A 72,089-nucleotide genomic window follows, 5' to 3' on the forward strand; every position below is an offset into this window, starting at 1 on the left:
AAGGATGAGGGAGGAAAATAGAAAAAGAAGCCAATGAGAAGGGAAGCCTGAGGGAGACCTTCAGAATCTGTGGTGTGGGCATCTCTGTGGGGCAACACCGTCTCAGTTTGAAGGCAGCTGTTTCTTAGCAGAGGGACACTAGAAGAGGAGGCATAGCTCTTAGTAATGGCAGACCACAGAGTAACCCTCCTGGAGGAGAAACATTGTTCAAACCCAAACCCTCAAGAGCTCCCAGGAAATACTGTGCAATGATTAAGCACAAAGGATCTGGGTCTCACATGAAGCTGATAAAGTACTGAGAATAAGTGACTGTTGTGTGCTCAGCCCTAAACCGGACATTGATACCAGCCCTTCCAAGGCCCAGGGAACACTGCAGAAGGGAAGGAAGAATATCACAGCTGGAGGATGGCGAAGAGAGCTATGGAGTGCTGACTTCTGGATACAACATGGCCATTACACCCCGGAGCTCACAGCAGCTGTGGTTTCCTGTGTAAGATTGGGCCTGTCAGCATTTCGTCATGGATGGGGAGGCTCATGAGATTCTTCTCCTCCCAGAGGAGACACTGGCAGTTAATGGAAAAGCTATGTTCTTCAGTGGGAGGGGAGTAAGACAGGTGGGGTGCATGGGACAAAAAACATTATATACATGCATAAGATTGCCCCCCAAAAGGTCTTGTGTCTAAACCCTGACCCATTATTTAGTAGCTGTGTGATTTGGGGCAGTGAAATAAGATTTTTGACCCTCCTTTACCCTGGTTTGGAGAAAAGAATTGGAAGAGTAATAGGATACACTTTACAGATTTTTTTTCCTGAGGGTTAAATGAGGTAACATAAATAAAGCACTTGGTCCTGACATGTCCTAATGCTAACTATTGTTCACTAAGCTAAACGAACTTAGTTACGTACAACCTATTGAGTTATTTTGGGTAGAAAAGCTGAGGTCTCAAATACCCTGGTTTGTTGAAGGCTGTCTACACCCAAAATATGCTTCAGATTAAACTCTGCAGCATTTGAAACATTTGGACACACCTTTGTCAGCCAGTAGATACAAGAAGGAGCCACTGTGAAGGCCGATGACAGTGTCCTTGCCTTTGCTATCACTGTGTCTTCCATGAAAGGCAAGATCTGGTGAACCATAAGGCACTGCTTGGGACACCTGACTACTTTGACACCATGGCTGGACACTGGACCACTTCAGAATCTAGCCTCAGGAGCCTTCTGGGGTATGAAAAGTCGAGGACCCAGGAGAGTCTTCCTTCTTACAAGCAGAGGTCGAGAAAGAGAAAGAGTGATCAGGTCGGTATACATGCTTTGGGCATCACTGAGTCTCATAAGAACTTAACATGCCACTTTTTTCCCCACATAAAAACCATTTAATGCATACATGGTGCTCATTTCAGTTCTCTGCTAGTGGGAGGCAATCAGGGTGAAGCTCTCCCAGGACCAGTGAATGTGTCATTAAAACGATTCCATCACTTCTGTGTTATACAGCACGTTTGGTGAAGGTACTGACCTCCCCTGAGCAATTTAAATGAACACACACAAATCCAGACATAAAGAGCTGCCTGCATTTATTTCTCCAGTGCCCTGGTACTTCTGAATAGGAACTCGCGTTTCTTAGGTGCCAAGCCTCCAGATTCAGGGTCTGCTGACATTATAGAAAGCCTTCTGAGAGCCAGTCAGCTATTCCTTCAATCTTTCAGCTCACTGAAGTTCTTATAAGTGCCATTTGAGGTAGGGACCATGACTTACTTTGTCCAAGAGGAAACTGAGGTTTGGAGAGGTTATACTACTCGTCCACAAAGGCGTGGAATATTTGAGAAAAAGAAGAAAGGAAAACCTTATTTAGATGTGCTAATTCACTTTAGGAGCAAAAGTGAGACCAAATATGGGTGTGGTCCCCTGTGGAGAGCCTACTCTATGTAACCACAATCACTTACACTCTCATGTTATACCAGTGCATCTAATTTACCTCCATTTAGTGATAAATCCATGCTTCCAACTGACCACAGGGAAATGTGTGGTTCTCCTATGATGGCTGAGGACCTACCTCTCAGGCTGTTCATGCTGTCCACCAATGCCCGGCCCCAGCCACCTTTGTCTAGAATTACATCAGGCACCCATCTAGGGTTACTGCACTTAGCACTGAAAGCCCCTCACTCCAGCCTTTTAGAGCCAGGGCTAGTCACTCATCACTTGCCAGTTGGCCGTGTATTTTGGCTTGCTTTGCTTCTGCCAGGGCTGAAAGCAAGAAAAAAGTGAGGGGCCACAGGGGAATGGGACTGGCTAAGCAGGGCTGGCAGAGGTAAGTGACAGGGTAATTCAGACAGCCAACATTGCCAGGGTGTCTGAGCTTGTGGACAAGTGTGATATTCATCAGAACGACACTGTGTGTGACTAAAGGTCCACATACACTGTCCTAGCTGGGCTTCTGAAAGCCTACTAGGTACAAGGCATTTTAAGTGGGAATTCTAACGTAGTCTCTGTCTTCAAAGGGAGCCTTATACCAGTGTGATAAGGAGGTGTTCCCTTGGTTTACACTCAACACATTCAATCAATCTGTTTTTCCTCTCCTGTCTTATGTGCTTCACATTTTCCAGTCTCCATGAAAAAAATACTTATTTACTTTCTAGCCTAGTCCAAGAGCCTGGGACTCATCTCAATGTCTCCTGTGGCCTTCCTCCCCCCTCCCCCCACCCACCCGCTCTCTCGTGTATGTACATTGAGCATGTGTGCTGTGGTGTGGCGTGTGATGTGATGTGTGTGCGGATGCTCATGCCCGTGCTCATGTGTGGAGGTCAGAGGAGAACGCTGGCTTCTTTTCACTTGTCTACTTATTTCCTTGAGACCGAGTCTCTTAAACAAACCAAAGCTGTCGTTTTCATTGTTTTTAGTTAGCAAGCCCCAAAGATTTTCCAGATCCCCTACTCCCACTCCCAGCAGGACATGAGTGCCCATGCTCAGATGTTTACATGGATGCTGGGAATTTAACTGGGCCGTCTCGGATTCTCTCAGTTCCTTACACTTCACACCAAGCCCTCTTAACCACCAAACCATCTCCCCAGTCCCTGTCTTTCATTTCTTAATCTGACCCACCATCATGTTCTAAAAACGTTCCCTTCTTTTCTTCACCAGCTCTATAGCCCTGTGTCTGTCACCTGGGTCATTGCAGTAACCCTTTCTAGAATCAGCCCTTCAATCCATCCTCACCCTGTTTCTATCTAAAAGGCATAGTCCCTTGAAGATCCCCAGGCCTCAGGCCCCTAACCATTCTGTCACTTTCAATAAGCATTGGTGAGCACTTTTTCTGCCCCATACACTATGCTTGCAGCAAGTGCTAGGAGAGAACAAAACAGAGTATTGCTCCCAAGAAGTTTATGGTCCAGTGGGAGAGACCAGCAGAACAAGTCAACAAGAAAAAAATGTATCAGCCTGGGAGTGAGACCTGTCAAGGAGAGGGACTGGGGACTAAGACTGCAAATGATAGCAGGGGCCTACGTAAGACCAGACACTTGGGCTGGGGAGATGGCTCAGCAGTTACAGGCACTTGTTTACAAAGCCTGTTAGCTCAGGATGGATTTCCCAGTCCTATGTAAAGCCAGATACACAAGTGGCGCATGCTTCTGGAGTTAATTTGCAGTGGCAAGAGGCCATGGCATGTCCATACACACACTCTCTCTTTCTCTCTCCTTGCAAATAATAAATAAATAACATGCTTTAAAAAATAAGAAATAGCCGGGCACAGTGGTGCACGCCTGTAATCCCAGCACTTGGGAGGCAGAGGTAGGAGGATCACCATGAGTAAGAGGCCAGGCTGAGACTATGCAGTGAATTACAGGTCAGCCTTGGCTAGAGTAAAACCATACCTTGAAAAACAAAATAAAAACAAAAAAAACACAGAAAGAAAAAGAAAAAAAAAAGGGCTGGAGAGATGGCGTAGCAGTTAAGGCACTTGCCTGCAAAGCCAAAGGACCCAGGTTCAATTCCCCAGGACCCATGTAAGCCAGATACACAAGGTGGCTCATGCATCTGGAGTTTGTTTGCAACTGCTGAAGGCCCTGGAATAGCCATTCTCTCTTTTTCTATCTGTCTCTTTATTTATTTATTTTTTAAAATCTATTATTATTATTATTATTATTGGTTTTTTAAGGTAGCGTCTCACTCTAGTCTAGGCTGACCTGGAATTTACTATGTAGTCTTAGGGTGGCCTAGAACTCATGGCAATCCTCCTACCTCTTCCTCCCAAGTGCTGGGATTAAAGGCATGTGCCAACACGCCAGGCACTGTCTCTTTATTTAAAAAAAAAATAGGAAGAAACACTGGACACTCAGGATGGCATCTCTGAAGTGAGTAAGAGGCAGCCAGGGGGCAGAGAGGGATGCGTAGAGCAAAAAGGAACTTAAAGTAGTCTGGAAACAGAAGAAAGATTGTGTGACTGCTTGGAGTTGGGTCGGGGTAGAGGCTTTGAGTCTTCTGGAGGTACGTGGGGCAGAAGTCATGTCCTCAAGGCCAGGGAGAGGAGTATGAATTTCATTCTAAGTGTACTGAAAGCCACTAGAGGCTTTTAAGCAAGTAACTTGGTCTGATTTACATATTTAGAAGTTCCTTTTGGTGGGGGCGTGAAGAACGGCTCAGAGGGGAAGCTAGAGTAAAAGTTACGTTAAATGATAAACTGTCTCCCGCATGCATATAGACTGTAGTCCAGTGCTTAGAATCTCAGAACAGAACTGCCATTGGATATAAAGTGAGGTAACGAGGGTGATTCATGATCCCATATAGCTGATGTCCTAATAAAAGGAGTGGATTGGAGCTGGAGAGATGGCTTAGCAGTTAAGCGCTTGCCTGTGAGGGCTAAGGACTCCGGTTCGAGGCTCGATTCCCCAGTACCCATGTTAGCCAGATGCACAAGGGGGCACACGCATCTGGAGTTTGTTTTCAGTGGCTGGAAGCCCTGGCATGCCCATTCTCTCTTTATCTATCTGTCTCTCTCTCTCTCTCTCTCTGTCACTCTCAAATAAATAAATAAAAATGAACCAAAAAAAATTTTTAAAAAAGGAGTGGATTGGGGGCCTGACACTCACAGAGGGAGGACTGTTCTGAAGACATACAGGGAGAAATCAGCCACCTACAACCACGGAGAGAGACCTCAGACAAAAATCAACAAGGTTCTGAGAGCTTGACCTCAGACTTCCAGGCTCCAGCCCATAAGAAGTGCACTTCTGAGGGTAGGCACCCACTCTGGCTATGGCAGTCCTAGCACACTGTCACGAGCCGGGCGTCCAGCGGAGGGGTCACTAGGAAGTGGGGCTGGAAGGAGTGATGCTCTGGAGGGAAAGAAAGAGGAGGATTCCACAGAACTGGATGACAGACTAGATGCAGGGTGAGGGAGATGAAGGGGTCTAGAATGATTTCTAGGCGCCAGACCCCATCACCAGGTGATGGCAGTGGGAAGGATAAGGGGCAACGGGTAGGCAGAGATAGTGAGCTCCCATAGGTTTCCAGAGTCTCAGTGTCAACAGAGGGCTGGGGAGATGGCGCAGTCAGGAAAGCGCTTGCCATGCAAGCTTGAGGACCTGAGTTTGGATCCGTAGCACCCACATAAATGGCAGACATCACGGCATGTACCTGCAATCCTAGAGCTCATGAGGTGGAGATAGGCAGATCACTAGGCAAACTGGCTAGCTTGACCAGTTGAATCAGTGAGTTCTAGGTTCAGCGAGAGACTGTGTCTCAATATAATGTGGAAAGCAATAGATACCTGATGTTGATCTCGGGCCTCCACATGCATGGACACACACATAGGAGTATGAATGCACAAACACACACCACAAACAAATGGGAAAAAAAAATGTCAATGTCAACCAAGATAACCTTGGCTGTTCCCCAAAAGCAAATTAATGAAATTAAACAACCCAATAAAACTTTTTTAAAAAATTAATACACTTTATTATGTTTTTATAATTCTTAGATTTATAGGAGGGAAGCAGGTACTACAGACAGATCTCTTGCACTTCTGACCTTCATAGTCCTTGATTATTCCAACCAAAGTTTATTTTACAATTATTGCTTTACTGGCAAATACAAACATAATGTGTTAATGGCATATCACAATGTGTTTTCATATATATACATTGTGGAATGATTAAGTGAAGGTAGTTAACATCTGTATTGCTACTCATTTATTGTGAAGAGAACACTTAAAACCTCTGCTCTTAGCAATTTGCAAGAATACAATACATTGTTAGTCATTACTCATCATACATAGACCTCTTGAGTACACAAACACGTGTGTGTGTGTGTGTGTGTGTGTGTGTGTGTGTGTGTGTGTGCATGCATGTAGAGGTCAGAGCTTGATATCAGGTGTCTTCCTCAATTGCACTCCACCTTATTTTTTGAGACCTAGTTACTCACTGAACCTAGAGCTCCCTGAATTGGCCAGACTTGCTAGCCAGTGAACCCTAGAGATCCTCCTGAATCCACCTCCCCGAGCTGGGATTACAGGTGCATACCACCACACCATGCTTTTATCTGTGTGCTGGCGATCTGAACTCATGTTGTCAAGCACTTTACTGACTGAGATAGCACCCCACTCCGAAGTTTCAAAGGCAAGGGAAATTGGTCTTATAGTCAAAACGAAACCCAAACTTTTCTGCCTGCTTTTCTTCAGCTCTTTCTTCTGCTCCTCTCCCACTCACTCTCTACCTTTTCTTTAAAAGACCTAATGTGACTTTCTTCACTCCACTTGGAATACTCTTCCCCATTTCTTCCTTAATGCCTGGTTCCAGTGTCATTTCCATATACCCCCAAGTCTGCTCCAACACCTTCCATTGGCCCAACAGCTCCTTGTGCAACTCATGACCTAACCCTTCCAATCACAGAGAGATACATGTTCTTTATGAATTAGTCCCAGCCTCTCCTCTCTCTGCCCAATGACACTAAAACCTACTGGGACCCTGGCTTACTGCATTTCAGCTGCTAGTCCCAGCACAGTTATTGGCTATAGTAAATAACCTAGAAACATTTCCTGCAACTAAACAGAAAGTGGCAGGAACTGTTAGAAACACCACCACTGACAATAAAACCAAAGTGCTCTGGGAGTTCAGAATTTAATAAACCCAAAGCCAGTCAGCAAAACTGCCTGCTAATTACAGATCACCACCTACCCTGGAAAAGAAGTTATGTGACCTATGGCAGAAGAAGGCACTTGAGAGGATGTGGGAAGGCTGCAGTAAGGGGAGCAGTTGTTTGTGGCTGTCTAGTGTGCACTAGTGAACAAGGCTCTTCATACACACGAGTGCAGGAAGGAGAGCAGACTCCCTTCTGTGTGGACACCCCATCCTCAACCCCCCATTAGAGTGACCTATAGCATGGCGATGTGGATCTGACATGTAATCTATAGACTCTGGAGTCAAATCTGATTTTGTCCACCTGGTAAATGAGTGTAAGTTAAATGATCTAGCTTCTCTCTAGAGGTCATAGATTACACTTAGGTAGTGACTAGGTCTTATTAAGCTGTTCAAATTTTTGTAGCTACTACAGGAAGACATATATCTCATGTTAACTATGTACTGAATTAAACAATTAGGCTTTACTCAAGGTTTTGCTATGAGCTGCCTGCTTGTCTTTGGAGAAATGAGGTAACTTTTCTAGACCTCCTTCTCTGTCTAGGGGATAGAGTGGAGGGAGAGCCTAAACCCGCCTTAACTTTCTATCATCCTATCATTTCTTTGCTTCTGGTAACCAGGGATATTCCATGATGCCAGTCAGACCCGAGCCTCCGTGCTAGCTAGCTTCCTCCCCCTTTGTATTACACGTACTCTGGTGGAAGCTTTCCTCTACAAAAGATTACTGGTACTGGGAAAAATATTTGTGGCTTATATACAAATAAATATGGTATTCAAAATGTAGCTTTATAGCAAGTGTGGTGCTGTACTTCTTGCTATTCAAAGGCTAAAGGCAAGAGGATTGCAAGTTCAAGGTCAGCCTGAGTAAAAAATCCTGTATCAAAATATTAAAAAATGTTTTTAATTATTTACTTGCAAGCAGAAAGAGACAGACACATACAGAGATAAGCAGAGAGAGAAAGGGCATGCCAGGACCTCTAGCAACTGCAAATGAACTCCAGATGCATGCACCACTTTGTGCATCTGGTTTTACCTGGGAACTAGGGACTCGAACCCAGGCTTTCAGGTTGTGCAAGTAAGTGCTTTTAACTGCTGAGTCATCTCTCCTGGTCCTCAAAATAAAAAATTTAAATATATTATGGATGTAGTTTATTAGTAGAATGCTTCTCAAGGGCTGGAGAGATGGCTTAGTGGTTAAGTGCTTGCCTGTGAAGACTAAGGACCCCAGTTCGAGGCTCGGTTCCCCAGGTCCCATGTTAGCCAGATGCACAAGGGGGCGCATGCGTCTGGAGTTCGTTTGCAGAGGCTGGAAGCCCTGTCGTGCCCATTCTCTCTCTCCCTCTATCTGTCTTTCTCTCTGTGTCTGTCGCTCTCAAATAAATAAATAAGTAAATAAATAAATTTTAAAAAAAGAATGCTTCTCAAGAATGCATGAGGCTCCAGGTTCAAGCCCCAATAATGCCAAATTATTACTATTATTATTATTAGTAGTAGTAGTAGTAGTAGTAATATAAAGGAATAGGCCTTGGTTTCTTTTCCTCCAAGAGTAAGCTAACCAATCTAAGATATCATGAACTTAATATTAAAAGTCAGAGTTAAAGATGCCATAATTGAATGATTCAATTGTTAAACAATAAATATGATCACATGTGTAAATGCGTTTTAAATTCATTACCAAAAATATATATATGATTTCTTGAAACAAAAAATAAAGATAGGTTTCTGGGTAAGATGGCAGCATAGTAGACACACCGAGGCCGAGGGGGGGAAATAAGCAGAAAAGCAGCAAAATACACTCTTCTACCCAAAAGTGAAGTGTTGGAGTTATTATCAACCACAGCAGAGAAGTGGGAGAGTCTCAGATCTTCTAGAAAGGAGGAAACTGAACAGAGCCCCACAGAGGAAACTGCAGCCCCCACTTGCACACCTCCTGCCCAGCAGGTGCAGTGCTCCAGAAGCATAAACCAGGTGGAGGGATTTTCCACTCACATCAGCCTCATGGCAAAGTCAAGAAACCTGGAAGGGAAGACAGCAGGGACCAGCTGGGCAGCTCCAGTACATCTCCAGGGATCCTGCATAGCCTCCCCTCCCCCAACCAATTCACCACAACCTCCACCCCACCCCTGGCTTCAAGGCATTCAGCACAGGTGATCGGAACACCAGATCCAGTGACCCAAGCAGCCTAACAGAGTCCTTAGTGCAACTGAGAGAGATCAGCATTGATGAGATTGGAAGCCACCCCAAAAGGTAACAGGGCCTTAGACAAAGCCAGGTACATAGGCCTGCACAGGAAGTGCTAATCTCCCTTTCCATATCAGGGAAGGTTATGTGTTACATTTGAATGATATATTCTTGGTTGGCTTTACCATACTCAAATAAGCTGTATTTTGGTGTTGAATATTGTTGACTTTGACTCTTCCTGAGTCACAGCGCCTTTGTCGTTTTCTTCTGTCATTATTGGGGCAGGATCTCACTCATACCAGGCTCACTTGGAAGCCTTTTCAGAGCAGAAATCTCAACTGGTTGGAAAACGGTGTTTCAAGCAAATGGGCCAAGAAAACAAGCAGGTGCCCCTATCCTAATACCTGATAGGATAGACTTCAAACCAACATTAGTTAGGAAAACTAAAGGTGGTCACTTTATATTGATTAAAGGAACACTCAAACAGGAGGACATTACAATTCTAAACATATGTGCCCCTAACATGGGGGCTCCCAGTTTCATCAAATAAACACTATTAGAATTAAGGTCACAGATAACACCAAACACAGTTGTAGTAGGTGACTTCAACACCCCACTTTCATCAATTGACAGGTCATCCAGGCAAAAAATAAACAGAGAGACATCTGGATTAAGTGATGTCATGGAACAAATGGACCTAACAGATGACTATAGAACATTTAAGTTGTAGCTAGGAATATAAAGGAATATAAATTAGAAAGGAAGTGATCAAAGTATCATTATTTGCAGATGATATGATTCTATGCATAAAGAACCCTAAAACACTACCAACAAACTGTTAGAGCTGATAAGCACTTTTAGCAATGTAGCAGGATACAAAATAAACACACAGAAATCAGTAGCTTTCCTATATACTAACAACAAATATCCAGAGGATGAAATCAGGGACTGTTCCCCCATTTACAATTGCCTCAAAAAAATAAATAAATAAAGTACCTTGGAATAAACCTAACCAAGGAAGTAAAGGATCTCTACCATGAGGACTTTAAAACACTAAAGTGAGAAATTGCAGAAGACACTAGGAAATGGAAAGACATCCCATGTTCTTGACTTGGAAGAATCAATACTGTGAAAATGTCAATCTTCCCAAAAGCAATCTACACATTTAATGCAATCACCATCAAAATTCCAATGGCATTCTTCATGGAAGTAGAAAAAACAATCCTAAAATTCATTTGGAAACACAAAAAAACCTTGAATAGTCAAAACAATTTTTTTTTTAATTTTTATTTACTTATTTATTTGAGAGCGACAGACATGGAGAAAGACAGATAGAGGGAGAGAGAATGGGCGCGCCAGGGCTTCTAGCCTCTGCAAACGAACTCCAGACGCGTGCGCCCCCTTGTGCATCTGGCTAACGTGGGACCTGGGGAACCGAGCCTCAAACCGGGGTCCTTAGGCTTCACAGGCAAGCGCTTAACTGCTAAGCTATCTCTCCAGCCCAGTCAAAACAATTTTAAGCAACATGTTGGCCAGGGAGTGATGTCCACCCTCTGTTCATGCCATCATTTTCCCCTGCCATTGTGGAGCTTCCCCTCAAGCTTGTAAGCCAAAATAAATCTCTTTTCCCCATAAACTGCTCTTGGTCAGGTGATTTCTACCAGCAATGTGAACTTGACTGCAACATATTCTATACATAAAGAACTATAAATACTCTACAGCAAACTGTTAGAGCTAATAGACACTTTCAGCAACATAGCAGGATACAAAATAAATACACAGAGCTCTGTAGCCTTCCTATATACTAACAAACATGCTGAGGATGAAATCAGGGAATCACTCCCATTCACAATTGCCTCAGAAAAAAAAAAGTACCTTGGAATAAACCAAACCAAGGTACTGAAGGATCTCTACAATAAAAACTTTAAAACACTCAAGAGGAAAAATTACAGAAGACACTAGGAAATAGAAAGACATCTCATACTCTTGGATTGGAAGAAGCAATGTTGTGAAAATGTCGATGTTTACAAAAGCAATCTATACATTTAATGCAATTCCCATCAAAATTCCAATGACATTCTTCAAGGAAATAAAAAAAAAAATCCTAAAATTCATTTGGAAGCACACATACAAAAAGAAAGAAAGAAAGCAACCCCTCAAACAGCCAAAACAAGTTTGAACAACAAAGTAAGGCTGGTGATAACACCATATCTGATTTTAAGCTATATTACAGAACCATAGTAATAAAAACAGCATGGTACTGGCACAAAAACAGACATGTAGATCAATGGAATAGAATAGATAATCCAGATTTAAGTCCTGGCAGCTACAGCCATCTGATTTTCAACAAAATGCCAAAAATACTCACTGGAGAAAAGACAGCCTCTTCAGCAAATGGTACTGGGAAAACTGAAAATCTATATGTAGAACGATGAAAATAAGTCCTTATTTCTTTCCATGTATAAGAATCAAGACCAAATGAATCAAAGACCTTAATATCAGACCTGACTCTGAAACTGCTAGAGGAAAAAGTGGGGGAAACCCTTCAACATATTGCCATAGGCAATGATTTTCTGAATATAATCCCAGTTGCTCAGGAAATAAAACCACTAATCAACCACTGGGACTTCGTGAAATCACAAAGCTTTCATGTAGCAAAGGAAACCAGAAATAGGGCAAAGAGACAACCTACAGAATGTGAGAAAATCTTTGTCAGCTAAACATCTGACAGAGAATTAATATTCAGAATATACAAAGAACTCAAAAAACTAAATAATAAGTAATCAAACAGCCCAGTTAAAAAATGGGCTACTGACCTAAATAGACAGTTCTTAATGAAATTTGCAGAGGCTGGGAGTGGTGGTGCACACCTTTAATTCCAGCACTTGGGAGGCAGAGGTAGAAGGATTGCTGTGAGTTTGAGGCCACCCTGAGACTACACAGTGAAATTTGCAGAGAAATGAATGGATTTAGAAAGGGTTATACTTAGTGAGGTAACCAAGGTCCAGAAAGCTGCGTGTTCTCTCATATGTGGATCCTAGCTACACATGTTTAGGTGTGCATGTAAGTTGGGGTAAAAATCAGAAGCAGAGGCCAGTAAGCCAGAAAGAGGCTATAGGGGAGGGAGGAGAAGGGGAGGACTTAAGAGGATAGTATTGTATATATGTAAGTAGATGAACAGATTGGAATGAAGCATGTGGAATGGCCTAAGTGAGGTCAAGGAGAGAGACTGAATAAAGGAAGGGTCAGGGAGAGTCAGACAAAATCTAAGAGGGTATGAATAAGCCATATGGAAACCTACATTTTTGGACAATGGTGTACCCAGAAGCCATAGATGGTTACTAAAAAAGGTTCTGTGTCAGGGATGGGATACCTTCCAATGAATTGTTGGCCAGAGGTCCCTGATTCTCCCAAAACATTACAGGCCATTGCCAAGGCTCTTGGTTTCCTACCAAAAATAGATAGCCTGACCCTATTATTGAAGACTCCAGTCTGAGAAATCTTGCTGGATCTAAACTAAAAACCTCCCTGTAGACCAGCTGACAGACAGTTGGAAAAAGCTACACTTGCAGCTCTATAGGGGAGAGAAAGGTCATCAGTGGAGGTAAACAACAGTGGACAGTGCAAGCATTCAGTCGGGCCAGGCAGATCAAGTGAGCCAATGGTTGCAAGTGGCATGTCTGTTATGGGGGAAACCAACTGCTCTCTAATTGGGCTAGAGGCCTGCTCCACAGGAGAGAATACATGCCCAGTACTAAAAACCTATGGTGTGGGAGGTCATGAGCCCTAGGTGTATAGCAACTGTTGGTGTCTAGCTAAATGCATATATTATTCTCACCAAAGTGCCTAGTAAGCACTTCTCTTAATGTTCATACCCATATATTAATGCTACTCTCACTTTTGGTTAGAGAAGCTTCTCTTTTCAGATGGTGGTGACCTCTGGGATGACTCAGAAGGCACCATGGTGCTGAGAAGAAGTGACAGAGGAGTGCTCAGCATTGAGACATTTCTATCACACCTTCCAAGGCTCAGGGTCCTTTGTAGAAGAGGTGCCATAAAGAATGTAAGAGTGCTGGGCGTGGCGGTGCACGCCTTTAACCCCAACACTCGGGAGGCAGAGGTAGGAGGAACACTGTGAGTTCGAGGCCACCCTGAGACTACAGTTAATTCCAGGTCAGCCTGAGCCACAGTGAGACCCTACCTTGGAAAAAAAAAGAATGTAAGAGCACGCCAGGCATGGTGGCACATGCCTTTAATCCCAGCACACTCAGGAGGCAGAGGTAGGAGAATTGATGTGAGTTCAAGGTCATCTTGAGGCTCCATACTGAATTCTAGGTCAGCCTGGGCTAGAGTGAGACCCTACCTCGAAAAACAAAAGAACAAAAAAACAAAACAAAAAAAAAAAAGAGCCAACGGAAGGGTAGGACAGCTTATAATGCAATCTTCCAGATACAAAATGGGCTAGATATCCATGACCTCGCAGTGCCTGGCACTACCTACACAAGACCCTCATAATAGTAGGAAAAGATGATGAAATCAAAATAAAAGACAGACTGATTGAGAAGGGAAGGATATGGTGGAGAGTTGAGTTGTGAAGGGAAAAGTGGAGGTGGAGGGAATTATCATGGTTTATTATCTATAATTATGGAAATTGTCAATAAAGTTATTTTTTTATTTTATTTTAATTTTTTCTCAATTTTTATTTATTTTTCTTTTTGTAATTTATTTTTTAAATTTTTATTAGCATTTTCCATGATTATAAAAAATATCCCATGGTAATTCCCTCCCTCCCCCCCACACTTTCCCCTTTGATTTTTTTCTCAATTTTTATTAACATTTTCCATGATTATAAAAAGTATCCTATGGTAATACCTCACCCCCCACTTCCCCCTTTGAAACTCCATTCTCCATCATATCCCCTCCCCATCTCAATCAGTCTCTCTTTGATTTTGATGTCATGATCTTTTCCTCCTCTTATGATGGTCTCGTGTAGGTAGTGTCAGGCACTATGAGGTCATGGATATCCAGGCCATTTTATGTCTGGAGGGAGCACGTTGTAAGGAGTCCTACCCTTCCTTTGACTTTTACATTCTTTCTGCCACCTCTTCCACATTAGACCCTGAGCCTTGGAAGGTGTGTGATCGAGATGTTACTCAGTACTCCAGTCATTTCTTTCCAGCACTATGATACCTTCTGAGTCATCCCAAAGTCACTGCCATCTGAAAAGAGAAGATTCTCTACCCAAAGTGAGAGTAGCGTTAATATAAGGGTATAAATATTAAGAGAAGTGCTTACTGGGCAGTTTGATAAGCATAGTATATACATTTTTCCAGACATCAGCAGATGTTACACCCCTAGGGCTCATAACTACCCCTGTGTTAAGTTTTCAATATCAGGGATGTGTTTTCCCCCATGGAGCAGGCCTCCAGTCCAATTGGAGGGCAGTTTGTTTCCACCATGACAGACAAAATTATTTTTAATTCTGGAACTCAGTACAACACCAGACATAGGTGCACGGTGCATGTCAGAACAAAAAGGACTAAGGAAGCAAAGAATAGATGTCAGTTGCATCAACTCAAATCAAGTCAAATGTCCTTTCTACTCCCAAAACAATTGAGGGCTGTGGCTACATCCCTCAGTTGTCCAGTTTTATTTATTTTGTTTTTTTTTTTCAAGGTAGGGTCTCACTACAGGCTGACCTGGAATTCACTATGTAGTCTCAGGGTGACCTTGAACTCACCGTGATCCTCTCATCTCTGCCTCCTGAGTGCTGGGATTAAAGGCATACACCACCATCCCCGGCTTTTATTTATTTATTTATTTATTTATTTAAGAATGAGAGAGAGAGACAGAATGAACACACCAGGGCCTCTAGCCACTGCAAACGAACTCCAGATGTGTGCACCATCTGCCTTACATGGAATCTGGAGAATCAAACCTGGATCTGTAGGCTTTGCAGGCAATCACCTTAACGGCTAAGCCATCCCTCCAGCCCTGTTATCCAGTTTTGATCACTGTTAAGCTCAGGCATAGGCGGGTCTTCCTTGAAGGACTAGGAGTGGGAGATACATAAAACCTAGGATATCCCCTAAGGACTAGCACAGGGAAGCCCAGGAGACTCATACCCTTCTGTAGTCTGGGTGTCTATGGCCTTGGGTCCCAGGCCAACACCAGGGGGTGCTGACAAGTCCTCAGAGACCTGACCAGACAGAACTGTGCATCCTCATCATGCCCACTAGAGGGCACAGGTAGGTATCAACTTGGCATTCAGGAGACTGGGGACCCTTGACACAGCTAAGACACAGATGCAGTTCTTCCCTGAGAGCCATCACCAAGAGAAGCTATTGAGAGGAAATGTTCAGCACAGTTGGCTGGTGTATCTCAAAGAATTTTCTAGAGAAGGCAAACAGATTAGTTCAGTCTGTTTCACTGATACTGGCTCTTGGCCTTTAATAAGTTGTTTCACCTCTCTGAGCCTCAGTTTTCTCACCTGTAAAATGGAGCTATTGTGATTTGGAGTTGTAAAGTTGCCATAAACCTTGCTGAATGTCTGTTATACTACTTTGAGTTTTAAGAAGTTGGACTATGGTTTATTATTGTTAAAAAAAAAAAAGAATATGATGTTTCCATACCAGGAAAATCCTGAGGGTACACTGCCCAGAAGAGAACCCCTAAAGAGATCCCAGGGCTTGGCATGTAATTCAGGTGGTAGAGTGCTTAGAGTGCTTATCTGGCATGTATGAAATACTCTGTTAGATCCCTAGCACTGTATGAAAACCCAGGTGTGGTACTTGCCGATAATCCCAACACTTGGGAGGTGGACAAAGGAGAATTAGAAGATCAAGGCCATCCTCAACTGCATAGTGAGTTCAAGAGCAAGGCCACTCTGAGATATCTGAGACCCTGCCTCCATAAAACCAATTACAAACATGAGAGAGGGAGGGAAGAGGGATGAAGGGAGGGAAAGAAAGAGAAAGAGATACTGATTCTGAATGGTAATTTCCTAGTGGAAGCTATCTTCATCCCAGAGAGTCACACATTAATGTGTGTGCTCACAACCTCAAGGATATTTTATTCTTCCATTCCCACAAGTATCATGTACATTAAACACAAACTGGTGGCATACAGAGTATGCTCTTGGAGAGGGGAAGTGAGACAGGGAACTGTCCAGAAAGGAAGATGAGTGAAGGAGTATGGAGCAGAAATTTGAAAGGGGAGAGGCAGCGGAATACAACAGGAAGCCAGTGAATTGGACTTGTGAAGAAATGTGACATGAAAACATCAGGTGACCCTGGAAGAGGCACTTTCATTTTCTCATCTTTAAAACAGAATTAGGCTGGTCCTAGCTGGCTCTAACATTCTCTCATTCTGAAGGGAAGCAGAAATAGAGGGCAGTGCCCACTTCTGCTCTAAGTCACATTTCAGTTCTTCATTCTTTCAATAAATTCAAGTCAGACATCCAGAATGTGCTGTGTATTGTCCTAAGGTGCTGAACAACAGCTGAATGAGATGAAATCTGGCACTCTGGGAGATGTAGACTTTGGTGATTTCTAGATGAAATTAGATGAATATATAGGTATATAAGAAACTTAAGTAATTTCAGAGTTAAGGGGGACACTAAAGAATATCTAATAACACTTGACTCCTGAGCCTCCTCTACGAGAGACTCACCAAGTGATACACCCAAACCAAGCTGAATCTACTAGTGACTACTGGGAACAGTGACTTTGTAGTTACTGTCTGTACTGGAAACTAACCTGCGCATCTCTTCAAAAAGCTACTCTGAAGATGGTTCAGAGAGAATTTTCATAAGCTTTCTCAGTGAAAATATGAAATAGTGGAGGATTGTGTATATATCTGTGGATTGTTCATCATGCTTGCTCATGACTTAAAACCCTAGAATTATAGAACAAAAACTAGATCACTCGTATTACAAAGAGATTCTTCACCAAATAATCTACTTTGGGACACTTTAAATAAAAAGTAAAAGATTTATTTAATATTATTGAAAACTTGAGTATGGAACAATTTTAGGTAATGAAATCCAGAGATGAGCTTAAAATGTGGGCTGGAGAAATGACTCAGCAGTTAAAGGGTTTGCTTACAAACTCTGACAGCCTGAGTTTGATTCCCCAGTAGCCACGTAAAGCCAGACACAGAGTGGTAACTGCATCGTCTGGAGTTTGTTTGCAGTAGCAAGAGGCCCCCGGTGTGTGTGTCAAATAAATAAGTAAAAATTTAAAATATACTGGTTTTTCTCCTATACCCCCACTCAAAAAACAATTTTCAGACAACTTTCCAAGAACTTGTGTGTCACACAATATGAATTCCACTGGTATTTCAGCACAACACACACTTCCTTTGCATACTTGCCAACACACAGTGGCCAATGGTCAGACTAGGTCCATCCAAAGGAAGGCTTAGCAGAGAATATGTAATCTGATCTAAAATTTCAAGATGTGTCAGTGAACTTTGTTTACCCAGGGCAGAGAGGTTTTAAAACAATGACAAAAATGTTGTTTACGACACTACACTAAAAAGTACTGTTGAATTACTGCTACTTTTTATTAGATATGGGCTTTGCGGAGTTACTTAACCTCTGAGCCTCAGTTTCTTTATGTATAAACAAGGAATACTGAACTCAGTGATTCTGAGAACAGGAGGAAATGCCTATAGCAACATTCGCATAGTGGGAAGTTGCCCTGCTACCTCCCCAGGGCTGACTGCGTCACTGAGATAGTGCCCCCAAAGACTGCTAGTGCCCGGTTTAAAATGACAACATCAAGCCACAGACTGAAACTGCAGCCAGAACCATACCTGGCTTCTCTGCGCCCCACCACCTGGAAAAGTAATCCAGTAAGTAAAAGAAACTGGAGGGCGAAATTGAACAGGAGCTGTGAGGACTCAACAGCCTCTGAGAACCAGCTCTTTTCCTGGTATCTGAATGTCCTGCATCCTGTCCCTAGAGGAGGGACGTGGGCACAGGCCTGCTGCAGGGTGGCGTGGTGTAAAGGGTAAGCGTTCGGTGCCTAACAGCTCTCAGCCACTCAGAAACCGCCAGCGGCCTCCCCACCATCACCACTATGGCCAGTCAGCAGTTTCACAACCCTATTTAAGAGTTCACAAAAGCTTCTTTCAACTCCAAAATAATTTTTAGTCACAAAAATGATAAAAATTAAAGGCAAGAAAAATGCAAACACTGAAGCATCAGAGGTCTTGTGGTGTTTCTGTTAGTGGTGATGTAAACTGGTATCACCAACTATTTGATATTACTGAGTATCAATTAAAAAGTGCTCAGTAGCTAGGAATGGTAGTACATGCTTAGAATCCAGCACTTGTGAGGTTGAGGCAAGAGGGTGTTGAGTTCAAGGCTGGTTTTCATAATAAGATCCTCTCTCAAAAGAAGGAAAAAAAGATGTCAAAAGCCGGGTGTGGTGGCACATGCCTTTAATCCCAGCACTTAGGCAGAGGTAAGAGGATCACTGTTGAGTTCCAGGCTACAGTGAGACTACAGAGTGAATTCCAGTTTAGCCTGGGCTAGAGTAAAACTCTACCTCGAAAATTTAAAAAAAAAAAAATTTTTTTTAAAGAAGGAAAAAAGAAAAGTGATTGGTTAGCATTTTCTAAAGCCGATTTTCTCCTTTGTTGACATAGCGTTACACTCCTAGGTACACACTTAGGAGATATGCACCGATCACCCAATGAGTTGCCTAGAGTCATGCTACTATGGCAACACTAGCCATAAGAGGGACTTTAACCTTAAATTACTGAAATTTTAATTACAATTTTAGAAAACTTTAAAAAAAAAAACCACTCATACTTGTCACATTTCTAGTGCTCAAAAACTGCATGTGAGTAGTGTTTACCATAATGGATAGCACGAATACAAAACATTTCCATCCTTACAGAAAGTTCCATAGCGCATTGTTCTAGAATGTTCCTAGCAGCAGTCTTCACAACAGTCCCAAAGCAGTAACTAGGAACTGCCTCACAATAGTGAAATGGATTAACTAACCATAATATATCAGCACAACCGAATACCTTAAATTGGTTAAAACAAACTGCCTACAGCAACCCGAAGCAGTGAGGATAAATCTCAGAAACGACAGAAGCCAGGCACTTGTCACTGCATTTACATAACGCTCCGGACAGGTGAAACTACTCCAGGTGGTTCCAAGTGAGGATCGCAGTCACTTTGAAGCCAGTATTCACAAGCGACAAGAAACGAAGGAGGTGGACCGGTTCGGTGTACTGGAAACATCTCTGTACTTATATGTGCACGCTCTTTTTTGTATGCATCTTATACATGCACAAGTTTCCTAAATGCTCTTTAGAAAGCGTAACTTCTATTAACCTGGTACCGATAGTCTAGGTTGGGAGAGAAAACAGCGTTCTTTCAGCAGCATAGCAAATATGGCAATAAGATCACTGCTCGGTCAAGGATATACGTCTCCCCAGAACATCCTGCCCAGGCCCCAGGACTTGCGGAGCCGCTCCCGGACGTCCTACCTTTGCGGGCCTGGCTCCGCGCCCAGGCTGGGCCGGCCGGGACTTGGGGCTCTCGGCCTTGGGGCGCTCACGCTGAGGCTGCGCAAGCTCTCCCCGGCTCGCAGGCGCGCTCCGGACCCCGCGGGCTCCGGCTAGAGCCAGAACCCGACCCTGCTCCTTCCAAGGCTTGGCCGCTGGAGCAAGGAGAAGGCGCCCGCGAAGCCCCCTCGGGGCCTGGACCACAAAATAAAGGAGGAAGAGGAGGCAGAGTCTTGGCCCTCCCCGCCCCCCCCAGGCCCGTTTCTCCACGGAAGCGTCGGCCCGCCCGGCCCCACCCCAGATGCTCGGCCGCAGGTCCCTCCCTCGGGGGCCCACGGGCTTACCTGCAGCGGCCCTGCGGCCGGTCTCCCCGGGCTGCTGCGCGGTGCTGGGATCCCCAATCCTCGGGACCCGGTTCTGCACACGCACGACTGCCCAACAGCTGACCAGTAGCAGACCTGCGCTAAGCTACCTTTTGTGTGGTGTGCGTTCACGTGTGTGTTTGTGTTCCTACAAATGTGGGTGCACGAGTGTGAGCGTGCGCGTGGCGGCCGGAGATTGGCGTTGGTGTCTTTTGCTCTTGGTCTCACTCACTGAGGCGAGGTCACCTGATCCCACAGGTCGCCATCTTGCCCGGTCTACTGCTTCGCCAGCTTGCCCTGAAGGTGCTTGGTCTCTGCCTCTTGGGTGCCAGCATTGCAGGTGGGCCGCCACATCCACTGGGCATTTATGTGGGTACTGCGAGTACTCGGGGCTTGCTTGCTTTAAGTCAGGGCTTTACCGACTTAGCCATCTCCCAGCTCCCTAAGGCTCCTTTTCTATGAGTTATTTTTAAAGAAATATTTCAAAGTTAAGGTGATTGTTAAGAGTTTTTGAAGCTGGGCGTGGTGGCTCATGCCATTAATCCCAGCACTCGGGAGGCAGAGGTGGGAAGATTGCTGAGAGTTCGAGGCCACCTTGAGACTACATAGTGAATTCCAGGTCAGCTTGGGCTAGAGTAAGACCCTACCTCGAAAAACAACAACAAAAAAGTTTTTTTTTTTAAATAAACATTTGCTGATTTGTACACTTCCTACTTGTAGATTTTATTCTTATTTTTAAAATCTGTGTTGGTAGCATAACTCTTAAAGCAGGAAAGTGAGATTGAGTGCTCTTAAGGGTTCTCCAGGTTGATGGTGTTGGTGGCACTGAGATTAGAATGGAAGAAAGTCTGTTTCTAAATTCACCTTTCTAACTCCTGAAGGGCAGGCTCCCAAGCCTGGTGTGGCACAAGCACTGGGGAGGAAGTGTTTGTAAGAAGATTCAGTGAAGCCAGGAGGGTTCCAGCCAGAAGAACCAGTGAAAGCAGAAGTTACCTTCTTTCTAATTTAGAGCTCAAACAGCAGGGGGGCAACTTACAAGACCTGGCTCAAGGGTGGGTGGTAAGAAGGCCCACCAGAGCAGTTAAGGTTCCTCTTAGTTTGCAGAACAGTCCTGAGGAGAAGCAGCAGTTTGGGCTTGGGAAGGATCTTTTTCCCTTGGATGGGTGGGGGGAGGGGGGACTCAAGGAAACCAAAGCTGTGTTGGTCAAAGGTTTTCACCCACTAATGTCCCTGGCTCTGGGACCCCTGCGTACGGAAATCCTTCAAAAAGTGATTTATAAAGCTATTTATACCTTGAGTTTACAGGCTCCAAGAGTGAGTGAGGCAGGGGACTGGGAGGGGCTGGTCCAGGCTTGCTTTAAGTATCTTAAGACACGCAAGCCACGAGAAAGCCAGCCCATAGGCCCAGCTGTGCTTTCCCGGTGAAGGTCACTTTCCTCTTCCAGAACAGAAGAGGGTAGCCAGGAGGAAATCAGGCAAAGAAAGGGAGATGCTGAACTGGGCTGAGGGATAGGGGAGCAGCTGCCTACTGAGGAAGCTCCCAGGGGAAGCATTTAGGAGTGAGCTGACTCTGTTCACCTACCATTCCAGGCGCCCTAGTGAAGGCAGAGCTGAAGCCCCACTGCAACCCAGCCCTCATTCTTCCTTTTCTCCAAGTCCTTCTCATGTCTCAGACTTTGTGTCATGATGTCAAGGTCATTACTAAGTCCCCAGACTTCTTACCTATATTTTGAGTCAAAGGGAGAAGTTTACTATCTCAGAAGGGGTCCCCAGATGATATCTTGAAGGGGGGGTACAAAAGGTCAAGCCTGGCTCTGGATTTGGGATGGGTTGCTGGGTGTCCATCCTGCTTTAGGTCCAGCTGAGCCATGAAGCCTCCTCCTGCATTTGCCTCATAGCCAATGCCAAGACCGCACATTGACACCGGGAGGGCCGCCCGCATGATTCTGGAGGGCCAAGGAAGAAACTAATAAGGTTTTCATAGTCCCATGAGGGAAAAGATGTCAGCCTCGCCCTCTATGACCTTATTAGAGGGAGACAAATAAGTCATTATAACACCCCACGTTATGATACTGGAAAGTACCTAACAGTCTGGTGGCACAAATGAGAATGTGATTATCTGCACTTGAGGGGTTCAGGAAAGAAGCTTGGCCTTGAAGCAGAATGAGTTCACCAGGAAGGTGTTTTAGACCAGAGGAGGGCATTGCAGGCTTAGAGGTTGAGAAAGTATCAGCATCGTTTGGACTCTTGTTTTTTTTTAAAAAAAATAATTCAAGCATAAACAAATTTCTCTGAACACCTATCTCAAAGAACCTCACCTCCCAGCATTGGGTTCAATTTCTGCTTTAATCTATCAAATATTCTCAACATTTATTTGGTTGATGTCACACTCCACCACCCCACCACACACGCTCGAAAATGAACTCCAGGTGTCCGCACAGCACAGTGCCGCCCCAGCATCCAGAACAGTGCGAGTAAGTACACAGGTTCTCAGTGTATTCGGTTGAATGCGTGGATGAAAGAACAAACGACTCCAACATCTGGTAAGAAAATGAGAATTTCCTCTCTATCCCTCAGCTTAAGCAACCCATAGACGAGTCCAGGAGAGGGAACGTGGTAAGAACCGGACTTAGGACAGGCTGGTAATGGGGTGGTGGGTGGCAGCGTAAGAAGAAAGGACTTGAGGCACCAGCAGTCTGGCATACTATAACTCACGCTCAGTCAGCTCTGGGGTTGGAGGGGACAGTAGGGAGGGTCTTCGCCCCCCTCCCTAAAAACGCTTCTCCAGCCTCCCGCTAGGCCCCTTTGGATGAGTACAAGTCGCGTCCTGGGCGGTCAGAGGTTTTCGGGAGGGCTCCCTGGCCTCCTCCCTCCCCTCCCCTCCTCTTCCTCCTCCTTTTTTCTTCCTGCTGCTCGCATCCCTTCAGCTCTCCTGCCTAGCGGCGGAGCGGCAGCCTGGCGGCCCCCACCCCCTCCTGCCAGGGCGAAATTGCTAAACTTGTAGCAATAATGACCCTGCATTCAGGCCGCCGACTCCCGCTGAACGTCTCCGCGCCCAGGCCCGCCCGGCCTAATCAGCGCGCCCCTCCCGGCCCCCAGCCGCCCCTTCCCCCAGCACACAAAAGTGGGGAACAAAACCCCCCGCGCATTTCTCCGTCCCTCTGTTCAGCAGACTGCTGCACAAAGCCCCGCTCTGAGAAGCAATGGGGAGCTCGGGGGGGACGTCAATCCGACGCGCTGGGGTTTTTGTTCGCGCAGGGGACCTCGCCTTCCTACCACACCTTTTGTTCGGGACTCCAATAAAAAGCCATTCTTTCCGCACCTTCCCGGCCCGGAGCCGCCTTTCAGCCGGGCCCGGCCCCACAATGGCGCGGCGCTCTGAGGCCTCCCCATTCACCCGCCTTGGCACGCTCACAATCGGCCGTGTGGCAGCACAGGCCTCGCACAGCCATTCTCCGCGAGTGACAAGGAGCCGCATAAAGCCCCGGCCGCCGGGGGAGAAGGGAGGGCGGCCGAGGGGGAGAGAGCTCGGGCCGCCGCGGGGCGCAGCGCCCCCGGGCGCGCTGGAAGCCCCGGCGGCTCGGCCGAGGAAGGAGCCGCCTTCGTGCCGTGCAAGGCTGGGCCTGGAGGCCACAGGTTTTCTCTCTCCCCTGGCGACCCTCGAGGTAGAGGGCAGAATCTAACCTGGCCCGAGGTGGATCCACTCACCTAGTGTCCTTGCATCTAGAGGGTAAGATTTGGGGGCATTGCAAAAAGCATGGGATCTCAAAGCATCCCGAGTCTTCGGCCTGGCCTGGCCTGGCCTGGCCTGCCCACAACAGTACAGAGAAATTAATGAACAAAGCCACGAAGAGACCAGACTTGCAGCCTGGGGCCTGGCTCCAGCGGACGAAGCCCAGGGAAGACTGCCTTCCTTCACACATCTTTTCCTCCCTTCTCTCCTGGTTTGAGGGAACCCTCCCCACTCTTTTGAGCCAAACAAAGTCTGCAGCAGGCCAACAGTTTGGAAATATTGCACCTTGTTTATTGACTCCTGTAGTGTATGACAGCGGGTGTGTACACGGCGTGTGGATATACTTATATAGAGAGATAATGTGTGCTGAATACAGAATACAAAACAGAAAGGAAACCCGATGACACCTAGACTGGGCCACCAGGTCCTGGATTTGCTCAGCCCCACCCTCCCCAAACTTCTGATCTCACTGCATGGGATGTCCTCGAAGAGTTCTGACAATCCAGAGATCCAAGACTCCATTATGGAGGGGAAGGCGAGTGGAAAACGAAAATCGATTGTAGTGTGGTGCTCCGGGCCAGCGAAGAGGACAGCGGATCGACAGCATTTCTCAAGCCAGTAGCCCCATTTTCCTTTCCTCCATGATATTTTCCCCTTTATTTCGGGGCAGGAGGGAATCCGGGTTCCTCGGAAAGGCCTAAGAAGCGAAGCCCTTCTTGCTCTGAGAACAAGCGGCAGCCGGAGTCCCAGCCTCCGCTCTCCCTCGGGGACCACGGCCACGGGCCTTCGTCCCCAGCATCCAGCCTGGTTTCTGTCTCAGACAGTCCCGGCGGCCGGACCTGGGCATCCCCGGGCCTAGAGTGCGCCGCGACTCGGGGCCCCGGGGATGCGAGACGTGTGTGATTTATTTTAACGAGGGGACCTGGGCCCTTGGGTCTGGCCTTTCTCGTGCTTCACTGCCGCGGTGCCACGCTGCGGTCGGACGCGCCGCCGCACGCGTGACCGCCGGGTGCTCACCAGGCCCGGATGCCCTGCAAAGCGCCCTGCGCGCACGCGGCCCCGGCCGCGGTGCCCTGGTGCAGGGGCTGCGCGCCGCCGCCGCCGCCTCCGCCGCCGCCGAAGCCTCCCAGGTTGCTCACGTTCACGAAGGAGCCGCCTCCGGAGACGCTGCAGGCGGGCTGCCCGGCGGGGACCGCGGCCGAGGCCCCTCCGCCGCCGCCGCCGCCGCCGCCCGCGCCGCCCGGGTACGCACAGCCGTAGCTCCCGCTGTAGGCCGCGGCGGCGGCGGCGGCGGCGGCTGCGGCGGCGGCAGCGGCGGCGGCGGCCGAGTTCCCGTAGCCGTAGGCCGGGAAGCTGTTGTAGGAGTAGCCGGCGCCCACGCCGTAGGGCGCGCCGTAGGCCTGCGCGCTGGGCGTCACGCACGGCTTGCCGTCCCGCACCAGCACCGGCACCGCCACGCGGCGAGGAGGCGGCGGCGGCGGCGGCGGAGGCGCGTGCGCGCCCAGTTCCAGCGACTTGTCCTGCCGCTGCCTCTTGCACTTGTACCTGCGGTTCTGGAACCAGATCTTCACCTGCGTGGACGTGAGCTTCAGGCTGCTGGCCAGGTGCTCGCGCTCGGGCGCCGACAGGTACCGCTGCTGCTTGAACCTGCGCTCCAGCTCGAAGACCTGCGCCTGCGAGAAGAGCACGCGGGGCTTCCGCCGGCTGCGCGGCTTCGGCCTGTCCCTGTCGCCGTCCTCCGCCGCCTCCAGAGGCTTCTTCAGCGGGCAGCTTTCTGCGGGGGAAGCGGGACAGCAAAGCCACAGCGTCCATGAGCGTGCCGCTCGTAGTCACCCCTCCACCCCCTCACACACACCTTTTTGGTGGAGTAAAGGCCTGGACTTGGGGAAGGGAGGGGAGAATGTGTGGCTCCTGGTGCCTTGGGAGCCTGCCACGGCCCAGGCACCTAGAGAACGCCCCCGGGGAGCAGTTATCTGCGCATTTATTAAAACTTGAGCATCTGCGAGGGAAGAGATTACCTCGTGTTAAGTGTGCGGCTCGACATGCTAATGACTATTTTCAGGATGAAAGCTTGCGACTACATAACAACCACAGTATCTGCACCCTCATTTGCCTTCCACTCGCCACGGATAACTGAAGGCGTGAGACAGGCTGGTGTTGCTGGAAGTGGGTCGGAGTGTATACGGAAAAATAAAATTTCTGTTCGGAAATATCCAACTGTAATAACGCATTTGTGTAGTTCAGAGACTGGTTTTGTTTTGTTTATAGAAGAGTACATGTGTGCACGAAACCTCTGTGTACTACCTCAGAGAGGAAAAAGTTTGATGGACTGGTTTTAGGACCGTTTTGTATTAACTCTAGACCCCGGGAATGTCAGAACGTAGGCCTTGATCTCAGCCACATCAGACCTGCTCTGTAATTGACTCTGTTCCTCTCCCAAGCACTTCCTCCAGGGCTTATTCAGCTATCGGATCTCCTTAACTAATCCACCTCCTGTCCACCGCAAGAATACGTTTGGCACGTTCTTTATTGGGCCTACAGCTTGAGACACAAAACAAAACGTTATGAATTTTCGAAAAAAGAAGAGGCTGTGGCCTCGGGGGTAGGAGAGCTGTGGCCACCCAGAATGGATTCTGACCCTACATACGCTCTGACTATCCCCTCTCCTTTGCCTGGTGCCACGGACGTGAGCTCCAAACCTAGAAGCAAGGGATCCACCCGGATGGTCTCTACCAAAATTCCAGCGTCCGTGCATGCTAAGGACACACCCTGCTTGCTCGGTTTTCTCTGAGAAATGGGGTAGCTGCCCAGGCCTCAGAGAACGCATCTTCGGTTAGAGCGAAAACAGAAAAATGGGTCAGGGAGCGTGGGCTGGGGAGGAACCAGACTAGGAGATGTTAGGACCCAGCAGCCGAGTCCTTGCAGCTTATTGGGCATCCTGGACCCTTCCCACTGGAGCTTCCTAGTCCCCCACCCCCAGGGGTGTAGTTGTCAGTCCACCTTGTCCTTTTTGGTCTACCCTAGCTCCACTGTAGGTACCTGAGCTTTGCAGAGCTGTACTTGACAGAGTTGAGGCATGACCCTAGCCAAAGGTGGAAGGGCCGTGTTGGCAAGGCTTGGGGGTTGTTGGCGGGCGCTGAGCCATTGCTCCAGGTGTGCGGGTGCGTTTCTTTCCCCCCTCTACTCACTTTGGCTAGGGTCCCTAACGATCTCCTCTTCTTGTTCCTTGGGCCCGCTGCAGGAGTCTCGGAGGACCGTGTGGACATAGCTCTGGGAACAGAGACCCGAATCTCCGTGGCCGTCAGCAGCAGCTAGAGAGTTCAAATAGGACAGTTTCTCACCTTCTTCTTCCTCATCGTCCTCCCCTGCATCAGAGAATTGTGTCCCCTCGGCTGCGGCCAGCATGCAGGGCGCCGAGTGGAAGTGGTGCTCCAAATCCGCCTGCAAGTGAGCGCCGTGGAAGTGCTGCTGCTGCTCCAGATTCAAAATGTCTTTGACTGAGAAAGGGGTGGAGGTGACCGGGCTTGGTAACATCATCAGGGCCACTTAATTGTCCAGTCCAAATACTCAATAAATCCCGGCGGGGGCGGGGAGGCAGCGCGGCGGCTCCAGCTCTTCCTCTGGACTCGGCCGTGCAGCAAAGTCAGGCTTTTGACAGACGCAGTCGGGCTCCAGTCTAAATCGCCTCCATTGGCCCGGACCCGGGGTCTGGGTTTTGTTACAGCCACTGCAGGGACTGGGGCCGGGGCTCCGAAGCCTCTGTCCGGGGGACCTGCGTCACGCCTAGGGGCGGGGCCCGCGTCCTGACCTCCTTCCTCATTGGGTCTCGCGCACGTGGGCCACGCCCCCATGTCCACCCCTTGCGAGGAGCTACCAGAAACAGACCGGGACTAGTATAGGGTCCTGAAGTCCTGGTCCTTGCGGGAGTGGCTGCATCGATCTGGACGTGAGAACCGATTCCTTGTCCACCTGGCTGCACCTTCCCGACTCGGGGCAGTTCTCGGAGGCTCGTGGTCTCCGAAACAACGACGTGATAGGATATACCACAAGACTGTATTTTGTTTTGTTTTCCAGCTGCAGCGAGGGCAGAACTTCCTGGCCAGTAAACACTGGGCGCTGGATCGCCCAGGAGACTGAAGGTTTAATCTGTCGATAGGTGCACGACGTGTCAAGTCCAGCCTTTCTGCCTTTGCTCAAGTCGTTCTCTCCACCTGAAGGTCTTTCCCGCCAACGTCTCCACGCTGTTCTCTACTCAAATACCATCACCTCCTCCTCCTCCTCCTCCGAGGAAGCGCTGCCCTGACCGCCTGGCCGGAAGTCCTTTTCCTCTGAATTTGCAGCTCTTGTTAGCAAAGTCACTTGTCACTCCCCACTGACTGCAGTAGCTATCTGTGTACCTGCCAGGTTGCCCACATTAGATTGTGAGCCCCCTGAGGGCAGAGCCCAGGTTACACTTGCCCTTGTAGCCCTGGCAGCAGCTATAAAGAGCAGGTATGTGAAAGACGACTACACGTTTGAATCCTGGTCTAAATCTGTGTTTGGTCTTGGGCGTGTCTCAGTTTCTTCATCTGTAAACAGGAGACTCATTCTGTCTCCAGGGGTTATTGCTCTGGTTAAATAAGGCTAACCAGGCCGGGAGTTTAGTCTACGCTCGTTAAGTGTTAGTACGTGTCAGCTCCCGCTATTCGGCCCCGGATGTCAAGGCAGGGTTTGCCTGGGTACTGACAACTCCGCCGCAGCGCTGCACGCACTGGGGGGCTTTACGCGGCGGGGTGTGCTCTCAGCGGGGGAGGTCACCTAGCTGGGGCTGCTGGCCTTTCCCTTCAACTGGAAATCGGAAGCCTGAGTCTAGGCCTTTATTCTCCAACGCTCCTAATGTCTCTATCCACGCGCCTTCCGGCGTCCTCCCAAGACCCTGCTTGTTTTCTGGGCGGACCTTATAGGATCCCCCGGATCCCCGGGATTCTGGAAGCTGCTTAGTGGGAACCATCCTCCGCCATTCGCCCGCCTAAGCGCTTAGCCTTCGGAGTAGCAGCGGGCGCCACGGTGAGACTCTCGGAAGGACTTGGGGCGTCCCTCCCCAAGCCGCCCTAAGCCTGTTCTGGCAGCCAGGACGGTGGAGTTTGGAGACTGTCCTCAGCTGCAAGGAACTGCTGGAAGATTTCGGGGACCCGAGTACAACGCTCTGGGACGGGGTAGACAGGGTGGGAGAGGGGATGGGGATGGGGATGGAGAGTAGCCTTGCAGAAGCCCGCAACCACAAGAGGAGTTAAGCGTCCCCGGCTTGAGAGAGACAGAGATCCCGGTAGGGAGGAGAGAGAGGCGGGGCTCTTCTGGAGGGCGGAAATGTTGCGGGGAGGCAGCCCTCGGGTCGCGCGGGGAGCTGGGACGCGGCTCGGGCCACGTGCGCCGTGTGAGCCGCAGCCTAGGGGCCGGAGATCTCCTGTGGGCAGGGCCTTGAGCCCCGGTGACCAGCTCTCAGCTCCGTGCCATTTCGCTTCTTTGAGTTGGAGAAACTAGTGACGCGCGAGGCGCAGGCGGTCGCCTCTCCAGGCCAGGCCTAGTCTGTCCGGGAAAGGATGCGGCTGATGTTGCAGCGGATCCGAGGTGCAAACGTCCAGAGAGAGATGGGGGTGAGTGGGTGCGAGGCTCGGCTGCCGGGGGATTTGGAGTGTGCCCGCGTCGTGGTGGCTAGCTCCCGGACCAAGAAGGAAGCTGCGTTCCAGGCTCTTCCTCCAACTGCAGAGCAAAATCATCTGGAGAAATACTTCTGTTCCCTTCCGGTCTCCACTTTCCTTAGCTTTTAGAAGATTTCAAGAATTGCACATTTTTGTTGTTGGTGTTTATGCTTTGAAGTAGGGTCTCGCTCTAGCCCAAGCTGACCTGGAATTCACTATGTCGTCTCAGGCTGGCCAGGAACGCAGGGCGATCTTCCTACCTCTGCCTCCTAAGTGCTGGATTTAAAGGCCTGAGCCCCCACATCTGGCTCTTGGACGAAAATTTTTAAAAAGCTACTGAAAAGATATTTCCTTTGTCTCCAGTTTTTAAGAGAAACCTGCATTTCTCCTGGTTTCTCAGTGTCTCTTCGCTCTAACCCAAACCTTGTCCCAAGAAGCCCAGTCTTCGAACCCGACTAGAACAAAGTTCTGGCCCAGCACCCAGAGCGCAGGGACACGCCCACACACCCACTGCAGCCAAAGAGCCCCCCCCACCCCGTCCTCTCTGCCAGCCTATCCAGAGACCTCTGCTTCCCCATCCCCTCCTACCTATGAGGCCACATTACAGAGTCCCCTCCAAATCCCGCTACCCCATGAAGTATCTTAGGGACGGACAGGCCTTCGTGGTTCTCTCTTGAGGACCCTGCCAAAGGGCTCCTCTGTGGCCCAGGGTGGATCTCAGCTCCCATAGCTCCCTAGTCCCTGGCAAGGCCTGGAGCCTGTGAGGACTCTGTGGGGAGTGCCAGAGAATGGGTCTGACCTTGGTTCCAATGGCCTATCTAGCTTTCCCCGCCAACCCCCGTCCAGCGCAGGGTTGATCACCCGCAGTGGAGAGTTTTACCCAGTACCTTGTCCCTAGGGTTGATCTTTGTTTTGTGCCCAGGGCAGGGATTGAGGTAGGGTTAAATTCCCTTCAGTCTGGTTTTTCAGTAACAGGGTTTCTCTGTGCGGATCTCAGCCAGGCCAGTCCCATCTAGGCGGCCCTGGGTGGGGGTCAGCTTAGGCGTCACCCCGACAACTGTGGCCCCGCAAGCCACCACCAGCACCTTCGCTGCCAGGCAGGAAAATTTCAGGGAGGCAGTTCTGCGACGGAGGTCTCCTCACCCAAGTAGCTTATCAGAGTGTCGGATCTCGTTCCACCAAGTATTCGGTTACTAGAGCCTTCTGGGGCATTTGTATTCTTTTGCCTGAGAAAGTGATCTTGGAGCTGTGCGAGATTAATAATAGGTTTTCGGTTCAGACAGTTTAGCTAACTACTGTCAGATAAAGTAAATACGATTACATTCGTGGCAGCTCTTGATTTTACTTAGATGTATCTGCTTTGGTTCACATCGAACATTTCACTAGCCCCTCCCATCGGATATTTGATTAGAGATCATGGTGAAGTGGTGCAAATTCCCTGAGGGGAGGTGATATGTTATATATCACCTCCTTTCAAAAAGTCTCTGGCTAACCATTACAGTAGCTGCATTATCAAGTGAAAATGTGATAAATCTTTAGAAGCTGTGAAGTGTTCCTGTTATTCTCTATGCAAGATTACTTACTTCGTGTACATATACAATAGGCAGATACTCAATAGTTTTAATCCCCTGTTGTATAAATATCAGTTTAATTATGTAATCAAGGCCACAAAAAGTTGAAGGCTATCACGATTTTCTAACTTAAATGTAGCACTACCGTCAGGAATGATTTTTCTACTCAACTGCTAAAAACAATTCAACACTCAGCTAAACGATTAGTATATTTTAAATGATTTTTCATTTTAACCGTTGTGCTAGAAATTTCATTTTCAATGACATCAAAAAAGAAAGAACAAAATAAGAAAAATGTTTCCTTTTTTAGCAGTAGCACCAAACGGAATTTTGTGGAGTTGTTGTGGGTGGTAATGGTGCATGCTATCTGTGGGTTTGGTTTTAATTCAGGGATATTGAAGGCTATCCAGAATTTCTGAGCCAGCAGGAGCATTTTAATTGTGAGAAGCGTGAATACACAGTCTGCTTTAAAAAAAATCTTGGTTGGTTAGTTCTAGAAAGCATTAAAGTGGTCTAATTCCTTGAATGTCTTCTTGATGAAACAGTTTTGTAAGAGGAATGTTAAGCATGCTGTGAGCGTGTCTCTTGTTTTGCATATGTTTGCATATATGCCCGATTTTTCTAGACTTTGTTTGGAATCTAATTTTCTAAAATAACCATTATTTTTCTCCCCTGGGAGAAAACCAGTCCAAATCTAGCAAATTGTGTGGCTTTTGGTAAATGGCAGGGCATTGCTAAGAAAGTGCTTTCCAATTTCCCAGGGACTGGAGTTTTCTTTGCCATCTACTTACTCATGTGTGGCCCCTTCCAAAACTTTTAAAGGAAAAAAAAAAAAAAGATTGATTTCCTCACCCAAACCAGGTTCATTCTGCCAACAAAACAAGATAACGCTCTTTGTCAGATAAAAAATTATTAGTTTGTTTTTCAAATAATGTCTAATGCCTGTTTGTATTAATGTGTGTGCTATTTGGAAATGCAGAGCGCAGTTTTAACTTGGGGATTAAACTGGAATTCTGAACGCATTCCGTGGGTTTTTTTTTTTTTAAGCCTGAGTTTAACTTCCTGTAGCTAAATTTCAATGTCATATAGACCTTTTAAAATAAAATCTAACTTCAGAAGGACGGCTGCTGCGTTTGGCGAATTGACTCACGTAAACCAGACAGACTGCCTTCTTTGCGCGGCTCGCTGAGCCATAAATAGAGGGAAGAGAGAGAAAAGTGTTTATCGCGTTCCAAGAAACGCAGATTCTTCGTGTCTTTCTCCTCTTCTCGGAGCTGCCAGCTCTCAACCTCACGTTGGCTGTTTCTGATCTCAGCCTCCCTGGGTTAGAAGAACAACTTCAAACCACTTGGGAAACGAAAAAGACCATTTTCATTTGGAACAGTCTCGTGGTTTAAATACAGTTTTATCTGGCGCTCTGGGCATGGAGCCTGGAAGCCTGACTCTTTGGCCCGCATGGGAGAGCGAGCGACTCCCCTCGCTGTCTGCGGATAGCCAGGTCTGTGGACACCTTGGCTGCCCAAGCTCCAGTACCATCCACTTCTAACCTCCTGGCGGACAGGCAGCACCAGTTCTGACCACACTGGGCACAGGTAGGGGCGGAGTGGACGGGAGGTGTGGGCTTTTATTCGAATTGGCTACAGACTCTACGGGAAGAGTTGGGAGGCCCAAGAAGCGCGGTGACCAGAAACGCAGAAGACCTAGTGGTCCCAGGACCCCAGGTTCTGGCTGGCAACGTGGGGGACCTCAGCCCTGAGCATCCTCGCCTCGCAGAGATTTTGGTGTGCCAGGTGGAAGGTGGCTCCAGGCTGAAGGTGGTTCGGACTCACGGGGCCCTTCCCTCCAGAGGGCATCACCTCTCAAAGCGCCTTCACTTAGTTTAGGCAGACAGCGGGCTTTATCCTGGGGCTTCTGGTTCGGGATCCCAGCAAAGGCTGCGTCTTTGTCTTAGGTTCTCAAACCCACCTCACGACCCCGCCCCGTGTGCTCCTGCCAACCAGAGAGAAAGACCTTCTCACCTATTCAGGCCAACCACTTCCAGAGACTCAGCAGAACTTCGAAGTTCAGGTCCTGGACTTCCCCCTATCAGTACTCTTCCCCCTTAAAACTACTCGTCTCCCCCCTTCGGGGGGCCCCTAACTCTTTCACTAAGCCCAACTTTTTCTGCAGCACCCTTCCCTTCTTCACTGCTCCTTTTCCTCATTACCCTCTACCCACGCTTCCTTTCTCCCTCACCGCCTCCCTCATCTATGTAGCCTTCTTTTAAAACTTGGCTTCCACTCCTTCCTACCTGTTGATTCTTCATTTTCTCAGCCCCACCCCATTTTATTTCATTCCCTCCCATCTTAGCTCTTCCACTTTGACGGTCTCTCTCTCTTTCTTTTGGTCGCAGTCCCCACGTATGGTTGACAGAATGATAATCTGAGGTTACAAAGAGTAGGGTCAAACTAATTGGTCAGTGCCCACTTCAGAACCCTCAAGCTCCTACCTCCTCCACCTCGGCCCTGTGCTCAGGAAATGGCCCACCCGTCCTTGTTCAGGTGGAAGGATGCCACTGCAGCCCATTTCATTGCCTGAGACATCTTCCACATTCCAGCCTACCACCCAGTGCTGCCTGGGGTGGTGGTTGGATGTGTGGGGCTGCAGGTGGCAGACTTGGGACCCTCCTCTTGGAAATCCCCTCGGGCTGATCCAGAGGAGCCTCCATTTCCTTCCATTGTGGCCGGCCAGAAGAAGGCGGGGCAGAGCAGTGAGTTTGGGGCCCCTACCTCAGGGGTCCTTAGACAGCAGATAAAGGCTCCCCCAAACAGACTTCCCACTACACACAGGTGACACAGAATTATCTTCTCCCTTGTCTTACCAGCTTTGCTTTAGACTGGAGATATAAAACCGGCAGGAAGGGATTTCTAGGACTACCTGGAAATTATAGGGCCACACTGGAGGGGGGGGTAAGAATACCCCCCCCCCCCCGTAGCTGCTTCAGGTCCAACCTTAGCTTTCTGCTCTTCCTTGATGGCTTGATGGGGGGGGGGTGAGGGTCACTGAGTCACTGGTTTCCCGAGAAGTGAGAGTCTCAGGGCTCTTCCTTCCCTAGCTGCATGGCAGACAGCTCTGCAAATCTGCAACCATCAATTGCATCTCTGAGAAATGTGCTTTTCAACACATGTATGCAGACTCGGTCCACTTCCACATACTTGTCTTTCCCCTTCTGTGTGAACAGTGTGTGCATGCACAGGGACAAAGGCACCCAGGACTTCTCATAAATGTAGACTGTACACTAGTGAATGGCCATTGCAAGACAGCACAGCCAACACTCCTGAATCCTCCTTCCCACAATAATGTGAATTACTGGTAGTGACATGATATTTGGAGAGAAATGTTTATATGATCCAAGATGAAAACTAGCTTCTAGGACTAGATGCACTACATTCATGCAGACAATTTATGGGATCCTTACAATTGTCTTGTTCAAAGTGGTCCTCATAAGGACCTGTCTAAGCTGTCTCTAGTCAGAGAAGCAGGAATAGATTTTTACTGCCAGAGTTGGAATGACTGTGTGTGTTCTTGAGTAATAAACTACATTGAAATATTCCACTTCACGTGCTACGACCCATACTCATGTAGCACAGAGGGTGCCTTGTATGTGTGTCTGTGATCACACACGTGCCCATTCTAACATTGAGTGAACATGTATGTGGGCATGTGTGAATGTTTTATATCTCTGACAACCCAGAAACATATATGTGGTTAGATGTGCACAAATCTTCTGAGCATGCACGTACATGGGTTAACCCCCATGACTCCCTCCTATGCAAGAAGAGTCCCATCCCTACAGTGAAGAGGCTATACTTGGGTAGGGCCGTAGTAAACTTGGCTTTCCCCGAGCCATAATCACACCTCATGCCCCAGAGCACTGCCCTTGCGTCCACCAAGACTAGGTTTGTGACCTTCATCCAGCTCTTAAATCTCACAAGCAGCAATTTTCTCACTCATGAAAGATAATGATGGGGAGCTTGCAGGTTTACAGTGAAGATTACAGAAATGATGGAAGAAAGGCACTTACAGGACTCAGAGAAACCAGGTGTGGTAGCCTGGTGCATATCTGTAATCCCAACGCTGGGAAGGCAGGGGGAACAGGACCAGGAGTTCAAGGTTATCCTCAGCTACATAATAAGTTTGAGGCCAGCCTGGGCTACATAAGACCTTGTCTCCCTCCCCCAAAAAAAGCCCTTAAAAAAACAGCAAAACTCAGACACTGGAATACACTTTTGGAGTGGTGGCTGTGGGAATGTGAGGGGCGGTTGTTGGGGCACGGGTGGGGAGTGCTGAACTTGTGTTTTCCAAGCTTGGAGCAGGGAATAGGATTCCTAGGCCCTATTTTCCAGCCTGGGGAAAGTTTGCTTTTCCTCCTCCTGTCCCTAAGCAGGAATTATTCTCTTAATCTTTAGGAAATGCTTGTAGAGACACCAACAGACTCTTTTTGTCCTCCTCCGTCAGATTCCCCTTTCTCACCCTCCAGCCCTGGCAAATAAGTCCCAAATCCCAACTGAGCTTCCTGCTCCCGTAGATGCACCACTTTCAGCTGCTGCCCAAATCCCCAAAGCCTCATATCATTGTTGTCATGTTCAGATAAAGATCTGGCCAGTTAGTGTCCTCGCTGGAATGCAAATAAATCAACTGCTCCGGACCTACCCTGGAGGTGGGCATCTCCTCTGTTGCTCTTTTTTTCCTTTTCCCTCTGGTTTTGGGCAAGAACATCTCACCTTGGATTCATCAGGTTTAAAATCTGCACTAAATTCCAGGCTGACCTGTTTCCTTCTCCATAAGGGAGTTAATGATGACTATTTCTGAGAGTTGATAATAAAAATAGAAGTAATACAACCGACAATAACAGTAATAATAATTCCACTAGTGATCATGTGGCTAGTACTAGCTACTGTCCATGGTTTTCTTACAAGCATCATATGATTCAGGGGTTAAGAGTCTTCCCTTTCTCTCATCCTTCAAATAAACTTACAGACCCTGGACAAATCATTCCCACAGGCCTGGGAGAATTAACTGGCTCATAGGTATGATGATAGTAGAACACCAGACTGTTCTAAAAGCTCTTGCCAAGTGTCCACCGTTTTTAGTATTTCTACTTCCTGTAACAACTCTTGTATTCGGCCCTATTAATATAACTCCCCCCCCACACACACACAGAAGAGGAAACTGAGGCTTGGATCTGTAAGTAAGTTGCCCAAGGTTAAGTTCCTTGCTTTGCACAGCAATTTCCTCTCTGCACCTTTTCCTCCCCTGGACACTGGCTGTGCTTCCTTCTGCGGGCAAACACCATTCTCTGTGCTTCTGCAGGTTCCTGCTTCGCTCTCCACAAGTTTTCCCCTTCCTCAAACCTTTTTTCAAGTGTTTCGCTGCCCTCAGAAAGAAAGTGCTTCAGACTGGAGAGATGGCTCAGCGGTTAAGGCGCTTGCCTGCAAAGCCTAAGGACCCAGATTCGATTTCAGGTAAGCCAGATACACACGGGTGGCGCATACGTCAGTAGTTCATTTGCAGTGGCTTGAGGCCCTGGCTTACTCACTCTCTAATAAATAAAGAAATACGTAAAAGTAAATCATATATATGAATGTGCTCTGATGACAATATAGACCAGAGGGGGCTTTCAAATAAACAAGGCCAAACAGGTAGGCTGGGCTTCCTGAAGTCTCCTCTCCCTCAGTTCTCTCCAGAGCTGCGTCCTTTTCTGCCAGTCCTGGGCTCTGGATTCAGAATCCAGTAAACATAAATAACAAATAGTGAAAATCTTCCCACCAGTGAGCATAGTGTTCTTCAAGCGTGATCTCTTCCTTCATTACAACACACCTATTAGACAAATATCATTCTCTCTCCCTCGCCAGTATTTTAAAACCATGGAAACTTAGGCCTGCAGAAGAGGAATAGATTGTCCAAGGTCAAGGGAGCAGGCAAGGGATTGGTGCACAACTTCCCGCGTCTATGCACCCGCAACCGCCCGACACCTTGGGCTGGAGATGTTGCTGCTCCAGCTGCAGTCTAGGAACCCACAGCCAGGGAGGCCCCACCTCAGACCCTGGCATTGAAATTCTGGGAGCGTTCTTTGCAGCCCCCACTCTGTAGAAGCCTCTGGGACATGGCGGGTAGCAAGACCGAGCCCCTGGGATATGTCAAGGACTTTTGGGGTCGTTTCCCTTGGGCCTCTGCCTCCAGCTCCCTAGCCAGTCAGTTCATGCTCTTTGGAGAAGTAGAAACGTCTCATCGGAAACCAAACCACCCAGGCCAGTAGGAGGGATGCTGCGGAACCGGGCGCCAGAGCCGCAGAACAGCTCTGTTCCTGGGAATCCGTCCTTCGTACAGGCGCCATGCGCTCCCTGGAGCAGAGTTATGAGTTCAAATTCCTCTCCACTCGCTCTCCTGCCAATCCCTTAACCGCTGTGAGCGCTGCTTTTCGTTGCTGAGTTGGGGACACGAAAAGCACCATCATCACAGGATGCGGGAGGACTCGGGATTATCTTTGCGAAGCTCTTAGCTTGGTGACTGGCACCGTCTGCGCTCCACGAACGTTAGTTTATTATTCCTGACCCCAGGACAAGGGGAGGCTGACTTGCTGGGCATGAGCGCTGGATCCCCATGCGCGCGGAGGCTACGGACCGGACCCGGTGGCGCCCGTGGGCGGAAGCTTTTTGAAAGGGTGGCGAACCCGGTGATGCTGTGTTTGGGGTCAGCTCATTGAACCAGGCAGAGTGCCCGCGGCGACCCCGGTGCGTGCGTGTCCCGAGCCTGTGCCGCAGGGACCTCACCTGCGTCGCCTGTAGATATCCACGGCTACAAGGACTGCTGGTTCACTTGACGGATGCGTGATGCCCACGCTGTGTACACAAACCCGGGAGAGGCTGGAGTCCCGCGGCTCATCGAACGATTTGTGCTATTAATGGTTATTTTATTTAGATCGCTTTAATTGTCCCCCCACCCTGGGGGTCTGTTTACAGCACGGTCTGGCGGCCCAGGCCGCAATGTTTGGACAGGGGATTACACTAATGGATGGCGAGCCGGGAGGGGAGCTGGGGGCTGGGGTGGGCCTGGGGGAAGGGGAGCCAGCCTCCCCGGCTCCACCTCTGACCCGAGGAGGGAAGGAAACGTGTCTGCCCGCGATAGGAAGCGGGCGGGGGCCTAACCCCTGGGCTCCTCGGCCGCTTCCAAACCCGAGGTCGCCCCGCTTGGGTGCGCACACCGCAACAAGTCAACAAGACCCGGGGCTACCTGGCGGGCGGCTGCTTTGATTAGCTCCGCTTGTCAGCCGCCAGTTTAGGGCTTCGGCCTCCAAATCCGGATTAGCGCCGAGCCTCGGGCGCCGGGCGGCCGGCGGAGTTAGAGCAGCTCTCCTCCCAGCTCCCCAACCTGGAAAGGCCTAGTGGTCCTAGGCCTCCGGCGCGCACCCCAACACACAGCGCACGCTGGGGAGCACGGATCAGACACCCTGAGAATTGGTACCCACGACCACTGGACGGTGGCCAGAATCCCAGCAGACTTCCCTTTAAGAATGCCTGGTTTTGGAGTGAAGAGTCTTTGCTACAGGGCTAGGAGCTGCTGCGTAGAAACATTTAGTTAGCATTTACTATGCATCATTCGCCTGGACTCAGGTTGGACCCTCGGGGCTGGAGAGATTGTTCAGTGGTTAGGGGCGCTTGCTTGCAGAGCTTGACGGCCGAGTTCGACTCCCCAGCACCCACGTAAAGCCAGATGCAAAAGTGACGCATGTGTCTGGAGTTCGTTTGCAGTGGCTATTGGCCCTGACACTCTTTCTTCCTCCTTTTCTCTCTCTCTTTCTTCCTCTTTCTTTCTTTCTTTCTTTCTTTCTTTCTTTCTTTCTTTCTTTCTTTCTCTTTCTTTCTTTCTTTCTTTCTTTCTTTCTTTCTTTCTTCCTTTCTTTTTTTTTCTTTCTGCTACTTTCTCCGTCTCTCTCAACTAACTAAACAAACATGTAAAATATTTCAAAAAAGATTGAACCCTCATTAACAGCCCCAGGAACCCGTGGCTTCTACAAAGGAGGAAACGGTAGACGTCGTAGCTAAGGCAACACCTGACAGGTAGTCAGTGGCAGGGCTAGAACTGCTCTCCTGGAGATCTATCTACGGAACTCGAGCGGTGCCACTCAAAGTTTCGTGTCTGGAATACGCATTTGAGATCCTGACGGATCTATGAATCCTCTCCCTCACAGAACGCACATGGGCACATGAATCCATCCCCGCCCCAACAATTCCAGAGGCTTCGTAGGCTCATGCACAAACCTCTAACTTTGGCTTTACAGGTTATAGAAATAGCATTTGATATGATCGGTTCTCTTAACTGAGGGAGATCAGGTCGCTTGCTGGAGATCACCTAAGTGTTAAACACGGAGATGAATTCTTGGTGTCCCTTTCTGCTCCTTCTCACTTCTGCCCTGTGGGCCAGTTGGGGCCCGACCTGGGCGGGAGGATCTGGGTGTTCCTCGGAGCCTGGGGAGGTGCCTGTCTGCGGGGGCGCCCGCGCTGCCAGGGCGCACGCTCCGGTAAACCGTTTATCTAAAGACAACTTCTGTTTCTCGTTCCCTGTCTGGAGTTGCCCTGCGGCCAGCAATGAAAAATGCGCCTTTTCCCGAGACGCTGGCGCTAGTGATTTATGTGGGAACCGTCCTGGCAGAGGAGGCCTGGGTTACTCTGCTTGGCCAGGGGGTGGAGGACGGGGGCGGGTCTGCCAGAGACCCCGGTGCCCCCTCCCTTTCAGCGCCAGCTTTAAGGTGCCCCCTTCCACCTCGACCCCGGGAACATTTTACAGCCGCTCCCCCAGGAAGCTGAGCGCTTTATCGCGGTCAAGTAAACACCATTATCCCAGATCCATTAACACCGAGATTTGGATGTTGTAAATAGAACGTGAGCGGGAGAAGAGCAGCCCCCGCGAAAATGAAAATAAAAAAAAAAAAAAGAAAGAAACGGTGAAGGTTCCTTAAGATTTATAGCCTATGGTTGCTCCTGCCTCCAACCTCAGAAATCCCAGTCTCAACCTTAGCCAGAGGTGGGGCATTCCCCCTGGAAACGAAATCCCGCTCTGGTGTTGGTGCGAGGGTGGGGAGTCCTCAGGAGCGTCCGGCAGAGCCATTAATTTTCTCTAAGCCACAAGCCCGGGAATGCTGGTTCCTTTCCGCCTGCGGATGTCTAGATAAACTCTCAGCTGGGAGCCGTCAGTGTGGATGATGCCCCCCCCCCCCGCCCCCGCCACCTCTGTCCCTGCCCAGGGGCCAGGATGCCTGTGCCCCAGGGTCCTTCCTCATTTGTAAACTGGATGGGGCTTTCAGCAGCTCCTTAGGGGCCTTCTAAAGAGCATGAGATGTGTCATTGGTGGGCACTGCCCAAGGGCACTATGACAAGGGCATCTGGCCAGCATGGGTGACCTTGCTTCTTTTTCCAAGAGGATATGCCCACCCTATTTACTCTGGGTCCAGTCTGGGAATCTGAGATGTCTCAGGATGATTCATGGCGCTGGCACACAGCGGAGTGGGCCCTCGTAGTCCACCCTTCTCACTTTCAGTTTCTGACGAATAGAGTGACCTGCTGCAGGAAGTTTCTGTTCATCAAGGGTGCTTTTCTAAGCACCTCAAGTCAATATTTATATCAAACAGTGGATCTGGAACTAGGAAGGGTAGCTCAGTTTGTCTCGGAAAACAAAGGGATATGGGGTTCTTCAGGGTGCGAAGCCAGCTTCTTCTAACCCTTGCCAAGGTCGTTTTCAGTGCACAATTCATTCTTGGAAGTGGCTCAATATTTAGCTCAAAAAGTTCAGCAATTCTTGGGGGGAGGGAAGGGAGATACTATTTAGATGAAAGGGTGCTTTTTGGAGGAGCAAGAGAGAAATATGGAGACTATGAAGGTGGCAGAAATAGTTATAGATTCTTTGGTATAACTGGTTGGAGGCTTTGTGTGAGTGTGTGTGTGTGTGTGTGTGTGTGTGTGTGTGTGTATTATACTCACATACAATCAGGGCCACTTTGGCAGTCTGATGAGAGTCATAAATCCTCCTTTTAGGGGGAATACTTTTAGATTCCTAAAATAAAACATGCAGGTTTATAAAGGAAACCAGTAATATTTAAAATTAAATTTTAATTTTCAAATGTTTTAAAGTGAAGACATAGATCATTACTTTTTTGTGTGTGTGAGGTAGGGTCTCTTTCTAACCCAGGCTAACCGGGAATTCACTAAGTAGTCTCAGGGTGGCCTAGAACTCACAGTGATCCTTTTACCTCTACCTCCCAAATGCTGGGATTAAAGGCGTGTGCCACCACGTATTATATGTGTTTTATTTTTTTTTAAAGTTTGTTTTGTGTTTTTTTTTTTTTTTAGATAGGGTCTCTTGCTCAGACTGACCTGGAATTCACTCTGTACTCTCAGGGTGGCCTCAAACTTACAGCAATCCTCCTACCTCTGCCTCCTGAGTGCTGGGATTAAAGGCGTGCACCACCACGTCTGGCTGTGTATTTTTTATTGATAGATCAGAAAACAATCTATTGGTAAGTCTATCAAAAATCATAATTTCAAAGGAATAATGCATGCAAATGGGGGTTCCAGGTACCTGTAGCAATAATAACCTGTTAAATAATCTCAGATATTTCTATTGGTGACAAAGTCACTGGTGCTACAAATAGTTCTGGGTTTGTTGCTTATACTCAGAAGGCACTGAAAACCATCTTCTCACAGTATAAGAGTCTTTATGTCTGGTTGCTACCAATTCCCATCAACAAAGTAAGCTGCTTGGACAATGAAAAGAAAGTTGGTCTGAGGACTGGGATGTGGAGTGGGAAAACACAAATTCTGGGCAGAAGCTCTTTTCCTGAGACTGTTTGGAGGAGCTATGCATGGATTTTGTAGGCACAGTGGGCTGGGGCATGTGTATTCAAGAATACCACAGAAGGGAGCTGGAATAGGTAGGGGTTCTGAAACTTCTGAATTTCAGAAATTAACTGGTTATCAATGTAGCCCAGGCTGGCTTTGAACTCCTGATCTTTCTGCTTTGGAACCTTTGGAACTTTCATTTACTTGTTAACTCATTCACTCACTTAATAAGTAACTGTCAGGGAGGAATTGACTTGGGAATGGAAGATGCAGAAATGAATAAAGATAATTATTCTTAAGAATTACTGCAGATATCCTTTCTCATATTTATCAAAGTTTTCATTTTTTTGACTATTTGTCAGTATGTAACCCAGGCTGGTAACTCTAATATGCATCAAACTTCTTTTGATAAAGTCTTGATTTAATGTTTGTGCAATTGCCAATGGACAAGCACATTTAATAAGAAGGAACAAATAGCTTTTAGCATTTTAATTAGGAACCTATCTTTCCTATCTTACTAGATAACTAGTTAGGCCATGAACTTTAACGAACATGATTACAAAGTGCAGCTTGTTCCAAATGTTAAGAAATGTACAAGATACACTCAATATGAGGCTGCTAGTCCTAGATTAAGCAAGTGATTATAAATTGACAGCACAGAGTAAACATAGCTACAACTAATACATTTTTCATCTTTTTGTTTTTTGAGGTAGGGTCTCACTCTAGCCCAGGCTGACCTGAAATTCACTAGGTAATCTCAGGGTGTCCTCGAACTCACAGCGATCCTCCTACCTCTGCTTTCCGAGTGCTGGGATTAAAGGCATGCGCCACCACACCCTGCACAACTAATACATTTTTACCTGGCATGAGCTTCAACTTCAGCAGTACCATTTGCTTTACTTTGTAGTCTCATGTGTCTTCATCAGGGTGTTAGATCACCCTCCCAGACACAACACAGAAGTCAGAGCTAAATACCTAGATAGAAACTGGGCATGGTGGTCCACATCTAAAATCCCAGCACTCAGCAAGGTGTGTCAGAGGGAATCAATGCAGCCAAGGCTACATAGGGAACCTATGTTTTAAACTAAACTAAACTGAACTGAACTGAACTGAACTGAACTGAACTGAACTGAACTGAACTGAACTAAATTAAACTGACTACATGGAATGGGAGAAAGAGTATAGGGTGGAGAAATAGAAGATCTGGTTCCAATTCTGTTTCTGTCACTTAAGAAGTTTGTGATGAGGAGAAGAGTTGTGTTTTCTCTTTGGTAAAATGAGGAGGGCTGGAGAGATGGCTCAGTGGTTAAGGTGTTTGCTTGTAAAGCCTGATAGCCTGCCTGGGTTTGATGCCACAGTACCCACATAAAGCCAGATGTACAAAGTGGCAAATGTGTGTGGAGTTTGTTTGCGATGGCAGGAGGCCCTGGTGCATCCATACACCCGCTCTCTCTGCCTCTTAATAAATAAATATTATAATGCCTATTTCATAACCTTGTTGAGTGGAATAAAATAATGTAGGAAAAAGTGGCTTGTGAACTGTAAGTTACTGTATAATGCATTTATTATATGCTTTTGTAGCCAGCTAGACATTTAAGTTATTTAACTTTCCAAACTTCAGATTCATCATCCACGAAAGGGAGCTAATCATATATCTTTCTCTGGATCACTGTTCTAAGACTGAAATGATACTGTTGTATGTAAGAGTATCTACCGCACTGAAAGACAGTCAATGGCCACTCTCAGAGTCTCAGTGTTGGAATGGTAATGACTGTGTCCTGTTTATTGTTGTGTCCCTAGAACACGGCAGAGACCACTGCATATATTAAGGCTCTTAATTTTTGTTGGGTGAAAGACCAAGGAAACTGTATATGCCTGCAAATGTATAGCACAAGCTAAACTAAGTCTTCATGACCTAGAAGAGTGATTCTTGGGTTGATTTCCACCTCTGTGTGGACTCGCTGCATTCGTTCTTCTCACTGGAGGAAGGTGGAGCCATTGTGGGACTCCTAGTGTTATTTGCAGCAAAGGACTCCAGCACATGATTTGGAGGAAAGATAGCAGTTTTTAAAGGTACTATTCATCAATGGAAGTCAATTAATAAATGTTCATTGAACTATGATTATGTACAAGGCACTACTCACCAAGACAGACAAGTTCCTAGAATTTCTGCTTCTTTTCTTGCTTTATCTTTTATTCTTTCTTTTTTCCCTCCCACCTTCCTTCCTTCCTTCCTCCCTCCCTCCCTCCCTCCCTCCTTCCCTCCCTCCCTCCCTCCCTCCCTCCCTTTCTTTCTCTCTCTCTTTTTCTTTTTCTTTTTCTTTTTTTTTTTGAGGTAGGGTCTCACTCTAGCCCAGGCTGACCTGAACCTTACTCAGTAGTTCAAAGTGGACCTGGAACTTGTAATTTGAGGCTGGCCTCAAACTCACAGTGATCCTCCTACCTCTGGTTCCTGATGCTGGGATTAAAGTTGTGTGCCACCACACTTGGCTTCTTGCTTTATTTTTTAAATGGGTGGATTTGAAGATCTAGAGGTTGAATTCTAAGGAACTTGTGGTTACTGAATCGGTCTCTGATAAATTCGAGAATATACAAAGGGCTGTAGAAATATGTATGTAGCAGTAAGTAAAAACGCTAGTCAAAAAAGACAGAATTCACACACATGCAGGAAGGGAAAGAGAAAAAAAGAAAGAGACAGATAAGGAAAAGGGGAGGAGGAGGAGAAGGGTGAAACGAGAAGGGCAAAACACTTGTCTGGTATTTTTCCCAGAAAAAAAAAAGAACTTCTAATAAATAAATAATCAAGAGTAACAAACACAGCTAAAAGTCAGCATTTTCTAGTCAATACCATTTTACCCTTTGCTACACACTTAGCAGCTATAGACATAACACATGACATTCAAAGCATAAGCTGGTACTCTTTAGCTTCTGCCCCTCTCACAGCCAGGAGTCTCCAACTACATGCAGGCTGTCTTCCAGTGTGCAGGACACCAGCACCTTGTTAACTGCATTTTAATCTTTGTTGTATTTTCAGGTTTCAATGTGATGCAACATAAGCCTCAGGACAGGCTGTAGGAGACTTAAAGTTTGTCTTTAGTGCTGTCCTTGTCTTTGCCCAGTCACTGAACAGACTCCTCTGCTTAAAAGCATGATCATCTGGTATATATGTATTTTAAAGGTACATCTAGGGAACGAGTGGAGAGTACTCTAAAACAACAATAGCATTTGTGCAGGGTTGGAAGTATAGATTTCTTTTGCATATCTGTTCTAAACATTATCTTACATTATTTTGTATTTATCAATAAAAATGTATATATTCACAAGCATTAGCCATTTGGTGAGAGTTAGTTTTACAATATAGAACTGAGAGTTAAAGAACATGATTTAGATTTTATACTTTAAAAATTTTATTTATTTGCAAGCAGAGAGGGATAGAGAGAAGAGAGACAGAGAGATTGAGTGTGCCAGGGACTCCAGCTGCTGCAAACCAACTCCAGATGCATGTGCCACTGCTTTACATGTATACTGGGGAATCAAACTCGGGTCATTAGGCTTTGTGAGCAAGTGACTTAACTACTGAGCCATCTCTCCAGCCCTAGGCTTTATACTTTTAACCCTGAGAAGGCAGCGTTGCTCAGAAGTGAGAGACATGAGAATCAGACACATCTGGGGGTGGAGTTCTAGTTTCTCCATATGCAAATTGATTGACCCTGGACAAGTGACTTAGTTTCCTCAACTGCAAAATGAGGAAATTAAGTAGCTTTTGCCTCGCAGTGGTGCTGAGAGAATTACATTACTGGTGCACACAAACTTCTTGGGCTGGTGCCTGGCACATACTAAGCCTCAATAAATGAAATGTTATATTTTTTAAAGTTTTATTTTTATTTATTTATTTTTGCTTTGAGGTAGGGTCTCACTCTAGTCCAGGCTGACTTGGAATTCACTACATAATCTCAGGGTAGCCTTGAACTCATGGTGATCCTCCTACTTCTGCCTCCCAAGTGCTGACATTAAAGGCATGTGCCACTATACCAAGCTTAAAGTTTTATGTTTTGAATGTCTGTCTGTCTGTATGGATGGATGGACGTGAAAGAGAGAGAGAGAGAATGAATATGAATTGGCATGCCAGGTCCTCTTGCTGTTGTAAACAAACTCCAGACATAAGCACCATTTTATGTGTTTGGCTTTACATGGGTAGTGGGGAATCAAATTCAGGCTCCATAATTCCAAGTAAGTGTCTTTACTTGATGAGCCATCTCCCTAACCTCATAAATGTTATTTTATAGCTCAAACATACCTTTAGCTGGCCTTCAAAATAAATATCAAATCTGTGATCAGGAACAGCAGGAGTGATTATATTCCCGATTTCTGTATGTGTCCATCCCACAGAGACTATGTGTTTTCATTAAAGAACCTTCAGTTTGGGTGATGGCTAATAGGTGACTACCCACACAAGCTATTTGCAGTGCTAAATATTAAAGCATGGAACTGTAAAGCCATCTTTCAAATTTACTTATTTGTTTATTACTTGTGGAGTACTTGTCTCAGGAACAAGCCTTTGTCCCTGAGAACTTACAGTGTAGAAAAGAAATGAACATAATAGCTCTAAAAACAGGCAAAATAGATAACTGGCACTTTCAGAAAGAAGAGGTTCAGTGCCATCTTAACTGGTTCCTAAAATGTTAGAGAAATAGTGAAATATAATCAATGTTTATGTTAAATAGTCTTTGAAAAAGGAATATAGTTATTATATATGTGTGGGTGTGCTAAATACTCAGGAATATAAAAGTATGTTCAATTTTCAAGACAGCCACAACACTTATGAACTCATCACTAGATGAAGAAATAAAACAGTGCTGAATTTTTTAAAATTTTATTTTATTTTTTCTCGATTTTTAAAAAATTTTCCATGATTATAAAAAATATCCCATGGCAATACCCTCCCTCCCCCCTCCTCCCCCCTGAAACTCCACCCTCTACCATATCCCCCCATCTCAATAAGTCTCTCCCCTATTCTGATGCCACAATCCTTCCCTCCTCCCATGATGGCCCTGAGCAGGCAGTGTCAGGCACTATGAGGTCATGGACACCGAGGCCACCCTATGTCTGGAGGGAGCACACCAGTGCTGAGTTTTTATAAGTTCACTTCCACCACTATTCCTTTTCTCCATGGTATTATTGTTTTAACTGTACCCCAAGTATCAAACAGAAACATAACTGTATAAGAAAGGACAATACTAGCCCTATTAGATAGCCTTACTGAAATCTGAGAATTTTCTTATACCTTCTTGGATACATCAATGGATAAGACCATAATTAAGTCTGAAGTGAGTACTCAGGAGAAGGGAACCTAGCAGGACTGTAGTGTGGACAGGGGACTGGCTGTCCAGTGGATAGATGGGCATAGAGAATGGCTGCTTTGCATGGCTTATTTCTGAGCATTTTCACATTCTATCTTGTAAGGTAGATCATAGAAGCCTTCTGTTGGGTGAAGTAAATGTCTTTATCCAGTCACCTGGCAAAGAAAGGAGAGCTAGAATTTAATCTGTATGTTGTCAGGGTGAAGCAAGTATAGACAAGAATCAGGGCCAGGCTCACTGGGCACTCTGTCCTCTGGTTGAAAGATGGTACAATGGTAGAAGAAATCCTTGTGATGACAGTTCTCAGGAGGGTTAGTCCTTGAATCTTACTGGCCCAGTCTGAAGTGTCTGTCTTCTTCAATAAGGGCAGAACAATTCCCCAAGGATTTCTCATGATTGTCAAGGGCTATTTTCCCCTACTTCCCTAGGTGGGCATATTGGTTTCATGTTCTCATGGTTTTGGTCATATTTTATAGGAACACTACTTCCAAGAGCCTTTGAAAAAGGAAGGGTACATGGGAAAGCAACAATTTGAGACTTTGGATAGCTAAAAACACTTTATATTCCTTCCACATATTTCATTGATAGTGTGTCAAGATCTAGAATTCTTGTTTGGAAAGTTTTTCTTCTTCAGAATTTGAAAAACATTGCCTATCTTCTAGGTTTTATGTTAGTGGTAAGAAGTCTTAATTCTTTCTAAGTCACTTATATCTTATATGGAATCTCTCTCCCACAGAATACTATGAAATTTCACAAAATACACCTTCCTGAAGGTCTGTTTTCATCAATATGCTGAGCATTGGGTGGACCATTTCAGCCTCTCGATACCTGTCCTTTAGTATGGGAAATTTTCTTGGATAATTTCATTGACTTTTGTTCCCTTTTCTTCTCTTTCTCTTTTGTTATGTGGATATTGGATCTTTTGAATGGATCCATGTTTTCTTATGTTTTTCATTCTTCATTTCACCTTTTTGACTTTTTTGTTCATATTTTGGAAGAATTCCTGGATAGCAACTGGTTTGTCATTGTTTCTTTTTATTTTGTCCTCTGAATCGTGGGTCCTAACACCATGCTCTTATTCCATGGTTCAATATCTTCTATCTCTGAAAGCCATATTGATAACCTTATTTTTTTTTTCTAGTCACTGCATCATTTCTGTATCTTTTGTTTTTTTCATGTGCTAGAGAACACAGGGACTTCTGCATGTTATATCCCCAGTCCATCAAGCTCAAGTTTCTCTTTCTCTCTCTCTCTTTCTCACTCTGTCCCTCTCCAAGTGATCAAATCCCAGGGCTCTGTGCTAACCCATGACAGAAGCTGTATCAATAAATGACACCCTACCCAATCTATATCTTTTGGTGATCATTGCATTTTATGAGAAATCTGAAGTTCCCTCCCTCACTTCATTCCTAACCTCTCTTCCTCCCTCCTTTCTTTCCTTCAACCCTTCTTTTTGACTTTCTAGGGAGTTGAACCCAGTGCCTTGCAATGTTAGGCAAGTGCTCTACCATAAGCCATATCAGAAGCCCACACATTTCATAATAAAGGCTTTCCGCAGATGTTTGGTGATACTTGCCCCATTAAGATCTGAGAGCAGGAGTGATGCTTGTGACTCTAAGCTACACTGCATTGTGATTTGGGAGAACTGTTTGTTTTGGGATCTTCAATGTCAAATTCTTGGGGAATAACCTTCCAGGTGCTGCCCCTTCTGAGATTTTAAGGATTCTGAGGTGAAAATAGGAAAGATTGGAATTCAGTTGTCTTCATTTTGATACCTCCCCCTGCTCTATAACTGAAAAGCCAAAGAACTAATCAAAAAACAAAGGTAGATCTGTTATGTGAGGTTAAATCCTGGATTTTCATGTCACTTTTCTTTTAACTCCAGAAAGGAGTAAGACCTAAATAAGAGGGTGAAAAAACATCAAGTGAACTTGTATATATATCCTCCTGTTCAATTAGCCCTTTCCCATGTACCCCAGCGGGACTAACGACTCCCACTTACCCCCCAGCCTCAACCTCCCAAATGCTGGGATTACAGGCATGTATCAGCCTGTCTGGATTCAATTAATTATTTAACCATATAAGTATCAAAGGAAATCCTGGATTTCCAGAATAGCAGAATGTAAGAGCTGGAAGGCAGTCTGGAGGTAATTCAAGCCCAATACATGTGCAGAAAAAAGAGGCTGTCCTAGGGGACAGTTGTCCTGTATCTGTTTCATAAGGTAGTCTCTGAGATCCTTTAGCCGTCTGAATACACAGCTCACTCTAGATCCCTGAGTACACATCTCTCGGAGGAGGGGAGAACCCAGCAGCCTGACTCTGGAGAGACAGGAAACGGAGACTGACATGCCCAGTGGACCATGTTCTCACTGACACACCAAGCACAGTCAGAGTTGCTTCCTCAGGCTTTGCTCCCTTTCCCAAAGTTTTGACCCTTCGGAAAAGACAGTTCTGGAGGAAAGAGTCAAAGAATGATTATGAAGAAGGATGGTGAAGAAATACTTCACTTCCAGCTGTCCTTCTGGGGGACCTGAAGGGCTAGGCCTCCTATTTCCAAATACATTATTAAGACTTGTGCTGGGGGGAAAATCAACAAGAGTTTTTCCTGGAAGTACCAATTGATAGGCTCACAGTAAAAGATAGGAACCAGAGGCTTTTAAGATGACCTTGGATGGCTTTCTGGTTGCTCGTTCTCTTGCAGTTTCCCTCACCTGGCAATGCACTGACTTGACTCCACCTCCTCCCTTTTTTGTTTTATAGAATTTTGTACTTAATTCTATTTTCCATTGATTTACTTGAATAGGCATTAAATTCATGTATTTTTAGATTTAGAAACATATAGATACTAGATTTTCCTGGCATCTAGCTGTTAGCTTTCCTGCAAAGGCAATCAGTTTATCAGCTTTGTACATGTAGTTTCCAGAAACATTTTGTGCACATGCAAGTAAGTGCATATTTCTTTCTTCTTCTTTTTCACTTTATGCACAAGTGGTATATAGTGTTGCATATTTATGCATCCTTTTCTCTCTGGGATACCTCTTGCTGATGTTGAGCATAACTTTACTCAGCATTCTGTGGTGTGGATGAGCCACCATGCATTTATTCAGTCCACTACCGATGAACCTTTGGACCATATCATTTTCACTTTTATTTTTTTTGGGGGGGGGTGCGCGGCAGCGGGGTCTTGCTCTAACCCAGGCTGACCTGGAATTCACTATATAGTCTCAGAGTAGCCTCAAACTCATGGCAATGCTGCTACCTCTGCCTCCTGAGGGCTGGGATTAAAGGTGTGCGCCACCACTTTTTTTTTTTTTTAGAGATTTATTTCCTAGTCTTTTTTACTCTACTGTTCTGTTCTTTTATTTGTAGGAATCGTATATAAACATTTAAAATTGTAATAGATATTGCCAAATTATGGGCTTTAGAGCTTGTGGCAGGTTAGTCCCACCAAATAGGTATGATAGTATGAGTTTTTTCAGAGCTTCACCAAGATAGGCTAGTCTCAACCTCTGATATATTTTTCCGCTTAATAAGTATTGTTTTTGTGCTGGGGCTTGAACCTAGGACCTCTTGCAAGCTATGTATGTGCTTTACCACTGAACTATACCCACTCTATTCTCAGCCCTAAGGTATTTATTTATTTTTATTTTGTATATATCATAATGGTTTGTACTCTTTTATCTCCTTGCACCTGCTCCCATTATCCTGGAGGCCCTCCTCAGTGGAGTTATGGTATTCATTGTGGAGTCATGAAGCCTCTGGGGTGGTGGAGAGACCATGCCTCTGGGCATTTCTACCCACTCTGTGGCTCTTACAATCTTTTTGTCCCCTTTTCCACAATGTTCCCTGAGTCATGGCAGGCCTCTTGGCAGTCTAATCTGGTGTTGTGTTCTCTACAGCCTCTGGATTTCTGTTTTGATGGATTTTGATTGATCACCATGTCAGTCACCATTGCCTTGGAGCTGGTTGTCAGGCTAGGAGTAAGAGCAGTGCCCATGTCACTATTTCCTCTACAGTTTCTGCTGGGCAGAGGTGGCATGTCTTGTGGTAGGCGACTCTCCTTAGCAGTCATCTCATGGTTCTGGCTTCTCCACTGGGTCTCCGCTGTAACCAACAGTCCATCCTCATGGCTCCATTGGGTCTCTCCATGCAGACAATTCTTAGCAGACCTGCTTCACACTGCCCATGGCAATTTCCAAAACACTGTTGAAATTCAATAACCCTTTCTATCCTATATTTCTTATACTCCATAATATCAGGTAGGGTGCTAATTTGTTAATCAGGGTGGTGGTGGGGATAAAGCAGACTTTGAAGAGCAGGACATTCCTTCAGCATTCAGGCCTCTTCAAAAGAGTCTACATTCTTCTTGATGCCCCAGTGCTGGTCAGCTGGCCAAATCTCAAAGAAGAGCTTGTTCTTAGAAAAAATAAATGAGGGCTGGAGAGATGGCTTAGCGGTTAAGTGCTTGCCTGTGAAGCCTAAGGACCCCGGTTCGAGGCTCGGTTCCCCAGGTCCCATGTTAGCCAGATGCACAAGGGGGCGCATGCGTCTGGAGTTCGTTTGCAGAGGCTGGAAGCCCTGGCGCCTATTCTCTCTCTCTCTCCCTCTATCTGTCTTTCTCTCTGTGTCTGTCGCTCTCAAATAAATAAGTAAATAATTTTAAAAAAAAGAAAAAATAAATGAAATTGATAAACTCTTGGCAAATTTGGTCAAATGAAGAAAGAGAAGTCTTAAATTAAAAAAAAATCGGAAATGAAAAATGAGAAATCACAACAGACATCAATGAAAGAATCATCAGGAAATACTTCCAAAACATCTATTCCACAAAATTGGATAATCCAGAGGAAATGGGTGAATTCCTAGACACATACCACCTACCAAAACTAAACTCAGAGCAAATTAATCTCCTAAATAAATCTATTACATTGAAAAGGTATCAAAAGCCTCCCTCAAAAGAAAAGTCCAGGCCTGGATGACTTCTCGGCTGAATTCTATCAAACCTTCATTGAAGAACTGAAACCAATTTTTCTCAAATTCTTTCACATAACTGGAGAACAAGGAATCCTCCCCTACTCCTTTCATAAAGCTAGCATCACCTTAATACCAAAACCTGACAGAGATACAAGAAAAGAAATCTGTTTTTCTTTTTCAGAAGGTAGCAAAACCTGAGGAAATAAACCAGCCCTTGCATCTCAGATAAGTCCCAGGCAAAACCACAAAGGAAGTGGGGAGATGAGCAAGAGTGCTGCTTCCACGGTGAGCCTGACAATCAGTGCCAGGGTGAAGGAGACAGATGCTGAGGATATTCAACACCTACCAAAGCAGAAATTCAGAGGCTCCTAAGACCTCATCACTGAAGTAGACTTAAAACACACCCAGGGCTGGAGAGATGGCTTAGTGGTTAAGCGCTTGCCTGTGAAGACTAAGGACCCTGGTTCGAGGCTCAATAAGACCCATGTTAGCCAGATGCACAAGGGGACGTATGCATCTAGAGTTCGTTCGCAGTGGCTGGAGGCCCTGGCACACCCATTCTCTCTATTTCTCTCTACCTGCTTCTTTCTCTGTCTGTTGCTGTCAAATAAATAAATAAAAATAAAAACAAAAAAATTATAAAACACACCCAACAAGGCTCACAGGATTTTGTGGAAGAGGGGCAGAAAGATTGGAAGAGCCACAGGTTGGGATGTCATGCCCAGAGGCATCACATCCCCCCAATAACTGACTGCTGCTCCCACAACACATAACCCACAACCCTATGGTGAATACCAGCAACCCTAGTGAGGAGGGCCCCTTATGGAATGAGGGTGGGGAAGAGGGAAAAGATAGTACAAACACCTCATGTGTGCATACAAAGTATGTTCTTAAATTTAAAAATAAGGAGTGCTGAGAGTGGGCACCCCTGCCTTGTCCCAGACCTTAATGGAAAAGCTTCAAGTTTTTCCCCATTTAGTGTGATCTGGGCCTCAGGTGCATTTTAAATAGCCTGTATTCTGTTATGGTATCCTCACTCCATCCCCAGTCTCTCCATGCTTTAATCATGAAGGGGTGTTTTATTTTGTCAAAAAACTTTTCTGCATCTATTGAAATAATCATGTGATTCTTGTATTTACGTTTATTTTCATATATTTTGCTGATTTTCTTCCGTTTTCTTCAGCCATTCTTGGAGTTCCTGTTTGATTACACTTTGTCTAGCCATTTGTTCATGGTCTCATTAAATTTGTTTAAAATGCTTGTTGAGGTTTTATTTTGGGCTTCTATGTCTCAGGTTTCCTCTAAGCTTTCATTGGAGGCTTCCATTATTGGACTAGATAGTCTTGGTGGAGATCCCTTGGCTTGGTGTTATGTGTCATTTACTTTGCACTGGGGTCTGCCCATCTTGAGATCAGTTGTCTCACTGAAGATGCAGCAATAGCAGCTCTTACATAACCTGTGTTGGGTGACCTAGTCTAAATTGATTACAGTGGGTGTGAGATTGAAGACTATCCACTGGATTAGTGGGGGTGCACTTGAGCCTGAAAAGGGTCTACTTTGCTTGTGGCACCTCCCAGAAAATCTAGTGAGACCTTGGGTGATGTGGCTTGTCTGGTGTCCAAGCTTGACACTGATCTTCCAGTCCCATTTGCTGTCTGATTTTTGGAGTGAAATCAGCTGGATGCTTCTCTTGGGGGCTAGAGTCAGTACACAGCCTCTCTCTGTTTCAGCTCTTCTTCACATAATTGTTTTTGGTGGGGGGCTTGTGAGAAGGGTGTGAGAAGTGGAATCCGAGTTGGTTGGCTGATCACCCCTGATCTTCCCCTGGCTTGTTCCCTTGTAGGCAGGCGCCCTGGAATGGTGTCTAGCCCTAGCATGCAGCTCTGCACATCTCATAATGGTGTGCAGCCCTGCTCAGTACTGACCTTCCATTGGTTTCAAGGCATTTATTTTTAAGCTGTTCTTCATAAAATCTAATTAGACAAAAGGAAAGTAACCACTTTTGATAAAGATGATGCAAGCCTGTGCACACATGCACACAAGGTGGCACATGCATCTGGAGCTCGATGACAGTGGCTGGAGGCCCGGATGTGCCAAATCTCATTCTTTCTCTCTTGCTCTTGCTTTCATTCATAAAAAAGGCCAGTCTGTCAGGCTTGACACACACAAAAAAAGATAAAGCTATTGGAGCTGGGCATGCTAGTGCATGCCTTCGGTCCCAGCACTTGGGAGGCTGAGATAGGAGGATCACCATGAGTTTATGGCCAGCCTGGAGCTACACAGTGAGTTCCAGGTTAGTCTGAGGCTACTGTGAGACCCTGCCTGGAAAATGATTGTTTTTAAAGCTATTGAGTGGTCATTTGGAGATTCAGGATTACAGCTCAGAAAAGGAATTTGTAAGACTGTGGAGTTAGGACTCATTGAGTTAGGGGTGATGTGATGGGAGGCTATGGCAGGAGATGGGTAGTCTACAGGAAAAAAATGGGCAATGAGCTAGAAGAGGGCCAAAAGTTAGATCCTGATGTGGAGTCATATTCAAGGCCGCCAGGGAAAAGAGACCCCCAAAAAGCAGAGCACATAGAAACACTGGAGAAAGCCGTGAGAGGAGGTCACAGTGCTGCCGGAGTCCATGAAGCATCCTTTTCAAAGAAGGCAGGCTGGCCAACTGCTGGAATAAGATAAAATTAACACATCACTCCTTGACTGTCCCTGGCTGCAATTATGGAGAACTGGTCAAATTCTAGAGAACCATGGTAGGAACAAATGAGGGGGAAACCTTGGGAGCAGTGGGGGGAATACTTTTTTGAAAATACGCTTTCCCTCCTCGATCTCATCTGCACTGACACACTTCAAAGTGTGGCTGTTCTGAGAAGCAGGCTAGCTTACTGATAGCATGTTAGGACAGAGCAGTCCACTACCTGGCTTCGGATCTTGGTTCTACCGCTTACTGGCTCTGTGGATCTTCATAACTTACATTGTATTTCACTATTTCAAATTCCTGTAATGTACATATGTCTGTAATGTATCTTGATCATGTTTACCTCATTGCCTTCTCTTGTCCCTCTTCCAAGTGCCATTGAATCCCTTCTTTCCAATGAATCTTCCCTCTAGTTTGATGCCAGTCTTTTTAGTGACCCACTGGGTTTAATTACGGTTTCTTTCATGAGCAGGGGTGGCAGTTTATTTACTGGACTATTGAGCAATATACAGGGGCTGTACCACAGAAGAAAATGTCTCCTTCCCCTCCAACAGCTGTTAACTGCCAATAGCTCCTCAAGAGTCTCAGGGTAAGAAAAAATCATTTATTTATTTACTTTTGAAGACAGGATTTTTCTGTGCAGATTAGGTTGACTTTGATCTCTCAGTCTTCCTGCCTCATCCTGCCATTTGCTGGGATTACAAGTATGTGCCACCATATCTGAAAGGGACCTGTTTGATACAGTGATGGAGGAGAAGGCCTGAGATAGTGAGAATAGTGTCTGACAAACAATTATTCAAGTTAGCTCCTTTTAAGCCATCAGTGGGAACGCTAGAGCCAGTGGTACCTGGGTCATATTGACCCTTTAATTCCTATGCACAGTTATATTCACTCTGCTGATAGCCTTTTTTAAAAATTTATTTTCTATTGATAACTTCCATAATTATAGACAATAAACCATAATAATTCCTCCCCTGCATTTTCCCCTTCACAACTCCACTCTCCATCATATCCCCTCCCCTTCTCAAATAGGCTTTTATTTTGATGTCACTTTTTCCCTCCTATTATGAGGGTCTTGTGTTGGTAGTGTCAGGCACTGTGAAGTCATAGATATCCAGGCCATTTTGTGTCTGGAAGAGTGCATTGTAAGCAGCCCTACCCTTCCTTTGGCTCTTACATTCTTTCCACTGCCTTTTCTGCAATGGACTGTGAGCTTTGGAAGGTGGGATAGAAATGTTTCAGTGCTGAGCACTCCTCTCTCACTTCTCAGCCCTATGGTGCCTTCTGAGTCATCCCAAGGTCACTGCCATCTGAAAGAGAAGCTTCTCTAACCAAAAGTGAGAGTAGCATTAATATATAGGTATGAACATTAAGAGAATGCTTACTGGGCAGTTTGGTGATATATGTTTAGCCAGATATCAACTCTTCTGATAATCCTTACATTTCCCTTTCTTCGAATAGAGTACATGACCCCTTCAGGATTCAGTTTCTCCATGACATCTCCATTTCATCCTCTCCTTGGTCCCTGCACACACAGCTGCAGAATGGAAAGTCCAGTCCTAGCTCTGGTGGTGACCTTATCAAATCTTGGCTATCACACTCACTGGGTCATTGGAAACACTTAGTCACTGTACAGACCAGCCAGTTTCTAAGGAATTCACTCTTGGGCTCGGGTTGGGATGTGTATGACCCTCAGATACTCCCAGGACTTGCCTCTTCCTTCTCCCCACCCTGAGTTCATCGCTGCAGTTGGACCAGCTCTCCCTGACCACAGCCACAATGACAGCAGGGCGTGATGGATGGACAGGGAGCCGTGGAGTGGCACGGTGCTTGGTCAGGAACCCACGGCTGTGTTTATGAGAAGGAAGAGGCTGTTTCCTGGAGCAAGCATAATGCAGCTCTAAAAAAGGCAGGGGAAATACATCATGCGAGGGATCATAACCCTGGGAGGGCCGCTGGGAATCTGAGCACCAGAGAAGCCCCACAGGTCAAGGTGCCTCTGACAGGCCTTTTTTATAGGCCATTTGCGTGAGGGTTTGCTGCTGTTCCCTGCAGAGCTGACAGCCACTCAAGGTCTCAGTGGGAGCTGGGAAGCTAATCTTAGCTGTGGCTTTCCAGGTCTTTTCAACTGGTCTTGCTGATGCATTTAGAAGAGAAATAAACTCTATTGTTTTAAAAACTGCAAAAACAACAGTTCTGGCTGTGGGCACTCGCATTGTTGTAAATAGATTGTGACCATCAGCTTCTTCCCTTCCCTCTAAACTCATGTCAAAAGAAAGTTTAATTGAATGCTGAGAGACGCACCAAGGTGTGTTTCCTTTACTTCTCTCCAAATCCAATCCTGGGAATCAACCCTAGGACCTCAAAACTCAGGGCCTCATGTGTGATAGGCAAGCACTACAGGCGAGCTACAGCCATAGCCTTTTGTTTTAGTTTTGAGACAGGGCCTTACTAAGTTGCTTAGGCTGGTCTTGAACTTATTTTGTAGCCTGGGCAACTCTTGAACTCACAATCCTTCTGTCTCAACCACCCAAGTGCTGAGATTACAGGCCTGTGCCACAACACCCAGTTTCTCTCAGTGTTAATATTTCTGTTTATTCCTAAGAATTCTAGTTCCTCTGACTTTCTGGAAGGCCATGCTGTGCTATAAGGGCACTCAGGGTATAATAAGCACGCAGTGTTTGTTTCTTATGGCTAATGCAATAAGCAACCACAATCTTAGTAGCTCTTTACTACAGGATTTATTCTCATATGGGTTTGGATGTGAAAAGTCTGAATCTGACTCTCATTAGAAGGTGATCAAGGCACTGGTGGGACTAGCTTATTCTAGAGGATCCAGGGGTGCTGGTAGGATGAGGGTCTTCTTGTCTCTTCCAGCTTCTGGTGGCTGCTGCCATTTCTTGGCTTGTGAGCTCTTCTTCCATTTTCAAAGCCTGCTGTCCTCTGCCTCTAATTCTTACTTTCCTTTGCTTCTGTCATGTGACAGCCTTTTTATGGTCCAGTTTCGCTCTTATAGGATACTTTTGATTAATTTGGGCTCATCTGGATAATCCAAAATGAATTCCTCCTCTTGATGTTCTGCAATCAGTAAAGTGCATGAGGAGGATCCATTCTTACCATTGTGGTTGGGCATCATTCAGTCTGTTGGGCTTCTGAATATAAGGAAAATGTGGAGGCCGGGCAAATAGGTCTGTTTGCTGGAGTGGAGGCATTCTCCTCCCTGGAATATGGACATTGAACATCAGACATTAGTGCTCTGATCAGCTGATCATACCTAGATCAACATTTTCTCCATTTTTTCCCTTGATGCATTGGCCTGCTATAGTAACTCATTCAACCTTCATAGCAACATATAAGGGAGATTCTATTATTTCTACCATGGAGCTAGAGAAATAGAAGCATCGATAGGTTAAGCAAATTGCCTCAAATCTAGAAGGAAGCAAAATTGGCACGTGAACCCAAGCACGTAGCTATTGACTGTATGTCAGTCCAGCCATATACCTCCTACTATATAACACAAGACAGCCTGTCTGATTCTCGTTATCTCTATTTCAGATAAAGTGAAAGTGGAAGTGTGATCTGAATGTCATCGAGGTCAACCCCATTGCCTGAGTGTGTTCCTTTGCATTCAACATTGATTTTTGAAACTAAACAATATTGGAGGAAAAACATATTATTATTAATACCATGGTGTGAATAAATTTACTGGGTAGTTGTTTTTATTGTAATAGATAAGAAATCATGACATTGGAGAGCTAAGAAAGAGGAAGTTGGAATGCCAAGGTAAAAACTCATGAAAAGATACAGTTAATTCCCATAGATTATCATGGATTTGTGCTGCTCACATCTTTGTTCATAGAAGCATTTATTTATTTATTTGCATAGGAAGACAGCAGAGGAGAGAGAGAATGGACATGCCAGGGCCGTTTGCCATTGCAAATGAACTCCAGATGTATGGACCACTTTGTGCATCTGGCTTTATATGGGTACTGGGGAATTTAAATCAAGCCATTTAGCTTTGCAAGAAAGAGCCTTAACTGCTGAACCATCTCTCCAGCCCTTATTTATTTAGTTATTTACTTTACAGATAGCAGTGACTACAGGGAGACTCAAAACTCAGCAAGGAGTTGAGAATAAATGAAGTTTGATTGCTCAGTGCTAGATGAGACAACTTTACCAAGTCCTCCAAGGCTCAGAGAACATTGTAGAAGGGGTGGGGGCGGGATGAACACAAGAGCCAGAGGCTGGAGAAGCACTTGGGACACCATCTTGTGGACACTGAGCAACCACTATCTTATGACCTCATAGTGACTGTCAGCACCTCCATAACACTTCCACAAAATTGAGCTCATCAACATTTTAACATGGATGATGGAGGAGAGCAGGAGAAAAAAAACTATCAAAATAGAAGATTTTCCAGTTGGAAAGAAAGGATCCAGTTGGAAAGAAAAGGGATGGGGGCTGGAGAGATGGCTTAGCGGTTAAGCGCTTGCCTGTGAAGCCTCAGGACCCCGGTTCGAGGCTCGGTTCCCCAGGTCCCACGTTAGCCAGATGCACAAGGGGGCGCACGCGTCTGGAGTTCGTTTGCAGAGGCTGGAAGCCCTGGCGCGTCCATTCTCTCTCTCTCCCTCTATCTGTCTTTCTCTCTGTGTCTGTCGCTCTCAAATAAAAAAAAAAAAAAAAGAAAAGGGATGGGCAGTGGACAAAATAAAAAATAGGCATTGAGAGGGGATTGTGATCAAATTACATTATGTTCATGTATGAAAAATTGTCAAATTAATTATAAATAATTCTACTCTGGGTGGAAGAGGTCATAAAGAAAGCAGAGTAGGGGAGAAGGGAAAAGAAATAGAAGGAGAGAATATGAATAAGGGGAGAAAATGTGGGAGGGGGCTTGATAAATGAAATCTGGAGTGATTTGAACCTATAGGAGCCAAGTGTGCTCCAAGTTGATCAGCCTGAAAGTGGAGAAATAAATGAGTAAGCAGGCATTGGAGTGGGCACTTGACTGGGAAGTGAGGAGAGGAGACAAGAGATGAAAGGAGCTTTGATACAATATCAGTCCATTATCACAACTTATTAAGTCAAGAAGTAGTCTTTAAACTACTGTGTGCTCAGAACTTTCGTAAGACCTGCCAGTGAAGAATGCAGTCATGACATAATACCCAGGTCACCAACTGGCAATTCTCACGGCTAACTGTAGAAGTGATACTTTTTCTAACTGTCACATTGCATTTTAAATGTTGAATTAATCCGGCCATGGTGGTGCACGTCTTTAATCTCAGCACTTGGGAGGCAGAGGTAGGAGAATTGTCATGAGTTTGAAGCCACCCTGAGACTACAGAGTGAACAGAGTGAATACCAGGTCAGTCTGAGCTACAGTGAGACTCTACCTCGAAAAACCAAAAAAAAAAAAAAAAAAAAAGGTTGTATTAGATTTTTTTCTTGTAGTTTATGCACATGTTCACCACATGTCTCACATTCAATATTGGCATATTCCCAACCCATGTTACTCATTGCTTATCCATCCCCAGAGCACTTGAGTTTGCACCCTTTGGTGTAAAGTCCTCTGCCATGTGACAGAGGTTGCTGGATTTTCAGAATGAACCTGTTAAGCCATGGACAACTATGCTTTCAACCATCTTGGCAACTCTAGAAGGCCATACACCCGACCTTTCAGTTTCATTTTCCATGGTGTCCCCATTAGAAGGTACGTATGTCATGAGTTTTACTGCCACAATTAGGTCAGTTCAGTCCCTATTTTGTCTCCCCCTTGGCTCTCTTGGAGGCTGGAGGAAGAGTTTCTCGATGGATTTCAATAAGTCGGCAAGGTTAGCACAGCCTTTGTGTGGGTGTGGGTTGTGTGGCAGAGAGGGTGGTTTGGACTGGGAAGTTGGCTGGGGCGAAGGAATCAATGTCATATCAGATGATTCTGCCCCAGATAATCAAATACCAGAGCTAGAAGAGAGCTTAGACTCCTCTTTCATCCATCCATCCATCCTTCGTCCATTCATATATTGAGTGCTGACATTCTGCCAGGTGCTGCACTTGCAGCAGTGAAAAGCAGAATCTCTGACCTTGTGCAGCACATGAACTAGCTCAGCTCCTCCAGCGCAGTATGCCATTCAGTGGCGCTTGTCTATAGATGAGGAAGCTAGGACCAGATCGGACCCAACCAGCAAATAGCCAAACCAGGACTGAAAATAAGGCTGGACATGGATGGATTCCCAGGCGTCTTCTCTCCTCTTCTGTCTGAGCAGTTCTGCTTTCCTTTTCCACAGGGACCCAGCCCAAGCCACCTTTCTGTGGAAGCTGACTTTAGTGAGGTCCTGTAAGCTTAATTATGTATTGATTTTTTCAATTTTAATAAGGGAATGATTTATCCCATATTTATGTAGAAATTTCTCTCCCTTATTGCTGTTACATTTCTTCTACCCTCTACATTCTAAGGTGTCACCACTTTCTACAATGTTACATTAGTATCAACAAATTAAATATTTAAGTAGATCTTAAAAATTTTTTTTTATTTGCAATCAGAGAAACTGGAGAGAGTGGAGAGAGAGAGAGACAGACAGAGAGAGAGAGAGACAGAGAGGGAGAGAAGCTAGCATGCCAGGACCTCTTGCCACCGCAAACAAACTCCAGATGCATGTGCTACTCTGTGCATCTGGTTTTACTTGGGTTCTGAAGATCAAGCCCAGGCCATCAGGGTTTGCAAGCAAATGCCTTTAACCACTGACCCATCTCCCTAGCCCTCAATAGATCTTTTTTTTTTTTTTTTAAATAAAAGAGCACATACAGTGTGATTCAATTTACATGAGATTCTCAAAAAAGGAAACGGTATTTATAGGAAATTCTAGAACATTTTAGGAAAAGCAAGTGTAGTAGTAGTTGTTTAATATCAAAGCTGGGAATTCATTGCAAAGGGGTACAGTGCAATTTTTGGGATATGGGAATATTCTGTTTCTTAAATGCAGTGGTGGTTATATTGGTATATATAAAGTCAGACTTGGGCTAGAGAGATAGCAGTTGTGGTGGTTTGATTCAGGTGTCCCCTATAAACTTAGGTGTTCTGAATGCTAGGTTCCCAGCTGACGGAGATTTGGGAATCTCCTGGAGGTTGGGGGTGGGCTTATGGGTATTATAGCCAGTGTCCCCATGCCAGTGTTTGGCACACTCTCCTGCTACTGTTGTCTACCTGATGTTGGCCAGGAGGTGATGTCCACCCTCTGCTCATGTCATCATTTTCCTCTGCCACCATGGAGCTTCCCCTTGAGTCTGTAAGCCAAAATAAACTTCTTTTTTCCCCCCAACGCTGCTCTTGGTCTGGTGATTTCTGCCATCAATGCTAACCTGACTGCAACAGCAGTTAAGGTGGTTGCTTGTAAAGCCAAAGGACTCAGGTTTGATTCTTCAGGACCCATGTAAGCCAGATGCACAAGGTGGTGCATATGTCTGGAGTTTGCTTGCAGTGACTGAAGGCCTTGATGCCCCCATTCTCTCTCTCTTTCCATCTGCCTCCTTCTCTCCTAAATAAATAAATAAATAAAATATGGTGTCAAACATCAAATTTTACAGTTCAGATAGAAGTGTTTTATTGTCTATAGAATATGGATTATACATGAATAAAGCAATTATCTTTTAAGATGGGGCCTTTTGAAACAGGTTTGCTTTTCTGCAGGCAAATAGGATCAACAGAGTATACAGGCCAGGGTTAAAATATGAAGCCTGAACTGGTATGAGCGAGTGTCCACAGAGCAGGTGAGACTGGAGTGGTGACTCTACTCCGTCTGATTGCGTGCATTGCCATGTGAGGAACATCTTTTGCTGCACTAAGTGTGATTCTCATGTTTACAGGTAGGGCTGGCTTGTTTGTTTGCCAGGAGGAGAGTGGCATGAGGGCAGAGAACAACGTGGTCTTTAAGCAAAATGCTTCACTTGTACACAACTTATAAACCACCATTCATGCCTGGAGGATGACTTAGGCAATGTCTTCAGAGGGGCACATAAATATGGTTGTATTTATTCCACTTTCTAGCTTCCTTAAAGACTTTTCAAGATTTGTATTTATCATATATAGTTTTCACTGTACGAGTGTAGTGGTTTGAATACATAGCCCCATAGACTCAGGTACTTTTGTTGAAATTCCGCTTGCATCTTGAGTCCCCATAGACAGATTGCTGTCCAGGGTTCAGTGTCACTGGGGAGAAATTTTCAGCCCAGCCCCATTAGGTGGCTTCAGAGCAGTTTGAGCTGGTGGTTTTGTGGTGCTGGCTGTTGTGTTTGCTGGTGTTTTCTCTCTCTCTGGTATGATGCATGCTGGAGTGAGCCGGATACTTCTGCCATGGATGGTGTTCCCCTGGAATTTGAAAGCCTGAAATAAACCCTTTCCTCCCATAAGCTGACTCCAACAATGAGCTTACCCTAAAACTTAACTATTCTGCAGGCTGGGTGTGGCTCAGGGAGTAGAGTACACCAAGTCCTGGGTTCTGTCTCCAGCACCACATCAAGTGTGTGTGCTGATGCACACCTGTAAGTCCAGCATTCAGTAGGTAGAGGCAGAAGTTCAGAGTCACACCCTTAGCTACGTAGCAAGTTCAAGGCCAGTCTGGGTTCTAAGAGACACTTTCACCAACAAACAAGCTTAACTATTCCATGTGAAAATCAACTCTATTTTTTCTTTCAGTATGATTGGACTGGAGGGATGGCTTAATGGTTAAGGCACTTGCCTGCAAAGCCAAAGGACTCAGGTTCAATTCCCCAGGACCCACATAAACCAGAAGCACAAGGTGGTACATGTATCTGGAGTTCATTTTGCAGTGGCTGGAGGCCCTGGTGTGCCCCTTCTCTCTCTCTCTCTCTCTCTCTCAAATAAATAAGTAAAAATAAAAAAATTAAAAAGAGAGAAACTGAATTCTAGATCTATCCTAGTCTAATTTTTCTCTGAGGTATCTGATAAAACATTTTCCTGGTGTCTTGATACAGTTAATCAACCTGGATTTAAGCTTAGCCCTGCCCACATCTCTGGATGTGGACAATTGTGTTTGTGAGTGTGTGCATATAGTTGGTGGCCTTGTCCTTTTTTTCTGTCCACCCCAAAAGCATCTTCAAACTCCTAGAAGTGAGAAGTTATGCTATGTTTTACCAGTGTATATGCAATGGTCTCTGTGGCTGCCTGATGAATACTTACAGCCCATGTGCTTCCTTCTCCTTTCCTAACCTCACATTACAATAGCAGAGTCATGTTTAAGGGGCTGCTTACTTAAACCCCCTTGGTTTGCAAGTTGCCCCCACAGAAGTACTACAGAGATGGTGGAATCATCCCAGGGGTGGGGGCAAGAAATAACTAGTCCCCTGAAGTTACTGAGTTTCTTTCCAGCCTCACCCCAGCCGCAGGGTGATGGACATTCCATTGGGGGAATGATTCATATATGACTTAATCTCAATAATACCTTAGATTTGCTGGGCACTTTATGCATTTCATGGTACTTTCACATGCATTATCCACATAACCACCTGGGAAGTCTATTGGACAGATGTTATCCCTGTTTTATTAATGAAAAACCCAGGCTCAGAGAAGACAGGAGATTTGCCAAAGGTCATATGGTGAGTCAGTAGCAGAATTGGAAAAAAGGACCAACAGCCAAGGATGATTAACTACACAAGGACCAAAAAGAAATCTTTCAGAATTACCATAAAAGGATGAATCAAACCAACATATTGGGGCAGTAAGCATTTATTTAGTACTACTACATGCTAAGAGTTGTATGAAGGACTTGATGTATATTACCATATTCAAGGTCTCAAAACTATAGGATTACAATTATGCAGGGAAAAAAAATCACTTGTGCTTTTGAAGCATAGTCTTATGGTACCCCAGGCTGACCTGGAACTTACACTGTAGCCCCGGGCTGGTCTTGAACTCACAGATACTCTCCTACCTCAATCTGCTAAGTATTGAGATTTTAGATGTGAGTCATGCCTGATTAAAAATGAATTGTTTTGCCGGGTGTGGTGGTGCACACCTTTAATCCCAGCACTCAGGAGGCAGAGGTAGGAAGATCACTGTGGGTTCGAGACCACCCTGAGATTACATAGTGAATTCCAGGTCACCCTGGGCTAGAGTGAGACCCTACTTCAAGAAAACAAAACAAAACAACAACAAAAAACAAATTGTTTTTATTTTTATTTCTTCGAGGCAAGAAAACAAAACAAAACAACAACAACAAAAAACAAATTGTTTTTATTTTTATTTTTTCGAGGCAAGGTCTCACTCTATCTCAGGCTGACCTGGAATTCACTATATAGTATCAGGGTGGTCTCGAACTCATGGTGATCCTCCTTCCTCTGCCTCCCGAGTGCTCAGAGTAAAGGTGTGTGCCACCATACCCAGCTCTAAAAATGAATTTTTATTAATACATTTTACGAAGATGAAATTAAAGTTCTGAAAAGATTATTCAAAATACTAGGATTATTACATATATATATATACACACATATATATATATGTGTGAAATTTTTATATGAAATAACATGTATTATTTCATATATATATAATTTGGGAGAGGGGGTCTCAATCTAGCCCAGGCTAACCAGGAACTCACTATGTAGTCCTAGGCTGGTCTTGAACCCAGCAATTCTCCTACTTCTGCCTCCTGAGTTCTGGGATTAAAGGCATGTGTCACTTTGCCTAGATAACCATCCTTTATATTTTATTCTTACTTAATTGACAAATAGAAAAATACATTTATAGTGGATAGCACAGTGTGTTGATATGGGGACCTATTATGCCCATATGGCCAAATAAAGCTAATTAACACATCTATTTCCTTACATAGTTATCTTTGAGAGGAGAACACTTTTTGTTATAATTATGAACATATCAATTATGCAAATTAATGGGCTTCATTGAGATATTTCCATGTATGTATAAATCTTGCATATATCATTTCCACCCACCTTTTTTCTACCTTCCCCTTCTGGATCCTTGCAACCCCTTTTATACTTTCACATCTCTTTTTGTTTTGTTTCTTTGAGATAGAGCCTTAGGGAGCCCAGGCTGACCTTAAACTCATCACATAACTCAGGTTAACCTTGAACTCTTGGTCCTTCTACTTTCACTTCCCAAATGCTAGGATTAAAGCATGTACCACAACTTTCAGGCAAGATAAGCATACTAGCCACACTAAAGCAGCCTAGGTAGGGAAATAAACAGAAACACAGCAAAATACATTTTTCTACTGAAAAGTGAAGGTGTATAAAGTATTATCAACCACAGCAGAGAGGTAGGAGAGACCAAGATCTTCCAGAAAGGAGGAAAATGGCCAGAATCCCAATGAGGCACCGGCAGCCCTGATCTGCAAGCCCACCCTGCTAGAGGTGCAGAGTGGCAAAAACACTCTCATATCAGCCTCCTTGCAAAGTCAAGAAACCTGAAGGGGAAGATAGCAGAGACCAGATGAGCAGCTGCTATAGGAGAATACAAATGGGACCAGCCACGTAGCTCTGGTACAACTCCAGGCACCCTGCAAAGTCTCCCATCCCCCAAATGTCAAGGCTGTGAATGTCTACAGAACTCATTCACTCCTAGCCACCCAGTCCTGAGAGAGATCAAGGTGGGCACTCAGCATTGGTGAGATTGGAAGCCATCTCAAAAAGGTAATATATATACTTATATTAAGCCAGATACATAGGCCTGCACTGGAAATGCTAATCTCTTTTTCCATGTCAGGAAAGGTTGTGTATTACATTTGAATGATATATTCTTGGTTGGCTTTACCCTTCTCAAATAAGCTGTGTTTTGGTGTTGGATATTATTGCCTTTGACATTTCCTGATTTTTAGGGCCTTTGTCTTTTTCTTCTGTCATTATTGAGGACAGGGACTGACTGGCCCGAGGCTGAGTTAGAACCTATTTCAGACTAGAAACCTCAACCTCCTAGTTGACAGGAGTGAGGGTGTGGGGCAATACACACCCTTAGGGACTTTTGCTTTATTAGATTATCTGTTTAATTTAATACCCATGTTTGTATAAATATTCTGTGCTGGTTTTTGAAAAAAAGATTTATCTTATTTATTTATTTAATCTGAGAGAGAGAGAGAGAGAGAGAGAGAGAGAGAGAGAGAGAGAGAATGGGCCACTAGCCACTGCAAATGAACTCCAGATGCATGCACCAACTTGTGCATCTGGGTTTTGTGGGACCTGGAGAATTGAGTCTTGATCCTTAGGCTTTGTAGACAAGTGTCTTAACTGCTAAGCCATCTCTTCAGCTTCTGTGCTGATTTTGATCAAAGGTCTATTTTGCTCCATTGAATTCTAGAATTTGCCAGTAATTTGTTTACCCAGTCTACTACAATACTGGAATATCAGGCATACTCAATACCTACAGTCACTTATACTATTTCTCTTGAATTATAAGAGCTACACCTGATACCTTAAGCTACTATACTGAAGATAAATAAAGTCGGATTTACACAGCTAAGAACACTGCAGATAATTAGAAAACTCAAGCAGCAAACTAACTCAGATTCAAAAATCTCTACGTTGTCATATAAGAAACACAAAAAATCAAGACAAAACAATCCCAACAAAAATGATAAATCCATCAGAAATGACCTCCAGTGAGACTGCCTTAGAAGAAATGCCTGACAAAGATTTAAAAAATATATATTATGTCTATGTTCAAAGAGATTAAATGAATCAAAGAATAAAACCAACTCCTGAAGGAGAACATAGGAAACCAGTTTAATGAACTAAGGAGGTCAATACAAAACATGAGTAAGGAAATAGAATAATGAAAAATACCAATCAGAAATACTAGAAATGAAAAACAGAGTAAGTCAAATAGAAAACTCTGTAGAAAGTCTCACTAGTAGAATGAATCACATAGAGGACAGAATATCTAAACTAGAAGACCAGGTGGCAGATCTCATACAGTCCAACAAAGAAAGAGAAAAACTAATAAGAAAGCATGAATGGGAACTTCAAGATATTCAGGACACTATGAAGAGATCAAACAAAAATTCAGGGCATAGTAGAAGGAGAAAAAATTTACCCCAAAGGCATATCAAGTATTTTCAACAAGATCATAGAAGAAAACTTCCCCCAAGTAGGGAAAGTGATGCCAGTGCAGATACAGGAAGCCTATAGAATGCCAAACAGACAAAATTAGGAAAGAACCTCTCACTGCCATATTATAATTAAACTACAGAACACATAACCCGAAGAAAATATATTGAAAGCAGTTAGAAAAATCAAGTCACCTACAAAGGCATCAGGATAACAGCAGATTACTCAATACAAACTTTAAAAGCCAGAAGGGCTTGGAATGATGTATTCCAAGTTCTGAAAGATAACTGTCAACCAAGATTACTTTATCTGAAAAGCTATCCATTCAAATAGATGGAGAAGTAAGGACATTCCTCAACAAAGGCAGGCTAAAGGACTATTTGAAGACAAAACCAGCTCTACAGAAAATACTTGAAGGGATCCTCCATGTTGAAGAGAAAGAAAAGCACACATAAAAGGAACCTGGAAAAAACAAACCATATTCAAATACTAGTTAATTCAAGAGAGCAAAGGTAAAGCCAGAAAAGCTACAAAACAAGAAAAATGGCAAATATAAATACAGAACCTTTCAATAATAACTCTTAATATCAATGCTCTCAATGTCCCAACCAAAAGACACCAGTTTGAAGACTGGGTTAAAAAGCAGGATCTACTGGGCATGATGGCACACGCCTTTAACCCCCGCACTTAGGAGGCAGAGGTAGGAGGATTGCTGTGAGTTCAAGGTCACCCTGAGACTACATAGTGAATTCTAGGTCAGCTTGTGTTACAGAGAGACTCTACCTCAAAAAACAAGAAACAAACAAACAAAAAAAGCAGGATCCTTCAATTTGTTGCCTCCAAGAAAGTCACCTTTCTACAAAAGATGGACACTATCTTAGGGTGAAAGGTTGGAAACGGTGTTTTAAGCACATGAGCCTAGAACACAAGCAGGTGTCACTATCCTAATATCTAACAGGGTAGACTTCAGACCAACATTAGTTAGGAAACATGAGGAAGGTCACTTTACATTGACTAAAGTAACACTCCATCAGGAGGACATTACAATCCTAAACATATCTGCACCTAACATGGGGGCTTCCAATTTTATCAAACACTATCAGAACTAAGGTTACATATAACACCAAACACAGTTGTAGTAGGTGACTTCAATACCCAACTCTCAATTGACAGGTCATCCTGGCAAAAAAATGAACAGAGAAGCATCTGGATTAAATGAGGTCATAGAACAAATGTACCTAACAGATATCTATAGAACATTTCATCCAAATGTTGTAGAATACACATTCTTTTCAGCAGCACATAAAACACGCTCTAAAATAGACCATATATTAGGACACAAAGCAAATCTTAACAAATACAGGGAAATTGAAAGAATTTCTTATTTTCTATCTGATCACAATGGGATTAGACTATAAATTAATAGCAAGAAAAGCTATGCTAAAAGTCAGTAAACAGGAAGAAATAATAAAGATTAGGGCAGAAATTAATGTACTAGAAAAAACAAAAACATCCAAACAATCAATGAAACAAAGAGTTGGTTCTTTGAAAGGATAAACATGATTGATAACTTCTTTGCAAATCTGACCAAAAGAGAGAAGATATACAAATTAATAAAATTAGAGATGAAAAATCCCAGGCATGGTGGTGCACACCTTTAATCCCAGCACTCGGGGGGCAGAGGTAGGAGCATCACCATGAGTTCGAGCCACTCTGAGACTCCATAGAGATGAAAAAGGCAGCATCACAACAGATACCAGACAAATTCAAAAAGTCATAGGGACATACTATAAGAACATATACTCCACTAAGTTTGAAAATCTGAAAGAAATGGATGATTCCCTTAGTTTATATGACCTACCTAAATTAAATCAAGATGTGATTAACCACTTAAATAAAGCTATAAAACATGTACCACCATGCTTCTGTTGTTTTGTTTTGCTTAGTTTCTGCATAAGAGAGAACATGTGATGTTTGCCTTTCTGTTTCTGGTTTATTTTTGTCTAACGTGATGTCTGTGAGTTCTAACCATTTTCCTGTAAATGACAGGATTTTCTTTGTTTTTTAAATATTTTTTAAGGAGGGAGAAAGAGGCAGAGAGAGAAAATGGGTATGCCAAGGCGCAGCCACTGAAAATGAACTCCAGATTCATGCAACACCTTGTGCATCTGGCTTATGTGGGTACTGGGGAATCAAACCTGGGTCCTTAGGCTTTGCTACAAGCACCTTAACTGCTAAGCCATCTCTCCAGCCCTTCGTTCTTTAGGGTTAGACTATATTCCATTCTATATAAATAATATGTTCTCTTTTCCATTATCTGCTGATTAGCATCTAGAATAATTCCATATCTGAGCTATTATGAGCAGTGCTGCAATAAACATGCACCTGCATGTATGTCTTCTGCTATTTTATTTGACTATAAACCCAGGTTTGAAATCATATGGTAGCCCTGTTTCTAGTTTTTTGAGAAACATTCATGCTATTCTTCATAGGGTCTATGCTCATTTATATTCCCACCAACAATATATGTGTTCCTTTTCCCACCACAAAATTACCAGTATATTTTTGTATATTATTTATTTATTTATGACAGCCATTCTAATGAGATAGTTTGATTTGCATTTTCCTAAGAGCTGATCACACTGAGCATATTTTCCATATATAAATTGGCTATTTGTACTCTTCTTTTGAGAATTACTTATTCAGATCATTTGCCCAGCTTTTTGTTGGATTTCTTGGTAAAGACAATATGTAATATCTATTCTTTAAGCAATTTTTAAGGGTACAGTATGTTATTGTTAACTTTAGTTACCAAATGGTACAGTAGAGCTTTTTCTCTTCCCATCTAAGTGAAATTTTGTATCCTCTGTGCAACATTTTCCCACCAGTAGCCACTGGTCACCGCCATTCTATTCTTTTCTTTGGTGAACGAGATTTTTAAAATTTATATGTAAGTGAGATCATGTGGCATTTGTTTCTCTGTGCCTAGCTCATTTCATTTAACACAATGACCTTCAGGTTCATCCATTCCATTTTGTTATAAATGGAAGCATTCCCTTTTTTGTTTTTTCTCTTAGGCTAAATAGTATTCTGTTGTTTATATACACTACATTTTCTATGCTGATCAGGGCAATCCTATATCCTTACTATTGTGAGTAGTGCTGCAAAAAACATAGGAGTACAGTAGTTTCTTTGACATACCAGTATTATTTTCTTTGGATATATATGTAATGATGGGATTCCTGGAACATATGGCAGTTCTACTTTAATATTTTTAAAATTTGGTAATGTCTGTACTATTTTTTTTAAATGGCTGTACTAATTAACATTCCCACCAGCAGTGTACAAAAAGTTTCCCTTTCTCCACATCTTCAGCAATACTTATCTTTTTGTCAAAGCATTATAACAGGTATGAGATAATTTTTCATTGTTATTTTAGTTTATAGTTCCCTGATTATTAATAATGCTAGACATTTTACATATGTCTAACTATTATTCTTTATCTATCATCTGTCTATCATCTATCTCTATCATTTATCTATCATCTATTTGTCAACCTATCTATCTGTCTATTATCTATCTATCTGTCTATCATCTATATATCTACTATCATCTGTCTGTCTGTCTATCTATATCTATCTATCTATCTATCTATCTATCTATCTATCTATCTATCTATCTATCTATCTATCTCTGTATGTCATATGCCTGCTGGCTATTTGTGTGTATTCCTTAGAGAAATTTAATTTTTTTTGAGAATTATTTGGGTTCCTTATATATTTTGGGTATTAACCTCTCACCAGATTTATCATTTGCAATTATTTCTTCCCATCCTACTCATTGTTTCTTCACTCTGCTTATCATTATCTCTTTATAGAACTATCCCAGAGTGCATACCTAGCCCAAGCCTGGCTTTAGCTTCAGCCTCTGCTTTCTCAGCAG

General features: G+C 45.1%; 1 protein-coding gene across 1 annotated transcript; it reads right to left on the minus strand.

Moving 5' to 3' along the window:
* Nucleotides 1-24,940: 24,940 nt before the first annotated feature.
* Nkx2-3 (NK2 homeobox 3) lies at nucleotides 24,941-27,481 on the minus strand. The gene is made up of 2 exons (XM_004669854.2): nucleotides 27,116-27,481; nucleotides 24,941-25,701 (listed from the first exon to the last, which is right to left on the minus strand). The coding sequence occupies exons 1-2, from the start codon at nucleotides 27,462-27,464 to the stop codon at nucleotides 24,941-24,943; spliced, it is 1,110 nt and encodes a 369-aa protein (XP_004669911.2). The 5' UTR covers nucleotides 27,465-27,481.
* Nucleotides 27,482-72,089: the final 44,608 nt, after the last annotated feature.

The sequence above is a fragment of the Jaculus jaculus genome, chromosome 1 (genome assembly GCF_020740685.1).
Source record: "Jaculus jaculus isolate mJacJac1 chromosome 1, mJacJac1.mat.Y.cur, whole genome shotgun sequence".
Lineage (NCBI taxonomy): Eukaryota > Metazoa > Chordata > Mammalia > Rodentia > Dipodidae > Jaculus > Jaculus jaculus.

Bases quoted from the DNA above. Each gene is read 5' to 3' on its own strand.
- Nkx2-3 (XM_004669854.2), bottom strand. From the start codon at position 27,464: ATGATGTTACCAAGCCCGGTCACCTCCACCCCTTTCTCAGTCAAAGAC. The intron at 25,702-27,115 runs GTGAGTAGAGGG...CTTCCCCCGCAG, and splicing joins CGTTAGGGACCCTAGCCAAA to AAAGCTGCCCGCTGAAGAAG.